This window comes from Eutrigla gurnardus (genome assembly GCF_963514095.1).
Source record: "Eutrigla gurnardus genome assembly, chromosome: 16".
Taxonomy (NCBI): Eukaryota; Metazoa; Chordata; class Actinopteri; order Perciformes; family Triglidae; genus Eutrigla; species Eutrigla gurnardus.
In genome coordinates, this window is record NC_139927.1 from 5,417,388 (window position 1) to 5,489,476 (window position 72,089).

General features: G+C 43.1%; 1 protein-coding gene across 1 annotated transcript; it reads right to left on the minus strand.

The window, feature by feature from the left end:
• Positions 1 to 14,714: 14,714 nt before the first annotated feature.
• Positions 14,715 to 44,716, minus strand: syndig1l (synapse differentiation inducing 1-like). The gene is made up of 4 exons (XM_084030922.1): positions 44,509 to 44,716; positions 38,274 to 38,899; positions 22,176 to 22,313; positions 14,715 to 16,410 (listed from the first exon to the last, which is right to left on the minus strand). Exons 2-4 carry the CDS (start codon positions 38,877 to 38,879, stop codon positions 16,252 to 16,254), a joined length of 903 nt encoding a protein of 300 aa, XP_083887048.1. The 5' UTR covers positions 38,880 to 38,899; positions 44,509 to 44,716; the 3' UTR covers positions 14,715 to 16,251.
• Positions 44,717 to 72,089: the final 27,373 nt, after the last annotated feature.

A 72,089-nucleotide genomic window follows, 5' to 3' on the forward strand; every position in this document is an offset into this window, starting at 1 on the left:
TTCAAAGTGCTGCTGGATAATCAGCGCCGGCTGAAAATTGCCTCCTCCTCACCGGCAGAACTGGTTTTCTCTCATCTTCATCAAAGAAGTAACACATCTGAGGTTCAACTTCTGCAGAGGTAAAAAAAAAACACCCTGCTATAGCACGGGATAGGTTTTAGGCATTTTAACATTGGGGGTCTGTGGGGAAGGACTTGCTCCTCAAGTGGCTGTTTGAGGTACTGCAGTTTTTGGCACTTCCTTGTTGGCTTCAGGAGGTTTGCTGCTTGGTTAGACAACAACATCGGCTTAAAGCTACTTCTCAAGCCATGCAAAACATACGGATGGCAGGAACTGGACCAAATATGGTTGAATTAAAAAAATGAACTACAACTAAGAGATTCTCACACACGGTTACCATGCCAACGTTTGCTAAGTAGCACCAAGCTGAGTTCCTGCAAGGCCCTGTAGATCAGTGAGCAGGCTATGTTGCTGCTGGGAGTATGATGGCTGAGTTATTTGATGATCATTTAATGACATTATAATTACTTTGCCGTGTCAATGTGTCTCTGTAATTGTCCCTTGGAGCTTTCAAAGAATATGGCTGTAAGAGCGTTCGGAGGGCTGTGCTGAATAATCCGAATGAACGTGTGAGAGATGAGAGAAATCGAATGCGAAGAAAGTTGTTTATTGCAGGTGATTCAAAGGGGAAGTCTTCATTTTATTATCATCTAAGCTCTCACAATGATTTTGGAACATTTTGTTCAGTTTAGAGACACCATGTTGTCTGAAATGACAGTTGTCTTAGTTACAAGCAGGACATAATGCTATATTTGTGTGTGAGGGGGTTTACCACCACTGTGTTTTTTTATATAGAGGTTGCCCGGAAACGTCCCAAACACATTGAAATGAAAAGAAAAGAGAGAATACAGGCAGAGCTTAAGAGTCTTTGCAAATCCAGACACCATCACACACTTCTAGCGGGTCAAGTGATGAGTGAGAGGGATTATTTTCCACATGTTTTTCAAAGACAATCCGACTGATTTTGCCTTTAAAAGTTGCGATTCAGAATTAAAATAGAAACGTTTGCCTGGGTCAACAAATGTCTTTTTGAAAGTGGGAGAAGAGAACATGCTAGTGCCGCCGCAGGTCTCAATCCTTCAGAAAAGTGACACAGAATCGGACGTTAAGGGTGTTTACATCGCCGCTGTCATCGCCGGGGCGACAGAAACAATATGCCGCGCTCTCGGCTATCAATCACACATGAACAGTTGTGTGTGGGTGGAGAGGTTGGCGACCCCTTGGACTCTGACACTAAATCCATGGTTAAGATTACTGGCTTCCAATGTGTGGCCCCTCGCTGAGCCACAGTGGAAGATTGCACATAAATCTCTGTGAGAAAAAAACAATAAGGTGGGCTTGTTCTTCTCGTCTCAAAGCTTTTCATCCTCAGTTCTGCAAAACACAATCACCCACACAATCACACAGGCCGAGGCCACGCATACGCACTGGGAGATCAAACCTTTCATACATTGAACAATACGGTAATCCGTGTGTGTGTGTGTGTGTGTGTGTGTGTGAAGGTGTAAATCGTCACACTTTTTAATGCTGAAGGACCCGGAGAGGCAGGAACTCGGTGACGAGCGGCTCTGAAGATGGAGCTCGTTACCGAGGAGGATGTGTGTATGAATAGACTGAACTGAATTCGATGCTGAGGAGATGCCTTATCATGGCTGTGGTCAGGATAACTCACACACACACACACACACACACACACACACACACACACACACACACACACACACACACACACACACACACACACACACACGTGTGGCTGCAGTCCTATACAAAGACACACACACACACACACACACACATGCACACACACACACACACACATGTGGCTGCACTCCTGTTCTAACACACACACGCATACACACAAACACACACATACACACACACACGTGTGGCTGCAGTCCTATACAAAGACACACACACACACACACACACACACATGTGGCTGCACTCCTGTTCTAACACACACACGCACACACACAAACACACACATACACACACACACGTGTGGCTGCAGTCCTATACAAAGACACACACGCACACACACACACGTGTGGCTGCAGTCCTATACAAAGACACACACACACACGCACACACACACACACACACGTGGCTGCACTTTACACACACACACACACACACACACACACACACACACGTGGCTGCACTTTACACACACACACAAACACACACACACACCTGCACTCCTACACAAACACACATTTATGCAACTCGAGATTGCATTCAAGCTTTTTCTTCCTTTTGCATTTAATTTGCACTCAGAAGTGTTAAAACAACATATGGCTCTTCCATTTGTATGCATTTATTGCTGGGAGTGCTGATGACTTAGAGTGGATGTAATGCACATTCATTGGCAGCTTCCACTTTGAAAGTCCACCTTTATAAACACACAGCAGCATGTTTATTTAGTTATTTATTAAGTTCACTGGCACAAACATTGTTGAAAATACATGAAAATAACATTTCTATGTGAAAAAAAAACTAGTTATAATCTAATATAACACATGGTGCCCCCCACCCCTCCCCCCTTTACTCAGCTCAAAATGGTACAGTCTGAATTCCCTCTACTATGAAGTCCAATGGAACTTCCTGTTTCCTGTTTGGCAGTTTGGACATGTGACCAGCAGGTAGGATGAGAGGCTTTCTTTGCAAGCTTTTCTGTTTTCTATATACCCACATGGGTTCAAGATGCTAAGATAACCGGCTACACAAGCTAACACAATAGGACTACAGATCTACTGTGTTAGCTGGAATAGAACTACAGAAACTAGCCTAGTGTATGAACTACTGTTGGAAGGGTTAGCATGATTTACTACTATGTATAAAGAAAAGCAGCAAGTCCTCCCGACCAATAAGCTTGATCTACAAAATATTGTAGTATTTTTGCTTGACGTTTGACTTAAAACATCAGGGAACACATCTTAATATAATTCAGATTATTTTGATATGATTGGTGACATTAGAGGGATACTTATTGTAACATTAAAATGAATACATTTAATATAATGGTGTGGTTTTTGCAGGGATCTATACCAAACAAAGACGTTTGATATTTAATTTAATGGTTTCTGACAAACTAAATTGCACCTCCCGTGAATCTGAAAATTGCAGCGGCTTCCAAGAACTCCCATTAATTGCGCGACCCCCAGACGTTTTCCCTCCTTTTGCATAAAAACGCTGCTATAATGTATGTTTAATTCCACTGTGCTGAGAGGTTTTATGTAGGTGGGAGTCTGCTTGTCTGCCGCTACCAATCCATTTAATATCCCGGGGGAGGGGGGGGGGCAGAAAATGTGACATTAAGCTACTTATGAAAGTAAAGCAGCCTATTATAACAGCAGTATATCCAAATGAAATGTGCTCACATGCGTTGATATTAACATTTTTCAGCGTGTGTGTGTGTGTGTGTAGGAGCTGCCCCCCCCCCGTATATACAGTATGTGTGCACAGAGTCTACCAGGACCCTCACAGAGCCAACAGAGCCAGACACACCTCTGTCTGCCTGCTAATCCGAACGCTTCCCACCCCTCTCCCCGAGTTAGATATCAAGCATGCCAAATGAACACGCCACCCCCAGTCGATGAACTTCCATTTGGAAGCACGAGGCATTAATGCGAGGCCTCGCTGCACTCCGAGGAGACAGAGAAATGACAAGGCGGTGCTCCCACGGGGCTGCTCCTCAGATGATGGATTTGTAGTGAAAGCCGAAGTCAGACGGAAGCCGAAGCATACTTTTTCATCACCAAAGAAATGTGTCAAAGTGTTCCGTACCCCAAATATGATCCCCGCTGTTTCCTAAATAATAGAAGACCTCCGCGAGGCTGCAATTCGCTCTTGATGATAAAGCATGAAAGGATACTCAAATGCAATTTTTTGGTGTGAAAATGGCAAAGGGATTCACAGTTACTAGAAACATTAAAAACAACGAGCGCCATATCTTTAATGTATGTTTTCAATAAACGGTTTGAACGGCCTCCTGCCATCCCATCTGTGTTAAGGTGGTATTTTGAAGTTGTCTTCTCAGCATCCCTTGTTTTTTCACCTTTCAGGTGTAACACATCCACTCAAAGTTTGCAACATGCCATCTCTGTGAAGTGCCTGTAAGCTGAATTTACATTTCTAGTGAACACATTGAAAGTCCGGTCACATGTTTTTCATGCTTAATGACCCGCTCGCCCCTCTGTTCCCTCCAGGTAATGGATTGTGTGGGGGGGGGGCTCCCTGCAGGGCAGCGATGGGCGGAGCCGCTGGAGCGATAAACCCGGTATGTGCGTTCTCTCTCCTGCATTCTTTGCTACAATCAGCGGGACAAAGGAGCAGGCTGACCCGGACCTTTTACCCAGAATCCCCACACTCTCTGAGGTCACGAAGCTGTACGTTTCCCACTAAACGATAAACTTCGTCTTGTCGTGTTGCCCCCCTGCAACGGCGAAAGCTTTCTGTTAAGGCGGCTTGGTTGTCGTCTTGGAAACGGGTACCTATGAGTCAAGTTGCTGGTTAAAGGGAAAATATCATGACAAAAAAATGCACAAATATTTTAGTATCTGGAGCGCAAGCCGATCAGAGCAGACGGGGAGGCGATGCTTGAGAAAATAATGTGTTTTTTTCACATTTTTAAAACTTTCCAGCATCGCCTCATGATTTAAAGCCAGTATTGTAGCATCACTACGATGTCCTTTATGGCATATACGGGTGTGGATATAGCAGATGTTTTCATCCTCTCACAGACCTTAAATTAACCTTTTACTTTCCTTTTACTGTAACCAGAATGTGCTCCTAACCTTAACCCAGACCTTTCCTAAACCATATTTCCAGCATCGTTTATCAAGCTCAACCTTGAACGTTGTGCAGAATTGTCCAATATTGATGTTCTCCGTGTGCCTTTTTCTCTCTCCAACAAACGCTGGAGGGAAAATGCAGCACTTTTGCTCTCGTGTGCGCACTTTGGGCACGTTGTGCTCAACATACAGTGTCCCTGAGAGGCTCACAGCAGCTGTTCATCTTTCACGGTGGAGGAGCTTCCGGCCAAGACGCTATCGTTCTCGTACCAGCGGCTGTGTGAAGGCAGGAGGGCGGGCGCTCTGCCAAGGACTGTGTGGCAAACTTTCAGGGGTGCTCTGTTCAATGCAACAGTAGACATCTGTGAGGCAGCGCCGCTGGAATCTCTTAGTGTCTGTTGACACGGAGTGGATCTTTCCGAGGGTCGGTGATGAGTTTGAGCCTGATTTACTCGTAGAGAGGAAATATGGTGATGATATGGAGTCACTTTGAGTCCTTATTGATTCCTGTGGACGTTTTGAGAGGCTGTGTTATGTAGAATATAATGATTTTGATCTGTATGAACTAGAGGTGTAGCGATTCATTCGATGCATCAGAAGAAGATGCAAAGATTCACACCCCTAGCATGAACGCAGGCCCTCGGTGTGTGGATGCGGGGTTCATGGTCCTCCTTAAAGCGCTGCAGGAAAAGACACATTTCATGACAATGGTTCAAATGTGTTATAACTGGTTAACTTGGGCCTGTCTTACAACATATGGGACTTGGATTTACTTCCAGAGCATCAGGTTTGAGGCTACAGAGTCCGATTGTACTGAAGATATCACCATCAGATTTTAACACATGCCCTCCATTTAATTGATCACGACAATCAGCCGAAAACAGAATGAGTCACGTCTGCTCGTTGATGGCGTTTTAACGGATTTGTTGAATATTTGTCCTGTTCTTTATCAGCGACGACATGACTCTGAGCTGATTCCAGTCAACAACACGCAGTTTCCATTAAATAATCAAAAATAAAAACCATAAACGTCCCCGGGCTTTATTAGATGACATTTCTAGATTAGTATTAAAGCAATTATATCAACACAGTGTGGGTTTTATTCTGAATGAAAAGCTGTTAGTTTGAATTTCAAATGAGTAGGAGATGCTGTGGGGCAGACACATATTGTAAACATGGAGAACAAAACAGCGGCGGAGTTATTAGACCCCTCCCCCCCCCCCCCCCCCACACCTCAAAACATCGGATTAGGAGTGTTCAAAACGAAGCCTCTTAAATTGGTGGAAATACTCGAAGCGTTTATCTCGGACACTTCTTCCGTGTCTTTATTCTGCTCCTCGCACGCCGCTGTGAGAAGGGCTGGCGCTGGCGTTTGGAAAAGAAAATGAACGGGAGCGAAAAGGCAAATCCCCCGTCCCCTCCCTCCCATCCCCTGATTAATTAGTTCCAAGTTATCCATGAAAGTAATACGCTGATAAGGCCAGGAACAAACAGAAGCCAATTACTCGTGTTTCCCTGTGAGCTCAGAGCTCCCGAACACCAGCAGCACTGATGGAAAACATTTAAGGCTGGGTCTTGTTGGCTGATTGGACAGGTGTTGGGGGGGGGCGGGGATGATGGTGTTTTGGGGGGGGTGGCGGGGGTTGCGTGTCTGCCTGGCAGCACGTCTTTTCATTGCCAAGCCAAGTACACACCCTTATCAAGCTGTTCTCATCGATGATGGGAGATGAGACCTCGCATAAAAAAAGCCATCTACAACCGCAGCTGTGATTGAAGGGAACCTTGGGACCTGAGCTGCGTCTCAAGGACCTGCAAAAAGATGCACGACACACACACACATACACACACATGCACACACGCAAATGCACACCATTTCCTAGTCTCTCTCTCTGTGCTTTCTCATGTTTTACGCTGCTGTGATCCTGCTGCTGCTGCAACACCATCGATACATCGATCCCGCCTTTGACCCGGGATGAGACTTTTTTAACCCAAACAGCTGGATTCCTCCGCCCACAGCATAATCAAAAGGATTGATCCGCAGCCCGACCAGGTCTGCTAATGCACCAGAGGGGCCTGGAGATCTGTGTGAGCACTCAGATCCTACAGAACCTGAGAGTGTATTTACTTAGAATCACTACAGTGTCCATTATGTCCAAGCTGGAGTCTCACTCAAACACGCGTTTAAAAAAAAAGAAAGAAAAGGAAACAGCACATCTATTGTCTGCCTCGTCATCATTCACCGTCCTTACAAACATAATAATCAAGCGCAATCAACCGTCCTGCAATCAGCTTCTCATTCAAATCTGAAAAAAGCACCTTTTTATTCCCTACCTCCTCTTCCTGGTGTAGGCGTGTCCACGCTCCCGGGTCTCAGGGGGGGGCGTCTACAAGCAGGGATTGATGTGTCATCGGAGACGAGCCGGTAAACTTGGCAGCGTCCCTGAGGCGGGGGGGACGGGGGGGGGGCTGTCAACAAAGCCTTCACAAGGACCGGCTCGCCATTGGATGGGACCGTCGGGAGATAATTGACTGTCAATTAGGGACGGACACAACGACGCGAGAGTCGGCAGGAAGGCAGTAAATCACTACCTGTCTGTCAGGCCGGCCTCGCCCCCCCCCCCCAGCCTCGCCTTCACTCCCTTCACTCTCTGCCTTCGCTTTCTCTCGCCCTTCTCCCCTCGATGGTATTTACAGTACGCAGAACGCCGCTTCCACATGCCCTGGCGACCTTTTCCCGCTGAGCAATCGCCACATCAAGACAACTTGAGTGAGTGGTCCCCGTTTAAAGGCCCTCCCACCAGCTGATTGTGCCATGTCTTCCTCTGCTGAAAATGCCAAATGGCCTCGGTAACATTCCTCAGGTTACGCACAGTGACTCCATGCAGCTAACCCCCCCTCCCCTCACTCTCTCTTATCTCGCCGTTGAGATCCGAGCGGACTCGTGGCACTGAAGCAGCATTTATCCTTGTAAGCTCTATTGAGTTGCCGGCTTTTGTCTGTGCTTACAAACACAAAGGCAGTGCTCTGAGACAGTCGATAAGTTTAAGAGCTATTCAAACAGACCAGGTTATGCGGGGGGCTTCGGGACGGAGCAGTCCGTCTCCCGGAAAATTAACTTCCCTTTTTTTTTTTGTGCGCCATCGCTTGTGGTTTTGAGTTCTAATTTGTTTTAGTGTGGGATGCTGATCCTCATCAAAGAGGCTCGGGCGCTAAAGCAATTAGCCAGGCTCACAATCAGACCGTCGAGTCCCGCTGGAAACAATAAAATAAAGTGTTAATCTCTTTAGTTATGAGCTGGGAGGAATGAGGAGTGTATTATAAAGAAGAGAAATCACACCTCTGGCTTACCTGCTGAGGCCGACATCATGTGACTCACGTTTGAAAGAAGAAATAACGAGTTGAGTGCCGGCGGCCGCGGGAGGTCTTCTCTCGTAGCCGGGTTGTACTGTTAATGATAATTACAGCGTATTACTCAAAGTGTTGTTGCCTGTAGTCGCATGCCAGGCCTCCCATCCGGTCCGCAGGAAGGCTGTAGTAAAATAAAACTCCCGCCGAGACGCTGTGAAGTCAATCAAGCGCGAGGCGACATCCGAAGACGAGGAGGTCCAGATGTCATTTGAAGACGCTGTAATCTTTTAGTGAATCATTAATGTGACGTTTGTCTGGCTCGAGTTAAAGCAAGTGGACAGATTTATTACTTGAGAGCTTTGCACGTCATCATTCTTACCGTTTAGGTGACACCTTATGACCACTTTATGAGTCGATCTAGCATGTTTTGCTTATTTAATTGGCTCACACACACACACATGGAGTGAAAGTCAAAAATCCTTTCCATGGTCTTCCCTCGGTTTCGGAGTGGTATTTCTTGCAACCTTGACATTCAAAAGTCAGTTTTGCCTCATGGACATTCGATTGCTCTCAATTAACGTGTGCAAATTGGTCATAAATGCAATGGATGCCCGTGTTTCCACCCCTGAGGGTATCACAGCTTCAGGCAAACCGCTGGTTTTGATTAGCAGCAGACTCTGCCACACGTCTGCCAGTGTGAAAGATCTAAGCCCCTTTAACTGCTGTGCTGGATTCCCTTCTTTTTTTTTCACGTCTCGGTTAATGAAATAGCATTTTTAATCCAGCGTGTGACACCCGGAGACGGCTGCGGCATGAAAAGCATTCATTTTGTGGAGAGAGTGTACATTCTGTCCATTTTATCAAAATTTAAACTGTGTACTTTTTTTTTTTTAATGCGTTTCCTTCAGCCGAAGCGTTCCCCGACGCTTTGGAGCATTTTTATCACATTTCCTGCTCCTCTTTTTCCCGAGGAAGATGGCTTTTGAAATCCTTCCCTAGTTGTGACTGCTTGGAAATGTTTATGAGGCAGAAAAACTCTGAGCACGCACAAAAGCCAGTATGGAGGGTCAGAGCTTTTTTTTTGTGTGTGTGCCACAGATTCTATATCTGTTTGTGTGCCTAAAATTGTGGAAAGATGTTTAAAATCATCTTTCATGTTTGGACTTTTTGCTGAGTGCATATAGAAGAAGAGGAAACAGCGAGTCTGGCTCCGTCCAAACAACAAAACGAGCCTGCCAGCACTCCTAAAGCTCACTAATTAACATGTTATATCTCATTAGGGCTGCCACGATATCAGATTTTCACCATTAGTACTGCCAAAAAAATTCACCATAGCAATATTATCTGTAGAAAATTATACAAAAATGAATGCTGTCAATCCAAATTCATCCATGTCGTGCATTTTTGGCAAATTAATTCCACTAGAAATAAGTGTAAGGAGCTGTTTTCAAACTGCTGAATTATTTACATCGTAATCTCATTAACATGACGTCAATATTATTATTTTTTTAAATATCTCATGAATCTTTAATATAGGTATAATCTCTATAAATCCAAGCGTTCTGATTTCAGATGGTAGTGTGTGTATTTGGTTGAACGCTGAAGAGGCGGAGCAGATTAGCTGAAAATGCAATCTGTGAACCCAGCGGCCGTCGTCTCTTATCTCTTGTTGCTGATTGGACCGTCAACAACGAGCAGCACATGGAAAAAGGAAGACATGGCCAGATATCTGCACCAGAACCCCAGATGCTTATCCGCCGTCAGTCCGATGGCTTCTGAGATTGTGAGCGATAAAAAAAAAAGTCTAAAAATGATGATTTGAGCTGTAGATTCTAGCAGGTGGACTTTTATTACCTTTGGACTGTCATGCTAGCCGTTTCCTCCTGTTTCCACTCTTCATGCTAAGCTAAGCTAACATGCTGTTGGCTGTAGCATCAGATAGAAAAAGCATATTTAACAAAAATGTTGAAGTATACTCAAACAAAGCAAAAGCTTCACAAGCGTTCCTTTCTAACAATCCGCAGGCAAAGCTGAATATCGTAACTTGCAGCATGAACTGCTTTGTAAGCTTTTTTTTTTTTTTAAATCTTATCTTCCAGAAAAAAGATATGTTCCCCTGAGCTGCCCAGCTGCTCGCGCTGACCGACTTTGAATACTCGCACACATAGATTCCTCTGTGCAATCTCATGTTTCACGCCCTCTGACTCGCTCTCCTTTGCTAGCGTTTGAGTTGATAAATAAATCTTTAGCGAGGTATCTGGTTCTTCTCCGGTCCCCGAGGGCTGCAGAATCCATAACATTAGCTCCACCTCGCCCCCTTTCCCCCACCCTTTCCTTACAGACAAACCGACAAGTGCAGAACCGAGATAAAAGCCGCATTTATGTGAAAACATTATTATGGGAAAACACTTTCCTTGCATTTGAATGGGTTTTTTTCCCCCTGGAAACGTGCAGCCGATACTCGGAGAGGTGTGCAGAGTCATGGATAAGAGAAAGTTTTTTTTCTGAGACGTTCCCAGGCAGACCTGCATTATTCACTCACTCTTCAGCAGCAGTAACAGCCTGATATCTGGCTGCAGAAAGGAAACGGCCGCTGCAAGGTGAGGAACCACCCGATGCCGAGACAAAGACACGTGCAAATAATTGCACAATTAAATTCCTCCTTCTCCCCTTGACTCCAGCTGCCCCCTAGTTTATTATTGTGCAGGCACTTCTGTTCTCACAATAAACTAGCCTGAACTCCAACTAACAGGTGTAATGTATGACTTCAAATGATTACATTTCACATGCACATTTCTAACTATTTGTCATGAATACTGCAGCCGTCTTCTAATCGTATTATTCAGCCTTCGGGCTGAGATTTCTTCCCTCAAGGTTTCTGCTCTGAAAGAGATGTAAAATCAAATACGCCCACGAAGTATATGCAGTCTAAATATAAAGATGTGAGGAGAGGGATAGGTAAAGCTCTAAAGCATTCACTTTGTAGATGGGAATAAGTTTGGAATGAACAGAATGCTTTTGTGATCTATCGCCGTAGCCTGAGGGACCGCGATGGAAATGGAAGCTGAATCAGCCTGGGGCCGGGTTAGTCCTGTCATCCAAGATGAGAACGTTTAGAGAACGTAACATCTGCGTGCCTTTTTTTTATAGTTTGGGGCTTTTGAGACATTCGGTTTCCTCTCAGCAGAAAAGCCGCCCCCCCCCAACAAAAGTCTTGCAATACAAATCCACCATCTATGTTAAAAACCAGCACCTGCTCACCGTGCTATTTTTATAAAGTGCCTGAGTCCCATAAGCTAAATGAGCCTCTTTATCTGAGGTTGCAATCTGTCCAAAAACCCTTTTTTTAATGCCCCGAGCAATTCCATTAAAATCTAAAATTAGCATATCTTTTATTTATTTATTTTACTGTCACATCGATGGAAAAAAACCTGAAGCAGCATCACGTACCACGCCAAACACCAGAAGGTTAACCGAGTATTGATAGAAGAATAAATGATTTGCATTTACAGCTGCAGGGGAGATGATCTCCGAGGGAGGAGGCTCATCGCTTTGCTTTTTCATTTTCCTCCGCTCCCTTCCATCGGTATCAAATCCCCATAAGGTGCCTAGAAAGCTCTTTATCTCCTCAAACTAACCTCCGAAGGATTTAGGAGGAGTTTGGAACCTCAGCATTCTCTGTATTACGCCCACAAATCGTCTGGCAGGCTGGGAAAACAATATGATTGCATGCAAAAGGGGAATTCTTAACACTTTGCAATCAAATTCGTTCTCTTTCCAATCCTTTACACAAGCTGTCATCTTCAGAAAACAACAACCTGAATTTGCTGCAGTGAAAACAATGACAGAAAACAATCAGTGGGAGACATGTGCTATGGAAGCTGTAATCAAAACAACAAATTGTACCACGGAAGCCGTTCCTTTTCCGCCTAATCCGCCGGCGAGCGGTTGTCGTGTGTGGGCTCATGAGGCGGGAGGTTTCCAGGGTATTGCATCATCCTTGAGTCAAATGCAATAACGCTAAAGCTGCACATGCAGGAAAAAGTGAGTTCAGCGTGGAAGCATGAGGGGATGCAAAAACACCAGGCTCACCTCTCTCCAACCAGAAAACCTCCAGAAAAGGTTGTCGGAATGAGTCCCATCGACAACGCCTCTATTCACAACAACAGGGCCACGTCTTCTCACTTTTACAAATTATTTTTAAAAGGGAGCAACATGAAATTCCCTCTCCCTCTCGTGCAAATCCGACCGAACACCGGGAGGACCAGCGAAATATTTTCTCATGTTTGCTCGGGCAAAGTCGCCGAACGCCGGGAAACACAACAGTCTTCTTCTTTTGATCTACGGTGCTTATTAATTCCATCTGCGTGTGTGTTGAGCCTGTTTAGCATATCCCAGTGAAGGGTGTGTGTGTGTGTGTGTGTTTGTGTGGCGTGCTCTTTGTTTTGTTTTATACGAGCATCTTTCACCCCCGATGACAAGGCGAGCATCTCGACATCTATCGTGCCGCAGCGTTCTCTGACAAAGACATCAACTTGTGACTCACTCTTTATTCACTGAGTAATGAAAGCTTCCTCCCCAGCTGCCGCTGCGTTCCCACTCGCTGCTGTTGCATGTAGGCCGCCGCGCCAGAGCAACCATGTTAGCCCCCCCCCCCGCCGCCGCCATATACCTTTTTGGAGTCAGCGCTGACGCAGCATAAAGCCACGATTAATAACTCACGCTGACGGTTAATGTAGTTCGGATAAACAACTCAGATGGATGTTTGGAAGTAACAGACATAGGGTTGATTGAAGTTTGTAAATGGTTAATTAATGAAGACACTTTTCAAAGTAAAGTACAGGCAGCTAAACAACTTAGCTAGCATAAGTTGCTAGCAAAAGTTACTTAGCTAGCATAAGCTAGCACAACTTAGCATATGGTGGTCCCCCCTTATCATACTTTGTAATGATGTATGTTTACAATGCTAAGCCATTGAAATATTATTGATGTTTATTATTATTATTGTATTCGTGTTAATGTGTATTTTTGGACACAATCGGACTAATTATAATGATTTTATTGACATTTCATTAAACTTAAGTTTTTAAGATTTTTTGAATCCAGGTTTTATTGCCATTACTGTAGCGTTTAAATCTATAATTACATTTTCTTCATTATTATTATATTCAATAGTTTGCGTATGTTGGTTCCAAAGACAGCGGAGGAAGGTGTACTTTCCTGCAGCAGTTATGAGAACACGTTTCAGATCTCCCTGAGAACCGCCTACACTCCGTGACTCAGTCTGAGTTTGTGCTTTAAGATACCTCGAAGCACCTGAATTACTGGGCCAGTTCTCTCAGGTAAATTGTTACTTGGGATATGAATCCAACTATAAAGCTTCACCTTATATAAAACAGAGAAAAACATGTTTTGCTTTTAGGAAAGGACGTCCTTCCTTTCTGATTTATTCATCATTACATTTGAACATGTTTTTATTTGCACTATGTACACGTTGCCTTCACACAAGCTAGAAAAAAAAAGAAGAAACTCCTCCAAACAAAAAAATAATGTCATTTTCTTGGATTCGGCTTAAGAGCATGACACAAAGAGAGCACTATCACTCTGGCATTGAGAGAAAAACGTCTTTGTTGCATGGATGCGTACATTAACTCATCACAATGAGGAGGAAACAACGGCGGTATTGAAACCGACCGCCGTGTCACATTGCACAATACCAGGTTGCCAAAGAAGCCAGATAAAAACACAGCATTTCTTTCTTTTTTTTGTTTTGAATGACACGCTACGAAACACAAAGCATGTTCATCGTTATCAGCAATAAAAGTTTCTCTGAGAGATGAGGAAGCGGACGTACACATCTATCGGTATAGTTACAGTGATGGTCGTGATGGTGTGCGCACGTACGCTGATGAGATACCGCTGTAGGGCTCGGATCGAACGCCGTTGTGTTGACCAGAAACTCAATGAGGTGAATAACGGGGGCCCCCGAGCAAACACAGTGAAACCATTCAGCTTCGGCTGCCTTGATGTTTATTCACACAGGCAGACAAAAATATAAAATTCAGGGAAAAGCGTGGATTCTTAGCTGCGGGTTTTATTCAAGCAAAGCACACCGGAAACCCCTCGTGGAGAATATGAGCAACGTTCACTCTTCGTTAGTTATTTTAAAATGTTCACGGAGCCGAAGACGTGTTAATGGATTGTTTACTTGCAGGATTTGACGGTGACTAGCGATGCCAAACGTGGCTTATTAGTGAAATTAATGTGTGCTGTGCTATTTTAAGGGCTACGCTCCAGAGAGTGTACAGAAAAAATATTCATTACAGGGAGCTAAATTACAGGAGCTGTTTGGGAAAACCAAGTTTAGGGTGTCTCGAGGTTTGAACTAGCATCCGACTGACTGCCTCTATAAACTAAAATCTGCCATTAATAAGCCCTTCGTACGAAGATAGTCGGTGAATTCGCTCGTCTTTCAACTTCAGCAATAATTCTTGAAATTGCAAGGGAACGAATTGAGGTGCCTCAGCGTCTTTATTACTGTCACACGTCCTCCATTTTTAATAGCAGGACTGGGGAATATGAGTTTAAGCATTGCAGAAAAATATCAGCCCCCTTCACAGCCTGATCAATTTTAATCGCGGCCATTTTTTTTTATGATCCGACGAAAACAAGTTCTACAGCCAATCAATCATGCATAGCAGAATACTGCTGGCATAGCCGGGAATCATGGAGCCATGCAAGGAATAAGTGATCGCAGCTAAATCTGAAGCTGTCAAGACTTTAACACTTTGTTTATACGTGCAGCCCCCGAGGATACGCAAGACCTGCCTTTTTGATGACATTATCTACCTGATTTATAAGTTCTCGCCCCCGTCCCCCAATGGCTGTTCACTTTCACACCGCCTTGCCAGATGCGGTGTTTTTTGACTCCAAGCACTGGCTTCCCCCTGAATTTTGGAACATCTGGCCACCTTTTTTCTTCAAAATGGCTTTTAAATGAACATTCCTTAAAGCGAAAATGAATCAAAGTGCCTTTAGACAGCAGGGAACACAATGAGACAAACATAACAAACAAAGCACATTTTCACTGGCGAACCGTATCTGGTGTGAGCAGATTTCGGTTGGATTTCAGGGCATGTCTTTGATGGATGGACATCAGAGGTAAAAGACGGGGCCTGAAGCTCCATTGAGATTCTTGTGATTCATGCCGATGCATATTGTTCAATGAGACAGAAACGGCTTCTGATCGCGTTTGATCTTTTTCATTTTTTCCCACTCTTCCTCCTCTCAGAGCTTTATTCTTCTTTGACGGAAAATTATAATCGGTAGTTTTTGGGTTATTATTTTCTCCAGAAAATGAAAGCCCTCCTTTGTCACGATTTAAGAAAATGTGAGAGTGATCATCTACTATGAGGCAGTCAGGCCGTGAGACAAATAGCAGCCGCCGTTTTTCTTGAGTGGATGAGGCTATTAGAGAAAGTCCTTGGTGGCAAACTGAGATGACAGGAGACGCGAGACTCCGCAGAGAGGCTCCGGCTTTAACTGCAGCTCAAATGACGATGTGGAGTCAGTTTAACAGTAGTGTGGGGTGATTTCTAACCCTCCTCAACCTCTGCTCTTTAATAATTGCTTAACTGTGTCTCTCCTACTCGGTGTGTCTGTAGGGGAACCAGACGAAAGAGGATGAAAGCCAACAGGGGGGGTAAAGTCAATGGTATGCAAACTGCACTCCAGCATGGGCTACTTCCATTTTCTCAAACCCGTCTCCATAACAACAACAAGAAACTTTGTCTATCCCCAATTCCCCCTCTTCCTACCCTTCAGCCTGACCTCTCTCCAGTCACTGTGGTTAATCTTGGCTGACAGAGAGTCTGTAGGGAGAGAACGCTGGAAAGAAACGAAGGTGGAGGGAAAAACTGTACATCCCCCCCGGAAAAAACTTTTCTCCGAAGTCTGCAGGAGTAATGGCGTTCCCATGAGGCGGTTGTTCTCTTCCTGGGTTCCCCCGGGGGGTGGCGGCGGCGTGTTGGAAGGCAAGGCGCCGCTGCTATATGTGTCCCGGTTTCGAAAGGTAGGCAATGAGAGCTACCACCACCCCAACGTACACGCCGGTGCCTATAGTGATGGCGAGGGCGGCGAGGAACAAAGCACGTCTGGAGGCGATGTTGGCCAGTGGGAAGTCACCTTTGTTCACCGCCTTGGTGGTCTGGGGAGGAGAAACATGCAAGAGAAGAAGAAAGTCAGATACAGTTTGGAGGGACCTCGAGAGGAAAGAGGTGACCTATTTTTCAAACGAAGCGTAAATTACAGAAGCTGTCTCTTATTTCGGCGGCGACGTGAGGAAAACATTCGAGTGGAGGGGGGGTAGGCTGATCGGGCAACGTGGCAAGACCCTGGAGAGCTCATCACGCATGGCGGGACCAAAAAAAAAAAAGGCAATTAGTTTGAAAATGTCAAAGACTGGATGTTATGGTCATATCGGCCGCTAGCACTGAATCATCAATGACATCTGAGAAAAGGCAGATCTATCATAATTTCTCATTAACGAGAGGGAGCAGCAGAGGTTTAAGCTATAAAACAACATTTTGACAGAGCTGCTATTATTTTTTTTCCAGACAACCGCCATCATCATGACCCAGTTACCAGGTAGTTAAGGTGAAACTGCAGGGGGAGGAGAGGAGGGAGAAGGGAATGTAAAAAAGCTCAGAACGTTGATCCGAAGAAGATAGAAAGCCGGTAGTTGCTCGCACGAGGCTGCTACTCATTGCAGCAACGACGCAACAGCAACTTGACTTAAGCTTGAAGAATCACGTGAATGCTTATTTAATACATCACACTTCCTCCAACGCCATTGCGTTACACATCACGCTATAAACATGCGATTGTAGAGGCTCAGACTCCTGACGCATACAGGAACAGAGAGCAGACAGGCTACAGCAGGATGAAGCATGCCTTTGACCTGTATTCATTCAAAATCCAGCACCTTCCCGCAGGTTTATGAGGCGGGGGGGATATATTTATTTTGTGCTTGAGAACAAAGCTGCTGTGAAAGGATCAGTCCACTCTCTAACTCTGAGTTTTTCTTGTCAAAGAGTCTTTTTTTTAAAGTATTCAACACTTTTAAGACAATTAAATGAAGTAACACTAGGAGTCCCTTTTAATGAGCGAGGCAGCGTATCCTACTGAGCCGACCTTTATTAATGAGCTTGATGGGAAGCATCGTCCATATAAATGATGCCAAAAGGGTTCTCGCCTTTTGTACCAGATAACGGATATGAGTACTTTGCTTTAAAGTGCAACACTGAATAGTGGTTCCTCTTGTTTCTTCCTGCCGGTTGTTGATGTGTTTACACTGTTGGGTGTGCTGCGTGTCCTCTAGCCATCTTAGTATTCGAATGAATACTCGCTTGCCAGGAGGGAAATGGAGCGAAGACAGACTCCCGGTTTTTGATTTGTTGTTTTCGTTCATATGGCTGGATAGAGTGCAAATTGTTACACTGGCTTTGTTTGGACGTGTTATTGGACTTGTTGCTTTTCCATCTCCATTGTCTTCTCCTCAACTCATTTCTGTTTGTTTAACCTTAAATGCCGTCACATATTAATCCATACATTTATCCCCCTAGTTGAGACCCAACGCACAACTGTCATTTAATGCATTTAATGTATAACTTCTATAGAATTCCGAGGCCAAGGCCGTCTCCTTTAAAATATGCTTTTGTTTTGGAAGTGGAGCTCCAGATAGAAGGCAAAGTTATGTTTCCTATTCAAGCCAGAGGTTGAGAGACTGTTATAGTTGGAGTTGGATGCAGAGTCTGATTATTTTTGTGGCGGTGAATAGAAAAAAATAAACACCAAAGCAAGGCTCCCACACAAATCCTTGTTTCGACCTTTGATTTGGCTCACAAGCTCTCCGACGGTGGGTAGAAGTGGCTAAATGAGATTTCTTTGCAGGATGCCTTGCCTTTGCTCATCGTGACAAAATGAGGACTTTGGAATGGAGCCACTGCTTTGCCTCATTGAGAGGAGCCAGTTATTTTTAGGTTCGCTCTACATGAGTGTGAGGTTAATGTAACACTCACTCGGGAGATAAGTTAGTAAATCTTGGAGGAAAAAGTAATACAAATGTCAAACTTCTTTTTTTGTTCATTTATGTGCCCGATTTTCAACTAAACATGTTTTTTTGTTTTATTGTGAATATAATTACTGGTGCCTTCTCATGCGTATTGTACCTAGAATAATAATAAAAGAAATATTGTATTATTCATAGCCTCTGCCCATTTGCACTACAGTCATGCAAACGGGCCCAGAGGAGACGCCCCAGACTGCTAACTAACTCCCATGTAGACTCAGTACCTCCCTATATGCCTTTCTGGAGATTTGTGTCTGCATCTTTGAAACAAATCAATTCACCAACATGAATACAAATAACAAGTGGGTTGTTTATTATAAGAATAATAATGCAGGAAGAACAGATGCCTCTCTGTTAAAATGTCCACTTGTTTGCTGTAGTCTTGATTCTTTTGCATGTCACCCTGTTAGTCTTCAGGGTAGGGAGACTGATTAGACTGATTAGAGATCAGATTTACAGATTTTTTCTGTGGATAATAAAACAGTCTCATCTGTGCTATGGGCACAACGATGGCTTCCTTTCTCCAGCTTTGCATCTCACAGCATCTTTAAGCACAGCAGTACTATCGACAGGAAAATGAATAAATAATGAATGTAAAAAAAACTAAATTTTCCATTTTCTGTAATTGTTGCACTAAAAAGACGTGGGGGTCTTTCCCGCTGTGCACCAAATATTTCATTAGCACCGTTTTCAAGAGGACAAAGCGTAATAATAGTCCAGGACAAAGAGAACCAGATGGGAGTCACAGAAAGACTCTTTAGACAAAAGCATGGAAAAGGTCAGAAAAGAAAATTGAGACAAAGGACGCCCTCAGCTTCCGAGTCGATACTGTAATTATTGAAACAAAAGCACGCTTATGGAGGCCTTATGGGAAATTGGGTTGGTGTGTCCTTTCAAAACAAGATGTTACACTTTCTCCTTTTGACTCGCAAGGTCTTTAGGAAGCATGCCAAAGAAAGGAGTCCTCTAATGTGACGCTGGACGGTTTAATTGTCCTCATCGCTGGCAGGAAGCAGAGTTGAAGGGCACCTGCTGTTATTTCATACATCCACTGAAAGGAAATATTAAACCGATTGATTTATCAACCTAACAAATAATGTAATAACAGCATGTTGTGGCTCTTCCTCAGGGACATCTAAATATAATAACGCGTAATGTGGACCAGCGTAGCAATGTTGAAAGTGTGTGTGTTTACGCTTTGTATAAAGATCCACAGACTGTACGCCTTTGTGAGGGTTTTTCCTTGAATCCCCTTGAGAGGAAAATGGTTAGAAGCATTAACGCTTTATCTCCACAACCTTGACAAAATGATTGAAATGTGGTGTCATGGAAAAAAAAAACAAAAAAAAACAAAAGATAACATCTCAGACTCAGCCGTGCGGCGACGAGCTCTCGGAAGTCAATTTAGCACCCTTAACAGGTTTTTCTTCCAAATAAACCCATAAAGCTCCCAACGTCTCTCTGTCTATCTCTCCGTCTCTCGAACTCCTTCCCCCAAACGCACACAGACACGCCGAAACTGTTCCACAACAATCGGCTCGTTAATTTCCATCCGTTATGATGACTCGCAGGCCGGGAGTTAACTTCGGGGGGGTCTTATTTGTCTAATCGTGAGAGGAATCTGCACCAGCACAGATGTCTCCGAGCTGAGAGCAACCTTCATCAGCATCTCTCAACACAACACTCACCCTATTAGTGGCAATAATCGAAACTCAATTCCGCCTTCCAATCAAATGCTTGGAGCTAATTCCCACCCAGATACTCACGTTATTTTAGTCATTATCAGCTGTGTGTGTGTGTGTGTGTGTGTGTGTGTGTGTGTGTGTGTGAACGCGAAGCTCTATTTGCCAGAAAGACGTTACGCAGCATTAAAGGTGTGGTTTTCTGCAAATAGGATATGAGCATATTTAAGGCGGCATACGAATGCAGGTCCGGAGGGTTTGTTGGACCGGGTCTGACCTTCCATTGGGACAAAAAAACACGATCGATCCGCCGCCCACAGACTCCATTACAGCCGCTAAGCTGCTTGTCTGTAAATGTCCTCGGAGTTCGCGACGGAGCTGATGTGCTATCAGTTCTTAACTCATTCTGCCGCCCTTGTCTAATCCAATAACGCATCTGCATGCGGCAGCAGGACGGTTGCAGACAAGGTCTGAACCCCCCCCCCCCCCCCAAAAAAAGAACCCAACCCAAAGAAACAAACACATTGTGACAGACCTTAAAAATCGACATACTTCACCCTGATTGTTCTCACAGTACAGATGGTGCAGAAGTTCCCACAGATAATTAAATTCCAGAAAAGCGTACAGTATCCTCTCACTAAATCCTACAGAATTAATTAATTTAGTTGGGGGTGGGGGGGTGGGGGGGCTCCCTGAACGCTTAAATGAAATGAAGACCAGTGAAGTGGGTTATTGAGCTATAAAATGAAGCGATCCCAGACTCCCACTATATCTTCCCCTGACAGCTTCTTCTGGACGCCACCTTCTAAAAAGGAGGGAGATTGGCAGAAAAGCCATCCATCCCTAAACACAGCCATCACTTCCCCATAATTACCCAGGAAGAATCAAATTAGCTCCTGACAAGATAATTCACTGACTGCCTTCATCTGCCTCGGACTACTCGCCCCCGCAGATAAGTCCGCTAAATGCTCGGGCTTCTTTGATAAGAATTTATAGTCGAAGGCGGAACAATTTACTGAAAAGCCCCGTCTGTCTGCACAGTGTTTACGGGTGGCTTTTAGACGTACAGGCTTTTAAACACGTGCTGGATTTTCACGTTGACGCCGCCCGTTTAATTGATTAGCGACAAGAGAATTAGCGTTTGACTGATGCTTCATCGTCATTGTTTACCACAGAGGTGATCGGAGGGAGTCAAGTTTGGAATCCATTGCCTCGTCACGCCGTGACAGGTTGCACTCAAATCAGGTGGATTGTTCTCTTTGGAAAGTAACGCTCGCCTCTACGGTTCCTAATAACGTGGCTTTATCTCCCCATCGAAGGAAATACCTCTTGGCAAGGCATTTACCGTCATATTGATAAGCCATTAAGATGTCTTTTATAGCGCCAAACAAATGTTATTCATGAACACATTTTCACCTGAGTAATCGGAACACATAATGTAATCATTGCACCTGGACAAAAGTGATTCTGATGCATTTAAATAAGAAAAAAACAGGGGGTTGTGTGTCTGAAAACAAAATATTCCAACGTTATGGGCCACAGTGTATCTCAAATGTCCCAAAAGTACTAAACACCAAATGCTGCTTAAACTGCAGCTCAAACAGGGCTGTTTAATATGCAAGAGGTCCGTTGCCTTTTTAATACGTCTCCCCATCTGCAACTGGACTCAAATTCAATCCTCTTGAAAAAAATACAAACGCTGCTATAGTTCAAAGAGCATCTCTCGGTTTGGAGACGGAGCCTTTTTGGAAGTGATTCACCTTTTTCTTCCAGAAGGTGTCTCTCAGCTCGTTTGCAGAGCATCAAGCAGCCATTACAGATCGGCCTTGAGTTATTGATGGGTTGCCCGGTAAAAAAAAAGAGGCATTGGCAGGAAGAGAGTCCTCTTTTTAAGTGTGATACGCCTTCAACTTTTGGTGATGAGTCGTCAGGCTACGTTTGGAGATATGTAGTGTGCTTACATGAATTAATGAGGATTTGTGTGTGCGAGTGTGTGTGTGTGTGTGTGTGTGTGTGTGGGAGGATGCACCTGTTTTATGCTAAGACCCCATCAAACGGATGCAGTATCATCCAGCAGCATGTGTGTGGAGGCGTCTGCATTGTATGGATGTGTTGTTATGTGTTGTGGTGTGTGTATGGTGTGTGTCTGTCTTTCCTCACCCCCTGTGAGAAGTAAAACGCTGCGATCCCCAGAGGCCAGAAACAGCAGAGCATGGAGAAGATGGCCAGGCCCAGGTGGTCTCGCGGGGGGACGACGATGAAGTTGTCCTCGCTCTCGCTGTCGCTGGAGCAGTCCGTCTGCACGGGGGAGAGGAAATCAGGTCAACAAAACACCCACGAATGTTAGAATTCCTGAGTGGAACAAGTTAGTTTAGCATAAAGACTGGAAATGAAGGGAAACAGCTAGTCTAGCTACCTCTTAGCACCTCTTAAAGTCACTTATCAACATTGTGATCTGGTTGTTTTTGTGTGGGAAAATGACAAATTGTGTTTTCACTTGGAGCTAATGTGTTTGGCGCATAATCCCCTGGAAAAACACAACTTTTCATATACGCACTCCTGTTTCGATACGGATTAAATTAACAAGATGTGACAGTTTCCCTCTGTTTCCAGTCAGTAACTTTAGCTACTGGTTGACATGATTTCAGCCTATAACATATAACACAACATATCGAACAATTAATTTACATTAAACACATCATAGTCCGTGCATCTACTTCCTGTGAAGTTTTGAAAAGTTTCATCATTGAGGCAGAGTTCACTGTGAAAGACGACAGAAAATGTTTTCCTTAATCTGTCTGGAGGTGATGTTTGAGTCGAAGGAGAAAAATAATCTGCATTCACCGAAAAAAAAAGACAAAAAGCCATTTCGCGTAATGGGGAAACAAAAACATCGACGAGTCAACGTCGGATCATTTCCTTCCACGTAATGTCACGGCTCGTATTCATGGCCTTTTTGTGACGGCTCATTACATTCTCATTAGTTTTGAGATATGCAGATTCACAGATTGGGGCGTCTAAACAACAGATGGCATTTAAAAAAAAATAGGAAAAAAAGAAATGGAGCTACGGTTGAAAGTACATTTCATTCCAAATGTGAAATAGTTATGAATCAAACACACCTCCTCCCTAAAGCTTTATGAAACTATTTCACGCTCCGCGCATCATTCCTCACATGAAACTGAAACGCCTTCAGCAGAAGAGACACTCGATCTGCATGCCGCTTTTTTTGTGGGTTCTGGCTTCTGGAAAAACGTGGCAGACGCGTCCATGACAATTTCACAGTTTGTTGTTTTTTTGACGACCACATTTGGCCTTTAACGTACATATAAAAGCGTATTTTGCCCCACAACGAGGGGCAGAGACCGAGCATAGTGATTTATTCCCCGTGGTGGCGGAAAGAAATCGCAGATTGAGGCCACGGTTCCTATATGAACCATTAAGCTGCATCCTTCACACATCATCCTGTTTGGAGGATGATGCAGCGTGAGGGCAGAACATGAGGAATAATGAAAAGGGACTCGCAATCAAGACTTACAATATACTGTCGCGTGAGAATGCAATGTGAAATATTTCAATCATCACGTTTAAGATGACAATCTGGCAAAGCAAATGCTCCTCCATCATTTTCATTGAGCATTTTCACATTTTATATTTTGATGTCAGGATTTAAAGAATCTTAATCCCTGCATGTGTTTTGGTGGTTGTCGTGAACCTGATGAATTTCAAATGCAGAGATGACATTGTTTCCTCCTCCACTGTCGAGGAGTATGAAGTATGAGTATGTTACGATCGTATGAAGGTAGATCTAGAAGCATGTTGAGGCTGGACGGATGTTGCTGCCTCATTGTTTCTGTGCTGTTGCTCTAAAAAAGCATTTTGTCTCACTTCCATCTGAGGTGTGAATCCCTTTTTCTGACTTCTCTGAGTTGACTGAACTCTTGTGTAAAAAAAAAAAGCATGGGAATTGTTGCTAACACCTTCTATGACGCATATGTCTATAATGTATTATGAACAAAACGTATATTGCATTTTAATTGGTTAATAGCACTGTATTTATATTATTTATATTGTTTAATTCATCATATACTTCATAATTGGGCGCTTTACTTTAAATCATTAAAATGTATGCAAGAGCAACACAAAAAACATTGTAAAGCAAACAATGGCCACTTAAAGTAACTTCTAATCACACCAAAGTGCATTATAATCCATTGTAAGAAAAGATTATTCAGAATTATTAAGTATCATTATAACACAGGACCTCATAAGTCATTATAAAATGCTATAATTGTAATTGTTCTAATATATTATGAGTATTTATGTGCATTAAGGACATTATAACACATTCTAAGTATGTTCATAAGGAATTACAGACATGGGCGTCATAGAAAGTTGAGAATTAGGAGATCGGGGGGGGGGGGGGGGCATCTTTGTGGTTGTATAATTTGAATGCACAAGGGCACTACAGACTGCTCTTTGAAGAACCTGTGAGTCTGTTGTTCACAGCGCGAGTGTTTTATTTCAGTGAGCACGAGTGCCGTGTAGTGGCGTTTGCTTCATATTAAAAGTTAAATTACAGCAACTAGGTGAGAGGGTTGGGAAATGAATTTGCTTCGAGGGGCTGAAAACATTTTCAATTAGTTTTAATATCATGTGGCTGTTATAGTGATGTTGCCTGATTGATGGTGGGGATTAGTGGGTGGGTGTTTAAAATGTGTGTGTTGGTGGGGAGGGTGGGGACCCTTCTCATTAACGGTGTGGGAAAACGCACATTTAATCCAAAAATAGACATCCTGGAGGACAAAACAAGTGGATTAAACTAACTCAAACCGACTGAGCAAGCGAAACTTGTGTGCTGTCGAGCCGAGAAGCGTATGCATCCTTTAAAAGCTGCGAACGCAGACCCCTGCCCAGATGATCGATATATTTCCATCCTTCTCATAATGCAATGCAGAGGCAAAAAAGAAATAACACACAAGCATAATGCAGCCGACATTCTGCAATCTCTCCACGGCGAGCTCCCTGCCTCAGAGCTCACTGACTATCTGCACAGCCTTCTGGCTGTTTGGAGAATGAAACCATACATCATCTAGGGGATGCTAGCTGTTTGGTTAGCTCACGCTATACGCAAGGGGGGGGGCAGTCAAGCAGGCGAACAATGAGGTTGGCTAGAGTCGCCGCGGAGCTGCAGAAAGCGCCGCGTGTACTATACAGGAAGCTACACGCGGACCCGTCTGGATGCACGGCAGGCCCATTAATCACGGGACTTACTGTTGTGGGAGATCCACAGCAGATGAAAAGGAAAAGGCTGCAAAAGGTGCCTCATGGAGCAACTATTCAAGTGTGATGATGCTTTAATTTCCCCTCACATCTTGAGAATCGGCCTTTGGACCTACGTTTGATTTGAACGTTTTTTTTGTCTCGCACGTTTGGGCCGAAGGCCACGGATCCCGAGTTATCGGTGCATGTAAGCGCACAAAAAACGGCGCCCTTGCGTTTCGTCTTCGTTGTCGTGTTTACGGCAAATCCGCATACGATGATGTCATCGCCCCACCCCTCGACCCTCTAGCCTTCGTCTTCTTATCCCCGCAACGTTGCATAACAACAACAGCAACCTATTTGGCTTTCTAGGGCAAAATTATTCTGCTCCTCCGCCACTACTCTGAGCTAAATAGGATTCCGGACAGTTTGTATACAGCGTGCAAGCTTTATGCACTCTTCTTCTTCCATTTTTGGTGTGTTTTTGTAGCAGAAACAGCGCCACATAGGGCTGGAATGTGTACTACAGCGTGCCGAGTCGTTGACAATGGATTTGTTTTGAGATTTTCTTGACATGTCGGCAAAAACCAGGGAAAAAAGATAGTTTCACTACATGTGGATGAGCCCTTAAAGTAAACAGAACAGTCAACAACCTGACTCGTAATGAGCATGCATGTACCCCCCCCCCCCCACCATGTACCAGAAAGTCCTAATGACTATGCATGCAGTGCTGCTTGCTGCTCAGATATGTCTTGTGGGGCGTAAACCCTGTCAACATGTGGCAACAGGCTGACAGGTAATGAAGAACTAATAGATGGTTTCGCCACTCAGCCGTGACAGCATAACCAAGAGGAGGGCTTCTGTAATGCATCTGTTGTCATATTGCCTCCGTTACATACTGGGAATGTGCCCCTGTTGTTTCTTTTTTCACCCCCCGCTGTCCTGCCGTCCATCCTCCCCGGAGATTTGCATTTGTACTTTTTTTTTATTCCTTTGTCTTGGTGTCAAGTGAATGTGTCGTTCCTCACCTCCTGTGTGGGAGGCTGGCAATCATAAGGAAATGGCACGAGGGTGAACATGAATTTTAATGTTTCTCGGAATTGAGTCCCATGTGCAGGAAGCGTGTCACATTTATTTCATTTTTATTTTCATTTACGTGTTTATGTATTCAAACCGAGTACGTTTTCATGATTTGCTCACGACATGTAGAATACATAAATACGACATATTTAGGCTATCGTAGTAAAAGAAGCCTGTCACCGTTATTTTCCGGTGCCCCTTCAAATGAAGCAATAATAAATGTGCCTTGAGGATGTACCATAATCAAACCATTTTCTTTATGTGTCTTTGATATGCTTTTGGATTCCTGCTGCGAGAGCTGACTTCTTAAATTAAATGCCACTATATGATTTCCCTTATGCTAAACAATAAACCCAACACAGTTGGTGAGTCCAAAACAAATAAATCCATCTTTTGGATCTGAGCGATGCGTAGCGAGAGGACAAAGGACACTACGCACCAGAAACACGTTACTGAGCCAACTGAATCAAATTAAAACTCCCACAGAAATTAATATTGTCTTTTCAACCGTTTTCTGTAAACCAGCGGGTTGAGATAACATAAATAAATTGCTTTACTGTGCAGCTACATAAAAAGCTATAGAGGAGGTACGAGGGAGACGCTGGAAGAAACTACTTCACAACCAAAGGGAATTCAATTACTTGGCTGAATGCATAAGCAACGTTAATGAGCGAACGACATTAAAGATGCAATGCGGCACAAAATGACATTTTCAGCACATCTGCAAGAACAATTACTCATTGGTAAAAATCGCAAAAAAAAAGAAGAAACGCCGCGTGTGATGTCATCTCATGATAGCGTCCCGTGTCCTACATCTCACCTTTAAAAAATAAAATTAAAAAAGGGAGCAGGCGGGTGTCATCATGATCCCTGCCCTCTTGATAGGCCCCCCTCTCATTGAATTATATTTCTACGAGAGACGGGGCATGTTTCGCTTTGCATACGAGTCATCTGCAGGTCATCTTCGTTCCCGGTCTGGCACGAGGCACTTCTAGTTAAGATGATCTTCGAGTCGCAGCCTCCGCATCCTAATGCTGCATCAGTGCACTCTACATGAATGCTCCAGGCATTTGAACTCGGATGTGACTGGCGTTTTGTCACGAGATGTTTGTTATGAATCAGGCGTGTGTGATCGAGTGCTACCAGAGGGGGGCGGCCGGTCAAAACAAAGTGTTAATAAGGACCTTGTGATTCACACGGTGGGGTCTCGGCGGACCCCGATGAGGCCCGACACACTCAGGGAGCTCAGAGGGACACGCACTCACAGAGTGTGTGATCACAGTGATAAAAGCCTGGTTATGATGGCTGTCCTCTCAAACATGTATTCCAGTGGTCGCTACCTGCAGAATGAACGTTTGTTTTTTCTATTCCTCCCCTGTCTCTTATCGACAGGTGTGCACATTTTGGGACACTACCCATCATGCTTGGTGATCTCAACCCGGGTTGAAATGCACAAGCAGAACTGTGAAACGGTGATTAAATCGGAACAAAAATAACAAGACGTTCCCGTCCAACGAATGCGTCTTGAATATTTAGGTCGGAGCAGATTAAATGTAACAGGAGACGTGCTATTAGAATTCTTAAAGTCCCAGTCGGCAACATTTATTTGATCATATTCACTGAAGCCGACACTACGCTCCAATAGAACAACATAAATCATCCAGTTTTAGAAAAAAAGGCTGTTGTTTGTTTTGCAAAAATCGACAGAGCCCGGATCATCCCGTCCAATCAGCACGCAGGGCTGTGTTCGTGCACACACACAGCCCCTCCCCCCTCGGGTCGTACCACTATCACAGGTGGAGGGAAGTAGCAACAAGCTTCCAATTCCTCGTTAAAAACCGAAAGGAGGAGGTCCAAAACAACCAAGGAAACGAAAACACCGGTGGAAAAGAAGGCAAAAAAGAAAGATGGCGACATTGCCCATGATAAAACCAGAGTCAACATCGGACCCGCGTTTCAAAGGTGGCGTGATCTAAGGGATTTCAAAGGGCACGGAGTCGAGGGGGAGGAGCTCGGTGGTCGTGGGGGAGGAGCTCGGTGGTCGTGGGGGGAGTGCCCTCGATCCGCCGGACTGGGACTTTAAATTCATGAGTTAAAGTCAAGTATAGAGCTGCAGAAGGAACTTTCTGGGATATTTAAGTGTTTGTGAAAACAGAATGGGTTATTTAACAAAAAAACAAGAGTTTGAGGTGCTAATCATCTGACCTTTGACCTTTCTTGGGTGTCACTCCCCACCTCTCTCTATTCTCATCTCTTGGAATTCCTCTCAATTGTGTATCTCATATAAAGGCTTGAAATGCCTCAGAAATACTTTTTTGTGGATAAAATTCAACTCAGCGAGGTTTAATCATCATAACTAAGCAATCAAATGCTGTAGATAATAAACAATCTAAGTATTGGCTTTCGGACTGTATTTAACAAATCAAACCAGCACCTTCCTATATCTTGATCAGTGCCACTCTGACTGAGATCACAGCATCAGAGTGAACTAGCATCTATAATTTAGAGGGGAAATCGATTAGCATGTGCATATAGACTTTGAATGGCCTGTTTTACATATTCACACCCGATCAGAAGATGAGCTGCCAGAGTAATGGAGAGCAGGAGAATACGAAACTGAAAGGGAGGTTTTGTAACAGCTGACCGATTAGAAGTACGTTGCAAAAAGAACCTTATCTCCCTTTAGCTGGAATACATTTAAATCTAAATCCAACAGACGGATGTACAACCATTACATGACTGCCCTCCCCAAAAAAACTCAGATTTCTAACACGTAATCATCTCCGAAGGGCGGATATTAGTCAAAAACTCGTTCCATTACAGAAACGCCGCTCTCATTATTTACTTTTTAATACTCTGAGCTGCCGTCCAGGCGAGGATTAAGGAAGCAAGTTGGGCAGAGACACAATGCTGTGCTGCTTTTCTTCTTTTTAGGGACCTTCGTTTAAAACCCAGAACGAGGAAAAACCTTTTTATAAGACTTTAAACTGCGTCTCTTGCATATTATTTTCTTCACTTGAACAGTTGGACCAGTTTCTCCACACCAGGCATTCTGTTTTACATTCCTAGCTATATGTTCCTACGCTGCAAACATATTACTGATGCATATATGCAACACGATCAATGTCTTCCAGGAGCCACGATCTGAAAATGTGCATCATTACCACCTACATAATGTGGCCATGCAGAACAAACATGAAGTATTCTGATTTCTGAGAAGGTCGGGCAACACTTCTTGTAAACTAGTTCGGATCCATTACACCCCGGCCGGATGTGCTCCTTTTTATCATGCAGTACGGTAATTATTTCTCAGTGTAGCAGCCAGAACTTCCAGAAGACTTTCCTAAATGAGTTATGAATGCTTCATTACTTAATACCTAAACGACTGCTACAGCTGTTTACTTGTTGATTTAGTTATGTGTACAGATGGATGCATTCATAGTGGAATGGGGCCCTCTAAGGCTGCATATGTAAAGGGGGGCCAAGATTTCTGTGCTGCTAATTCCCAATCTGGGAAAAAGGAGAGTGTAGACAACCAATCGACCTGCACTAATCACTATAGTTGTGACACAAATCCCTCACCAGCGTTCCACCCGGGAACGTAGCCAAGAGCTGGTGCAGGTGTTTAATCCAAGGTCCTCTACGGTATATAGGGTGCTAAATGGTCTGCGTTTGATGACTACCTCTTGTTGAATTAGCACCTTAAACCTGTGAGAGACTTCCCTGCACCTCATTATTACGGATCAAATCTTAGGATGTTTCAAAACTCTGAAAGTTCATGTGGAGGTCTTTGAGAGAGTGATCAATGATGCTCATTCAAAATGGACTTAAAGTTAAATGCTTTTGAGCTTTCGTCATTTCCCTCTAACATCGAAGGTCTTCTTCACGAAAGTAGTCCATCTTTAATGATGAATTCTTCACTTTTCATTCTCAAATATTGAAGACCTCCTGAAGGTCTTTTTTTAGTAGTCAAACTGTTGACTAGTAAGCTATGTGAAAACAAGCATGCAAAGATATTTAAAAAAATGCTATTTAAATGATGCCTCTTATCTCACGCCAAAGAAAAATGAAAAGATAGTGAAGAATATGTAAATGTGCTACTCCTATGAAACCATTCAACATCTAAGAAATGAAAGAAAAATAAAGTTGTGAAATGCCAGAGATGCCTGACGGGCTGTTCAGTGGTGAAATGTTGGGATTCTATGAGGTAAAACCTTGTAGCCACGTAAAAACCTGTGATTTAAATGCTCTGGAAATGAGGCTAAGGCAACTTACTTCTTCTTAGTTTGTGAAGTAATTCAGAAAGTTATAATCTTTGACATGTCACAATTTCTGTTTTCTGGAGCCACAGAGTGCAGCTGGTTTCTATAGCAGAGAGACTCACTAAACCGTTGGGATAAATACCCACTGTGAGCAGAAGAAGCTTTTAAAATCCAAAGGACGGACTTGCTTTTCTGCTTGGATTGAAACGATCCAAGAGACTGGTTTTTGTCATTTACTGCTAGATGAGAAATGGGATATCTCTGAATGATTATATGACACCGGCTCACATTAGGTGCCGGACCCCTTCAGGAAAGGAACAATGTGTGCGCACTGAACTGCAGCACGACTACGTTTTAGATTTAATGAAGGCGTAAGCTCCTGTCCCCTCAGATTCTCTGAGAACGGATAACCCCTCTAATCAAACCACGGCCTGGTTTTTAAAAACGCTGCAGAGGTGAGACGGAGGGCGGTTAGAAATATATATTTATTATAAAACGGATCTTGCTATTGATTCCACGCCCACGCCCATGTGGCATTAGCACTTCAACGCCGGCGCTGGAAAAAAAAAACGGGTTCAATCGGCTGAACGATTTTTAATGAAATGTTGCATAGGGGGTGCAGGACGACCACATGTTCAAATTATAATGTGAATATGAAGTGGACTGATGAATGCAAATTCCATTGCGCCGGAGATGGTGTAACAGATGGCAGATGAATAGAAATGGTGAGTCTTATCTCGAGCTCAAGTGCTGTTTTTCTTTTTTTGTGCAGGTGAAAATACTCGTTTACATTTTAATGGATCAAATGCAAAGCGTTTATTCTGCTACAGCCATTATTTTTTTCCCCACACATTTGTTCGTCTCTCTATGCGATAGTTTGCATTGTCAGTGTCTGCGTCCGCCATTCCAGTAATCCAGAATTTTGAGAGTAGCTTCAGGTATGTTGGCTATTTAAGGTGGGATACCATCATTTCTCCCCAAATCCCCCCTTTCCATCCCCGTAGAAGTCACCGTCTCAGGGCAGAGGGGTCCTTAAGTGGTCTAGCTTGCCTGACCCATTAGACCCACTACAGTGGCGACTCCTGAGGTGAGTTTAGATGATGCAATAGCATCAGTTGTATCAGAACTGGAGGGTGAAAGAACGGCACTGAAGGGCTTTTCTCAATAGAAACAATGCTTTCACTCTTCTCACAACTGGCCTCGGCAAGAGTTTCCAATGACAACTTCTCAGGCGGTTGTGCGTGAGGAGCTCTGGAACTTTTGCTGTAAAGACGCCACATCGAATAGAAACTGAAACCTTGAGGATTATAAGGAGTTGTAGCCAACAAATAAAATTCATGATATTGAAAAATTTGTGGTCTGCAAACTCAGACGCTATTAAGGCAAAGTGCAGCATCGGGGTCCTGTCAAGGTTGAGGTAAATCAAATCCTGCTGGTTCATAACTCCAGTCAGCTGCTCAATCCGAGGCTGTGGCGGTTTAGTGAGGAGCAACAGTGTGACCAGGAGTGATACTGCATCTCACGAGAGATTAAGCCCCCCCCAAAAACGGCATTTTCGCCTTAATTCTGTCACCTCCTTCTCTCAAGGAATTTGGGCACTTACATCCATCAAATCACAGTTTCAATGCTTGATATTATAATAGAGGTTCTATTGTGTCATCTGCTGTTTTTAGTTGATTCACCTTTTACATCAGAGGGCTGTGATCACGTAGTGATGGAGTTAAATACCTTGGCCAGTGCTCCTAAACTTCTATGATGCTGTGTTCGTTTGGGGGAACAGCCTGTCGACATATGCTCGTCATAGTGTCTTTTTAAAATAAACTTACGTCTTCAAACGAACGAAAGTTAGGTTTCGGAAGAAAAGAGTTGACATTAACATTAACTTGGGTAAAGACTTGTTGTTTAGTTTTGCATGGGACACGAACAGTGGTCTTCTGGATGAAAGTCCTGTGTTTGTGTGACTTGTCCACCACATCCCATCTCTCACGGCATGTCATGAGGACACTGGAGTGTCTACGTCGAGTTATTTGCATGCCTAGTGCGTCGCATGCAGAAGCTAAACGGTTTGCGGTTTCAGAGGCCGAGGAGCTCCGACCAAGCTGCAGTATCGGAAGAGTGAGACAGAGAGTAAGAACGGGTCGGAGTGGATTTGATCTCACCTGCCAGTGAGCAATGAGACTAAGAGGGAGGCAGAGGCAGAGGGGCGTCTACTTGGCAGACCTCCACTGCTTACTTTACACTTGTTAAGGCTGGAGCTGATAAAAGGAGACAGACGAGGTCTTTTGCAAGTTCAGCACCAAAGACTTAAACACGGAAGGACTTTAGATCTGTTTTAGGCTTGACTGCCTCTCCTTTCGACTTTAATCTTCTATAAGGAGGGGCGGGGTGCACGACAGCAACCCAGTGCCCTGCTTAAAAGTCCTTCAGCAGGGCCAGTGTTTATCATCAGGGACCCTCTATTCATTAGTCGCTCGGCTTACTAACTGCACTTTTGTTTTCCAACATTCTGCTCAAAAGGAATTACTGCAAGTTAATGAAAAGGCAATAAAGGTAATTGTTATTCGGAGACATTTCTCCACAAGGAAAAGACATTTTGTAAAAAAAAAACACTTTCAATGGATGTTACAGAGAATTGATAATTGGATGTTTTTGGTGTTTGAAGAAAGGCGTGTCCTCTGTAAAGTGAAAACAAGGGGTTCAAAACATTGGAGGATTGGACATTTCTCCAGTGATACCATTAACAGCTCCCAGAAGTTCCCTCTAATGCATTTTTTAATGTTTGAAAACAAAGACTATTTTAAATCTTCCCCGATCTCCTACTTTAGAGATCCTCCTCGGAGGATATCTGTAAGTTACGCGTGTTCTTCATTTAAAAATAAAACGCTTTATTCCGCTGCGGTGGTTTCCCCCCGTTTTAATTTTTCTTTCTGTTTTTTTTCCTGTTCTTAAACCGGTTCGCATTTAATATCTGCAAATTAAATGGAAAAGCAGAGCGAGCACTTCCCGCCTGTAGTTAATGACCTTTAATGAATTGGTGAGGTTTTAAAGCCTATTATTTTACACAGTCTCCCCGTATTGTGTGACACGGACACCTGGTGAGCATTGGCATACTTCCAAAGCAGTCTGCACCTTTTAAAATCCTTCTGTCACTTCTTGAAGCCAAGTCTTCCTTTAGACGTCTCACGGTTCACAGTAAGACAATTCGCTAATCTCAAGGAAATGCCAAAGCAGGTAAATCAGCTTTCTGTCATTGCCACGTTTTTTTTCTCATCTTCTTATTCAATCTTGTTATAAAGTGCTGACGAACACTTTTCACCTAACATATGCATTGTACTGGCTGCGTCACTCCACATCGCAGGATTAATCATGATTATGGATTAGACATCCTCCAAGAAGCAGATTTCTCGAAACAGGCCAAAAAAAAAAAGAGCCATCACACCTTACTGATTCCTTTTTATTAAATCAATACAATCCACTAAGGATGAGCTGCATATTAAGAGGATCGGACCGCATCGAGAGGGATTTAAAAAACTTTGCACGACACGGTTCCACATGTGGAACAGCACTTTTCGGCTGGTCACGCCAAAAAGTGGTAAAGCTAAATTTAGTGACCAATTTCATGCAGTTTATTCAAACGGAGGCGGATATTTTTCACCGTTGACTCCTGTCTCATAACTGTCTGCAAACAATTTATGCTCCGGCTGAGGAGAAACTCGGCTAATAAGCAGCGCGCATGCATGCGATGTGATAATGATACGGCCAAAGTGCTCAGCACACCCTTTTAAAGATGTTCTTTTACCGCTATCATACCTATAATAGTCCCAAATGTTGCCCCTGAGGCACTATTTCTCTCAAGCTGTTGGTGATAATGTTGCACCAAGCTGTCATACTCTCCCTGTGATAAAAAAAACCCTGAGAAATCACACTGTTCAACCATCTTTCCTCAAAGCGAAAGCTTCCTTAAAAATTATCTCTCCACTGATACAGACGCACCAAAGCGCTGTGAACAGTTTGGATTGTAGCAGCAAATTGGCTGGATATAAAGGCATCATGTTCCATCCCGTTGTCACACTCCCAACCCCCTCAGAGGAAACCTCCACTACCGGAAACCTGTCTTCTTCTCTGCACCTCCCTCATCAAGAGAACATCACATTGTATTTCACTTTAGCGTGAATGGCTCTCTTTGTCTCCATGTGTCTAGTTTGTATAAATATGAACCGATTTGTGTTGCAGGTTGTGATTTTAGTTTTATCAAAACAATAATCTAGCTTCCAAGGAAAGTTACTTGTCAAAATGTACCTCAGGAGTCGTAGTTAATTTGTACAAAGGCTGCGATTCAGGAACTGTGAACATTAAGATACACAAAGAATAAGTATAGAAAATTTCATAAAACCGTTTTGAATCTTTTTGGTGATTTAAACAGAAGTATTTCAACAGATATGTTCTTTGAGGTGAACTTCCCACATTCACAATTTTTTTCGTAAATTTGGAGCAATTTTGAAATTGAAATCCCGATATTAATTCAACTTCACAATTAGACTGTATTTCGAATTATAGGCTGATTTAGTTCTAAATGTACTCCCGTAGCCAAACAATAACACCAATATTTTAAATTGGCTAGGATGCTATTGTATAAACACTGCAATATTTTTAACGATTATTTGACCCTCCCTGTTGCATTCATCGATCGCCCTGCTGTGGAGAGACGTTTTTTTCATATTGAACCATTTCTTCTTTATTCCAGTGACAGTACGGCCCTCGGGTGACAGAATTATCACCGCTCAATATCGTCCCTATTCCTTTGCTTCATCAGGCCCCTTAATTATGCTGCTGCTGCTGCTGTTAAAACGATCCTTCATGGCTCACTGAAAGCAGGGCTTCAATACGGCACGTATAGGGCGGTATATGGTGTTATTGGGCTGTCATTTATGCTAATTTATAATTCCCACGAACTAGCACTCTTTAACGCAAAGGTGGAGTTCATCACCTTTCAATTTACGCAACCATAAATGGCTCTTTTCAAATCTGAAACTCGATTTAAACTTTAGTTACAGTCCGGTTTAATCGAAGCATGTAGAAGCTGATCCCACTAAAGGAAAGGCCTAAAGGAAAGGGGCCCTTTAAAGGAACTGTGTGGAGTTTTTGACCACTAGTAGCGCTATGCAGCAATGTTTTTACATGCTGTTCTGCTGATCAACACACAGTGGCGGTCAAGTGCAAAGGAAAGAGCAGCGACGAGCAACACTACACGGTCGGTAGCAATCATTCATGTAACTGGTGCACGGATTAAAAATACTAAATCTTTCATTGTGTTTCATGAGGGAAGGGAAAAGCAGCCAAGACGTTTCCTGGAGCTATTTGACCTCATCGCGCGAGGCGCAACCACATAGCAGAGGAAGAACAAGTAAATAAAGAATAATAAAAATGGTTTGGAGATTACCTGGCCTCCGTCTGCTAATTTGGATTGGGGTTGAGTAATGTGCGGTGATGTCTTGTTAAGCGCTGAACATTTTGTCTTTAGTCATTCAGATAGTTGAGATATTTCCGTGGAGGGTGTTTTCTGGTCTGAGGTTTTCTGGTCTGAGGTTTTGCTTCGTGTCAGACTGTGGGCAGGATGGTGGAGGCGCTCTGCCCATTGTGGTGTCAACACTCTATACTGCTGGGAAGCTCCATAATAAGTCCCACTGTGTATTTCCCTCTTTGCAGCTCGACACCGGCTGAGGGGGCCAGATGATGATGGTCTTTTTTTATGTGCTCGCTCGTTTGTGGAACAGGAAGCGTGTGGAAATATATGAACAATATGCTAATGTGTGCACTTAACCTTTGAACGGCTAAGAGTAGCCTCCAGTTATTGTTCCTGTCCTTTTCTTGGTGTATGCATCCACCTACGTTGACTTTGTCGGAAAGCAGGAAAAAATGCATTTATTTATTAGTTTAGTCATTTATTTAAGCCGTTTGCTCTTTGGCATCCGTATATGTTTGTCTGATCTCGTTCTCTGAGTGAAGTTAGTGAAGGACCGTGTTTTATTTCTTTATTCATGATGTGAAATGCACATGTCTCTCTGCAGAGCCCCCCCAAGCTATATGCACCCACGTCACGTTGCATCCCGGCACCTACATGTTTATCATGGCAATCCGGGTTAATTTTAGCAGACTGGCGGCTGTGTGGCAGTCCATCAGGACAACTGGTGGAACTCGACATCCTATTCTGCCCGTCCAATCCCTTAAATCCTTTCGAGTGCTTCGTGCTGCCGGGCGCGCCAGTTGAGAGTGAAAATACCGTGGTTATGCTGTGCTGTAGCACCTAATATCCCAGGACGAGGCAGACATGGCTGATTTATTATTATCTGATGGTGTATTTGACTAGAATTGGGAATTGAGGCCAAGGTCAGTGGATCAAATGGGATTTGTGGCTAGTAAAATGTCAGGCTGATCCAGGCGTCGAGCCCAATCATGTGATACGAGTGTACAAATACCACAGGGATTGTCTTTTTTAACACAAACACACGACAGGGGTCCAAGCCTCCACTAGATGGACGTATCGGCACGACGAGGGGCCTTCCATTGAAAAACACTAAGATAAAGTTTCTCCTTTTACCCTCAGAGATATTTATCTCGCCAACCATCAAATCTTTTATTCTAGTGAAATAACGTTCATCTGCATGGATCCCTTTGGAGATTTCCCGTGTCCTTGATGGTGTGTACCCTGCTTTGGATGGTGGTGCAAGCATAAAATCTCAAGGTTAAGTGGATGCTTCATATTTTATTAGAGTTTTTGAATTAAAATGGACCAATTTGACATTGGATTTCACAAAAAATAAACTGGCTATTCACAGCTGAAAAATCCATCACGGACAAATGGGTGGTTTCCCCCATAAAGGGGAAAAACGAACACGGGACTGTTTTCTGTGATTTGACTCGAAAATGGCGATTTCCGTTAGCTGTCAGTAGTGAAGTTTTGCCGCAGCTTTCCGGGTAGGGAGCTGAGAAGGATGGCTAGGGAGCTGAGAAGGATGGCTAGCTAGTTAGCTAGTTCGCTAGTTAGCTGGGTAGCTAGTTGGCTAGGTAGGTTCCTTCTCCGGTGGGTAGTAGCCTCACCAGCTTGCTTTCCGGCTCAATTGTTATTTCCAGTGAAGCATTCAAGCATGGTGGAATTAGCAAGCTAGTTATCTAGCCTCCTGTTAGCTAAATAGCTAGCTTGCTAAAGCCACCATGCTTTAATGCTACATTGATTATAGATAATGTGCAAAATAACAGCTCAATGTGGTTTTTTTTATGATCAACTGGTATTGCTAACAATGTCTAACCTGACTGGAGTAACCCCATTACGTTTTCCGACTTGTTCTACTGGAGCGCCGTAAATTCAGGTGTGACATCACTCCCAGCTCCAAATTGCTTTTTCAAAGGTCAATGTTTATGTAGCATTAGCTACAGAGTTGCTATGGCACTAGTAACGGTAAATGGAATACACTCAGGAAAGAGATTCACGCACATTCACAAACCGATTGGCATCTTGCCCACACTTCCACTTCAGGACAGGAGGAACTGCGGATCTCCCGATTGACCTTCCTGCTAAGTTGATTTGAATGTGAAATGTCTGATCTACTCAGTTCAATCATAAAGTTTTATTCCATTCGTGCATTTCCTCTCTTACCTCGTACTCCACGTACTCCTCCTCCTCGACCTCGTAGGACACCGTTTGGATCTTGACATGCTCGCCGTCTTCCAGCAGCTTCGCCTGGGGATCCTCGGTGCCGGGCGTGTCCACCCCCGCCGTGTTGGACGCCTCCTTCGCCTTCTTCTCCGTGAACGTGGTCTCACAGCACTCGCTTTTGTATTCCTTAGCCTTGATGCTGCCAGTGTCCTCCTTGTACAGGATGAAGTTGGGCCTGTAGAACGCCTCCACCGCCAGATGCAGCGATGTGGCGTCCAAAAGCTGCTGCGATTTTACCTTCCCGTTGGTATTGTAACCACCTCCGCTCACCACATTGCCGTTACTCACCTTTCCTCCTCCCTCTCCGCCTCCGGCGAAGTAGTTGATAATGTTTTCCTGGTACTGGTTATTAGGGAAGTCGCCCCCGTAACCGTTCACCATGTGCTTACTGTTTTTGTCCAACAATGGGTTCTGGAGCTCACTGAGGTTCTCCATAGCAACACGGGTCAAAAAGGTTGGTCGGGCTGGAGATGTGAAAGCGGCGGGTAAAATAACACGGTGCTCCTCGATGGCGTGCGTTGACGTCAGCGAAGGTGTTAATGGCATTCAGCATTCGGTGCTCAGATCTAGAGAGGACACAGACGGAGACGGGAGAGGGGTTTCAGGTTCAATGCAAACAACTGGGAGGAGGATTTTATTTGATATCTCGTGGCAGGAAACAATTTACCGAGCGTTCGCTAACACAAGATCAAAGTTTAGCCGCGGTTCCCTCAGCAGCAAACGACATTGACAGCGTCCCGTCTGTCAAAAGCTGCATTCTGCAGATGATTCAATTAGTTTAATTTGCTTCCTCACTCCAGACGCGTAAAAGGAACAGACTCACACAGACACGTACATACCAGGGTAGCAATGGCAATACAGCAACGCATTGTCATACTACAACATAGTGTGATTGATGAGCATCAAAAACAGAGCTTAACAGTATATTGTTGAATATTTGTGTTGTACTCAGTGTTGATGATGAGTTAACGAAAAGGATTCACAGCCATAAAGATGTAAACGTAACTGAATATGTAATTTAATTTGGGCACAGACTTGAAATTGACAATTACACGCATACAAGAGAAATGCTTTCCCAAATAAAATAATTCAGCGCTATAATTGAACAGTATTCAGTCTTTGTGGGTAGAAGATAATTGTGTTCATCGGAGCGTTATATAGTTTGCGGATTTTACAGTTATTACACGTGAAGGAATGTAAGATTTGTCTCGTCGTGGTTTGGTGTTTTTGAGTTCATCAGGTGATTTATGTGAAGAGGCGTTGGATGTGTTGATGATGTTCTTGACTCCCAGAGCTGTACCAGGATATACTCTGACGTCACATTTGTGTTCTGATTAATTTGTATTCAGGCGGCTTTGACTGGAGGAAGTACAACGTTTCCATAAAAGCAACGATCAATTTCCAGTTGCTGCTAAAACTCACATAATTATGGCAATTTGGGTTCCGTAAAGTTCCCCTTTCCAAAACCAAATGAGTGAAAAAGAATAGAGGAGAAAAAACCAAAACAAACAAATAGATTATCACGTTGCATCAATGAGCCATCATTGATGAGTCTTCATAAAACTGATGCTGCTAACCCTACAGAGGAATGTCGATACGTGTCTCTTACACAGACCAACGAGCCCCCTGATTACATTTGACTATCACACGTATCCAAACCAATCAATACATTTATTGCGCATGCAGCTTTTTCAACACTGCAAAGAAATAAGAACCCAGAGTTCTCTGCTTCTCGGCTGTCACCCTTAACCTTTGTCTGATTAATGTGTTCAAAATAGAAATGCCAAAAGCAGATTATTTCTCAGGGTCCTGAACCACCGTCGTGCATGTCTGGCTCCCGGCACCATTTCCAAATGCTTATAGAAAGGGTATTTACATGGAATATGGATAACAGCTTGTTGGTTGCACAGGTTAATGGCTTGCATGTTAAACATCTTGTGGACGATTCATACGTTTTCTTTATCATAATGGTCATAAACTTCTGCAACATGTTTACATGACACCCGGTATATTGTATTTGTGGCTTTCCACAAGAGTTTTAGGACAATATATGAAAATATCAAGATCTCGCCTTGTTTCAGTATTCCTTAGCTCCGCATTATATCATGTTATGGGAACGTCCTCTAGAAAAGTCTCCCATCGGACAGAAGAAAGAGAATGAGTAGCCAATAACCTGCAGCCTGGTTCAATCACTTCCATTACATAACATCCTTACGTCACGTATCGCTTTCAGGCCTCTTTTTTTTCTTAATCTCTCATTATCTCAAGCAAAGCCTGTGTCATATGTGTGCATCTGTCTGTCCGTCCACGGCTAATCCAGCGTACTACTAGACCCATCTGCCTAATCATGTTTGACATTTATAATGCTTACGGACCTCTTGACGTTCATATAAAAATTCATGTAAAAACCTATTTAATTGACTCTCTTTTATACGGTCTTTGATTGCTGGGCTCTTCACCCGTCGTTTGAGCCACGATATGTGAATCGGACATCCATACAAATGTTTGCGGATTAATTCCATACCCAATGAGATGGACGAATCCACATTTCTGCTATCTTCACCTTGACTGTTAGGCAGCCGGGAGGGACGGTGAGTTTCAGCTCTTCTTTGTGTGGGAGGGGAGATGGAGACACACCTGCTGGCAGAGATCTCCGCCGAGTGCACTTTACTCTCTTTCTTACCTCAGATTCTCCTCACAACGTTGTCCATTCTCTCTAAAATCTCTCTCTTGTCCTCATTTACCCCAAAACGCAAGATTTTTACAGCTTGCTGTACTTTTCATGTTTTCTTCTCCCATGAATAAAACACCAGTCCCACGCTCCCGGCCTTCCTTGAGCTCAGGAAGCACCGGACAGCCGACAACGTTTTTCCGCGGTTCTTCCCGGTCGGACCTCCTGCGTCTGAATGTGCTGACATGGTTCGTTCCACACCGGTACCACGCATCGCTCCAGGGCTCGGTTGTGTGAGTAATTCACGTTATGAAGAAATACTCCAACAAAATTAAAGATGAGCAGGTGCTGAGGTCGCTACTAGAAACTTGCTGCTGCTTTTCTGGGGCAGGATGGTCCGCAGTGTCCGTAAAATACTGATGATTTGTTGCTGTTTTAGCCGTGACATCCTGGGAGGGCCCGATGAATAATCAAAACTGATTTTGTGGACATGAAGTTTTCTAGCTTTCAAGTCATTGGTTTCGACTGGGCAACTTTTACATAACGCACCCCTGTGGGTTTTTTGGAACGTCAGAAGGCATATTTTTTAAATCAGAGGATGGCGACTCAAGTTGAAGGGTCTACAAATAGCGTTTTAACATCAATAAATCACCAGCGCATTAATACTCGAAGCTCAGCTGTGATTATCATAATCAAATGAGACAGCCCCACAAGAGGACGGCTACTTCCACTGGCTTCTTTAGATTCGATGTGGGGGGGAAGCTCAGACAGACATTGCCTCCGCAACACAAGACACCATGTTGCTGGTCCAAACGGAGCAAAAGATTTCGGAGTTTCTCGGTGTATTGCAAACAGATCAATGCTAATGAACTCACTCTGCCTGACATGGAACCAAATCCAATGGGCGTGATGCATATAGCCACAATAAGTACTCTTCCCAGTAGCGCTCTTCCCCGTCGCTGCGACTGTAACACTGCTGTGCACAAACGCTACGAGTTGACAGCGGATTACTTTTTCGTGTCATTACTTAGGGATGCTCCTAGAAATCTTCTTGGCGTTGTCATGCTTCTGTGTTGCTGATGCAGAGGGGGGCTTTTTTTTCTTCGAGCAAAACGAGAATTCAAGTGTGAATAAGCAATTTCAGTGGGAAACATGAGCAATGTAGGACACCTTGGAATCAGCGGCGAGTCCTGGAAATAGTCTCTGTTCTGCATGTTTATGTGTGTTGCACATTTGTTTGTGGGTGTTTGTGTTTGGTGCACGGACGGCTGTGAGTAAATATGAGTGGGTGGAGGTGATTTTGGGAGAGAGCGCGACCAGAGACACAGAGGGAAAAGATACTTGTATGCGATTCTCCGCTTGAGTGCTGGGAGGCAGAAAGGGGCCGGGAGGTGCAGCCGAAAGCGAACCAGACTGAGCAAACGCTGTTGCAGGGTGGGGGGGGGGGAACATCCAGCGTGACACAAGCAACAGACCTGTGCAAGAGGGCCGGAGGTGCCTGACAAAAAGGGAGGGGCTAACAGATTAGCGAGGCAACCTGTAAGCATCTGGGATAGGAGCGAGACCGTGGCCATGCTAACACGCGATACGCCTGTGCGCTTCAACCCCATTAAACTCCAGTCAGCACACTCCGTTTCCCTTTGTCAGCCCGTTGCCAATCAACCCTGGACCTCTGACCCTGAAGCCGAGAGCGGGTATTATCGGCCAGGGCAACGAGGCCAGCGTGGCGCGAGGCAGCTGAATACCAATGCGTCTTATCTGCCGGGCCATGTTTACCAACCCATTTCTTCTGGCCTATGTCTCTCACTGCTTCTTTTTTTTTTTTCTCTCTCCTCTCTGGATGCCGCCTGTGGAGATCTGCTCACTGCACTCGACAACAACAACAACTTCATCTTCCTGTAATTTCATTTTGGGAAACAGTGACTGGCTTCAAATGTGCGTAATAAGGTAACGCCGGGCACGTTATTGATGATCGCACATGGGGGGGATAACGCATGAGGGCTCATAGCGGGGAAAATGCAAATGCATCCCGGAGCACATTTGTCAGTGAACCTTAGCCGCCCCGGCCTCAGCACATGAAAGTCCACCGACAGATTAAGCAATGGAAAAGGATGAAGTGAGTAATGGGCTTATAACCGTGTTGACTGATCCTTTTATGAACTATTATCATCAAAGGAGACTGTGTAAAAAGTCATAATCCACTGGAAATTAATCTGAATCCTATTCCTGTGTCAGCAGCTCCAGCGCTGATAGTCCGTCCCCTCAGTCTGACGCTGCCTATCTGCGGAGCTGATAAAGCATGAAACCCCTTAGCAAAGGATCCGTCCACCTCTGGACCCTCGCCTCCTCTACCACTGCACACTTAGCACCCGGCTTCGTGTTTTCCACACCTCCGCCAGTTGATTAAGCGTCCCTTGATGTGTAAATCCTCCATTTAAAACTCCCCCCCCCCCGCCACATGTGTTTGAATAATTCAATGGGATGCAGCTGTCAATAGCAGCCGTGTACACCGTCACTGAGTGGCTTGTTGTCAGCGAGAGGCATGGCTAAGTTGTCTCCATCGCCTATTGATCATCTCCGGCAGCTGATGGCGAGACACCAGAGTCTAGAATGTGTTTCTAAAAGTTACTGTTTTGCAGACAGATGGATGGATTGTTGTTTTTGAAGCGGTGAGTGGAAAACCAGCTTTTTTCTTTTTCAATCTATTAGCACGATACAGTTCAGACCTGACAGCAAGAGTGCCATCCCAATTGTTGCAGGCACACGAGGGGTGGATCAGAGGGAAAGGGTGGGGATTGATCGCTGCCCGTGTGTGTGTGTGTGTGTGTGTGTGTGTGTGTGTGTGTGTGTGTGTGGGTGTGTGTGTGTGTGTGTGTGTGTGTGTGTGTGTGTGGACATAAGCTCCTTGCTGCATGCCTCTCTATTTTGCTCAAGCTGCCAAAATCTAGGCTTCAACATTCATCCCCGTCATCACCTTCAACAACAACTTGATGATAATAACAATAATTACAATAAAATATTACACATTGGACCCCTCCTTTGTTTGTTCCCTTGCTTGTTATTTCTTGGCTGTCTTTGTTTACCAGGAGAAAAAAAAAATTTGATAAAAAAAAAAAGAAAGAAAAATAATCTCTCTGACCAATCCCCACACTGGGGGGGGGGGGGGGGGGGGCAGAGTGACTTGACGATCATATCTCGCATCACAACACACACAAAGACAAGGGGATGGGCTTCAGCAGGCGCAGGTGGGAACTGTGTGAGTTCTCCATCACACACACACACACACACACACACACACACACACACGAACACACACACACGCGATGCGACACTTCACTTCTGTCTATTAGACACTGACACACGTGCGTAAATGTAAAAAAAATAAATTATAAAGACAATTTACTACCCACTATTAGATAATTACAATCACACGTTTAACTTGCTTTAAAGCAGATTTTTTTTTTAACATTATTTTAGCTTTAATTGATGAATCAATGTCCTTACCTTTGAGTTCCCCAACAATCCCAATATTGTTGTTTTGGACGCCGAGCCTCGCTTGTCTCCGCCCGTGCATGGTGGCTGCGATGCTGACGGTGTCGCCCAGGGAAAAAGACATTTCTCACACTTTCTCATTTGAGGAGAGAGCCAATCATCTCGGGCTGAACGGTGTCTCCGCTCGGCAAAAACGCCGCCGTCACAGTCTCGTAATCTCTCTCTCTCTCCGCTTCTACAGATGCGAAGGTCTCCCGCGCCCCACCAAGCGTTTGCCTTGAGAGTCGACTGGAATGTTGTGTCGCCTTCGCAAAGTTGAAACACCTTCTCACGTTGTTCTGTGCTAGAGAGATAGAGAGAGAGTGCTGGTGCGCGAGGTTCAGAGAGAGAGAGAGGGGGGGGGGGGGGGGGGGGGGGGGGCGCGGTTAGAGAGAGGAGGAGAGTCCCGTGCGCTCCGCGATGCGCGTAAAACCGCGTCTTCATCTGGATCATCACCAGGCTGCAGTGTCCAAACACATGCACGCCCCAGTTAAAGGCATTATTTGAACAGTGTACAGGAGCTACAGTTGGGAAGCAGATGGCAAAGCCTGCGAGCTATAAAACGCGTTATACAGGTGACAGTAAAGTAGCCTATAAAGAAATCCCAATAGAATTAGGATCCAGGTGGGTCTCATAAATCTCTCCAGGCAGATAACAGCTAAGTCTGGGTTACTTCAACTCAATGTCATTTAGTGGCACCGATGACTGAATGAAGGTCCTGAAGTTCCTCAATCAGCTTCTTATGAGGTTGTGTGCTTGGGTCTGGATCAACATGAATCAAACCAATAGACTGTATAATAAGTTTCAAATCACCGTGACGTCACCCATTGGTGCGCTTTTTTTGGCAACCCGTTTTTTGGGCTCTTTGAGCACCACAAGCCAACTTCCACATAGTCCCCTTATATTCGTTCTCTAAGGACTTTACCTTCAAAACTACAGGCAATTTGCACAAATCTATCTATTTATAAATGGTGCTAAGAGGGGAAATACATTTGCAAGGTAGCCACGCGCTAAATCGTACCCTGCATTATCCTCTAATTTACTGTTAACGATACATAATGTACTAAATGAACATCATGCTGTATTAAAGAAGACTTAAAACTATAAATTGAGACCATAAACTCACGCTAACAATGTTAACTGACGTAATAAATCAAGTGAGAAGTAGGGTTTAAGGCACTTCCGCCTTAGCTTCACTTTTCAGACCCGGAGATTACCGCCTGGTTTTACAAACACCATCACAGTCTTGATAACGCAGAGTACTTGTTGTTTTTCTTCTATATATGGCCAGTTGTCTCCTTCCTGAACATCTTGTTGTTGGTTTTTATCTGACCTCATGTTCCGTGTGCACATCTTTTCCCTTTTCCATGCATATGCAATTGAGGAGGAAGTTGAACACATTTTTTCTCAGAGTTATAGTGAGTACTATGGAGCTGTGTGGAAATAATAACCAAAGAGTACAGCAGTTTGCTTCTATTGTACTCGAGGACTCTGCAATTGTAGTGTCCTTTTCACTCGCATCATTTCACTGGTGTTTTTGTATCCATAAATCTCATGGGATTATGAAACGTCACTGCAGTGTTCTGATTTAAACTAGATGTGACAATGCGGAATATCAATATTTGGAAATATGAATAGCTCCTGAATCATAGGCCGTCACTCTTTTTGTGCTTTATCTTCCTGCTGTTGAATGGAGGTCATTAGAGGCGAGGGGGAAAGGGGGGTTTTGTTGTCTTCCTCTGAAGAACGAGTGACTGGTGGACCAGAGTGGACCGCCGGCACCGCGGAGAGATACGGTGGTTTGTCAGATCTTACTTGGCGAATTGAAGATTTATGTTGTCCAAAGCAGAGTCGTGGAAAGGCCGAGACTTTTTATTTTGTTTCTGTCCCGCTTAAAGGAAGCTTAACGACGCCGTCCTCGTTCTGTTTGACAGAGAAACCTGAATCCCGAAGGTGTCCCGTTGTGTTTTTCTGTTTAGAAGTGAGAATATATTTATTTTATTGAGTTTATTTATCAGACGCAGTGAAATCACAACACACACATGCATCCTTGCACATCCTCGGTCGATACGGCATGCACCGCGGACTACATTTCCCACTAGCGCTGATTGGACGTGCACATTAAAGGTTGCAAATCTTCCCCTTTTTAAGTTAAAGACAGCCTCCGAGGGGTTTAAGGCGTATAGGTCAAGTGGCTCGTTTGAGTGAAGGAACTTCATAGGTTGCCTTGCACCATGATCTGAAATCCTTTACCGTTATCCGGGATCTAAATCTCCTTAAACAGTGCGTTGGAAGAGTACCGGGACACAATCTTGGCATTTTGATCTTTGAGGAAATAAACGCTCTCACATTTGCGTCTGCGACGTGAACCCTTTCCCTCCCCTTTCATGTGCGATGCATTGTGCCATTGGCATTTGATGGTCGCACTTCAGAGAGGGTGGGTGGAGGGGGGGGGGGGTGTAAGTGCAAGTGAGAGGATCAAATGTAGGCTTGTAGCTGCACTGATCATTTCTGAGGTTTGACCATGGGGTGGGGGAGTGAAACGAGGCCGAGTGCATGGGGAGGCGGCGCCGACCGGCCATGTAACAGCCCGAGTTCTGCTGATCACACATTTCCACCGAAAACCACCCTGTTTCTTACCCTGCAATGTTACCCTCTCAGTGTCAGCTTTTTTTTTATCCCCATATTGTCATCTACCATCTTCTGTTTTTTTTCGCCCTTCAACTCAATATCTCTGCAATCATATCTGACAAATAGATCCTGATCCAGTGTCCGGCTGCACTCAGCACCGCACCAGAAACATATCAATCATATATCTACCACACGCGGCTATTTCTTCCTTCCTTCCCTCCTTTTTATTTTGACCACTCAGCTGGTGTCACGATGGTGAATTAGCCGTATCCTCCTCGTTGCCGTCGTATAAAGGAGGGAGGGAGGGGGGTCACTCAGCTCTTCGCGATACCTGCAGACGTGACTCGCATTACCGATGAGCAGCGAGATCCAATTTGTTTGTGTTGAGATGACTCCAATATTCCTTTGCCACTGAACATTAGGGCTGAAAATTAATATCCCCTGGCTCTGCTGCTCACAGGTCTGTTTGGGAGACAAGCACACTGGGATAATGGCAGACGTATGGAGAGAATTCTTTAAGAACTGAGGTATCTCCACTTTACAAACCCCTTATTCTTCCCTCCCACCGTCTCGCTTTCCCCCTCATGGTTTCATCCGTCACCTTTAGAGACCTTCTCCCAAATGAGTTTAGAAGGTGGAGGCCTCATCTACACTGTCGTGCTCAGAGTTACAACATCTAGAGTCACTCATAGCTCTCAGCAGTTCACAGGGAGGAGCGGGGAGGGAATACAAATGAGCGATAATGTGAAAAAATAAAGTTTTCAGAAGCTGCAACGCCCACGCAGCCGAGCCAGATGATGTTTACAGATTCTGGACGGTTTATATCGCTTGTAGTTTAGTGTGTTATGTTGTTTTAAATTCTCCTCATTTCTTCATTTGCGTTGACACTTAATGAAGGCTATTTGAATCATACATGTGTTAAATATGCCATCAATTTTATTAAGTCACAACAGGAGAAAAGTGCTGCAGGCAATACTGAGGCCATCTGTTCCTGAACACAACTATTGCTAACATAAGCTGCTCACATTGAATATATGGACTTTTATATGGCTGTTGCTGTTATTTTTAATCCGTACAAATGTTTATTATTATGTGCTGGACTCTTTCTGAAACACATCTGTTCCCAGACAAGAAATATTCCCCCTTTAATGTTCGAGAAATGTCATTAAAAAGGTATAGGGAGGAGGATATCCTGGTTCTAGCCATTTCCCCCTTCCTTCCACTCTTTAAGCTAAGCTAGGCTAATCAGCTATACAGCTAACAATATACAACAACTGTAATGTGTCTGTGATGTAATAAATTAGCCGCCCCAAAATTCATGCATTGAGGAAAAGTTACTTGGTGGTTTCAAATTTTGGAAATAGATCATGTGCATAAAAGTCAACATACAAGATACTTGTTTAAAGTGTGTAGGATTTCCTTAATAACATACTTAATAATATTATATTAAGTTTGAAACAATATTCCCTCTAAGTATGACACAGTGTTCCTTTAAATTCCTGATCAATTCATCACAAATTATGCCTTCATGACTCTGGGGTTAAAGTGTCCGGTGCTAATAATAATAATAATACTTTCGCTATAGGTTTGCAGGCAGAAGACTGAGAACAACCACCTCGAGGTAAACAATAAAATCATTTTAATGACTTGTGTTGTCGTTTGAATATGAAGGGAGCATATATATATATATATATATAGTGTTCTTTAAACTCTCTGCTGAAGCTAAGATCAGTAGGTAAGAGCAGCCTTCATGTACTCTGCAGCACCGCGCCTACACACCGGCGCTGCCGTCTCTAAGAGGTTTTGAAGCTGTGAAGAGTGACAGAATGTTTTCTCAACACACCGTTGTCGTCCCTCTGAACTTTGCTCGTGAAGAAAACCAAAGTAATTTCTTTTTAATTGCCGTTTCATCTTTTGACTTGGACTGTTTGAATGCAAGACCCTTGCCTCAGTGATTTGAATGGATTTTTTTTTTTTTTTAGACCATATTCTTTAACTTTTATTAACGCCAGATTGCAGAGCTCTGTGTTCTCTCCACCAAACGAAGTGGAGAACAAAAACAAAATGTTTGAAAAAAAAATCAAGTGGACCTGTCCTTAGTGCCAAACACACGCCCCCCCAAATAAATGACTTTGAAGGCCTTTTTATGAATTGTGTTGTCGTTTGAATATGAAGGGAGCAGATTATTGGAGGGAAGCACTGAGCTGCCGAGACGTATCTCTCCACTCCAGCTCCGTCTTTAATGTACATTCATGGCGAGTCCTCCGTAATGCTTTCTTTCTTGCCCATATGAAACATAAATTGTTTTTATGCTTGTGAGCACCCTTCTGTTTATACTATAGTATCTGGCCTTTTAATAATAAGCTTCATTGGGAATCCACAAAGCATCTCATTTCAATTGTTTCTCGGTCGCTGGTTGAAATTGACATTTTGCCCGCTTATTGCCTTTTAAAAAAATCACGCAGCAATTTTTATTTTCCACCAGAGATCCATTTATTTTGTCTATTATATTGCTAAAAATAACTCTTCACTTTTTCTGTCTCTAATGTCGGCAACATCACACCTCTGGGTATTTAGTGGCAAAAGGGCAAATGCTCATGTGTGCAATTAGAGGTAATTGTTAATTGCTAATACCATCATTTTCATACTGCATCTTTATTTCCACTTCTGAAATGGTCTCATACAGAAGAATATATCTTCTCCAGACTATAAGACTATACGTGTGTCATTCAGTATATTTCTCAGAACTGCCGAATAAAAGTGGAAGTACACATTGAAAGCAGAAGAATACGGAGTGGATGTAATTTGGACGCTCTCGGATTGAGATGAATTCTTTGCCACATAATCTCTTATAACTAAACAAGGTTTTTAAATGGTTCAGCTGTGCATATAATGTGTCACCGTTGTTTTAATGAGTAGTTTTCACAACGAAAAATACATAATCGCAGATTTGTTCGGTCACAAATGACTTCCAGTGTGTGACTGGCTTAACAGGCTGAAACTGATGTGACTGATATGTGTAAAATAGGTAGAGACGTGAAATTAGGGGCATTATGCCCAACAATAAGCAATAAAGTGGCGTGAAGGAGGACCCTTTTAATGATGATAGAGAAAACAGGATGAGATTGACCTGAAGGTGAACCACTGAAGCTCCCGCCGTGACTCCAGGCTTAACCTTTAAGTTGTTCTGGCAATGTACGCCCATGCTTAGGCAACACGTCAATGAATGCAAAGCGGTGACCAGTAATCCCACGTTTGTGTTAAAATGGAACAATGCTCTGCAGGTATCAGTCTTTGCCTGCATGTTTTCCATTCGTATTAAGCCAAATGCCACGCAAAAAAACATTCTACTTGAGTTTCTGTATCCCACGGACGCACTCTCAGCTCATCCTCCCCTTTGATCAGGACGCTCTCCATCTCGGTTTCATCACCGCCAGCCTTTGGGTGTCCCATTAAACATCTCTCTCCCTGCTTCTTTGATTCCACCACCTGCCTGCACTTGTTGTGACTGTTTCAGCCACCAGTCAGCATCTCTGCTTGTGTGTGTGTGTGCAGGTAACCTTTGAAGGCAGCTTTTAAAAACACACGACCCGCCCACACGCTAACGCTGAACAATACATGGATCCATCGAGAAAAAAAAGAGTCTCGCCGACAAATGTCTCGCCGTGCATTACAATGACTGCAAGAGTCGCCGTGGTAATTAAACTGTAAATGGAATTATCTTAATGGAAATATATTGCAGAAACAGTTGCGCAGCTGGGTGGAATGTGCCTCTATTATTAAGAATCTTAATAGCCTTTTCAACCTTCTTTGGAGGGAAGGAAAACTTGCTCCTTGGCGGTGTGACGGTAGAAGCATCGTTTCATTAAAGAAGGGCTCCTGTCAGAATATGAGGCCTAATATCACCGTCCCTTAGTGCTCGGCAAGGCTTCCTGCGGCTGTCTCTGACTTTCTCCGGGCTACGTGATTGGCAACTGTTTAATGAGGCCCCGTGTACCTTCGGATTATTAGGCCCCGCTAATGAACAGCATGCCACTTTTGCCCTATTAGCAGAGAATACAGTGCTGGCTACCCTGGGTAATCAGTAGAGAAGCGCGTCCAAATGCCAGTCAAAAGGGCATGATGGACATTTTTGGGCTCCCCATGGAAAATTAAAAACATCATAACAAACAGTTTTTTAGATAATAGTTTTATGTGGTGAGGTGGCTGATTTTCAAAAACATGCTGTGATAAACATGCTTGTATTTATTGAACTCCTCTTAATATTTATCACACACAAACAAGCGTGCTGATTTTTTTCTTTCTTCTTTCTAATCAGGAGGGAATATTGCTATTTATTTGCAGCTTGCCTTGAAAAATGCAGAGTATACACATATATATATATATATATATATATATATATATATATATATGTATACTGGGAGTCAGGAAGGACAGTTGTCTGAGTAGTCTAGACAAGGTGATGTCCAGGGCAGTGCAGGGAAAGAAATCCAGACAGTTGATGCAATTCTAAACTGGAGGTTGTCAAGCATTCTACCTTGAGTTTAGAGTCGAGTAAATATCTATTCAAGGTGGGGGTTTTTTTGCCATCTGTTTTGGCAGAAAAGAAAAACACCTTGAAGTGATTCAACCCCAGCAGGTATGAATAACATCAGACCTTATCTGATCCACCATTCATCCTAAAAACAATCAAGTGTATCGTGGCAAGATCACCTTGCTTCTAATAACCTCGTTAAGCAGTTTCAGTCTGATTAGACTTTTACTGTGTTTGAAATTGCATACTTTTACTTTTAATATATTAGAACTGCTCTTACCATGTATGTACTGGACATACTACTTCATATAACCCTGCACTTCAAATTTTAAAATGTTGAATTCTTGATCATATGTCTGCTGTGCAGAAGAGTGTGGGCCAGTATAACTATGAAAAAGCATGCTGGTTTGCATTTTGCAAAATGTGATTTGCATTAGGACATGACATTAGGACGTTTGCATATTTTGCATACTTAAAATATGGTATTATGGGTATTGGAAAGCTCACTTTAACTGCCTGAAATCACCTTGACCAAAGTGACTGACGACACAGTTCTCACCACTACTTTATTCATTTTACTTCTCTTTGATCCACACACGCTTTTTTGTACCATCCATCATAACATTTTATTAAATTAACTTAAATTAGGGTCAGCACTGTTGTGATTTCAAAAGCAGTTTACTAAAAAAAACTTGCAGCTAGTCGCTCTATATTGTTAGATTTAGTTTTCCTCAATGCTCATGTAAATTCTCAGTGCTCACATTCATATTTTTGACATCCGTCTCCGCCTCTAGGCAGATGACACTCTGCTGTGTGTTTCCATTAGTCCTAATGATCGCTCAGAGCTGTGTGACCCGTTGGCTTTCCCCTCAGAGGGGTTGTTGCTCTCTGCTTGCAGGATCTTGTGCTGCTCTTCTTTCTTAGGCTTCTTTTAATATTTTTAACACCCTCTGAAAAGTATAAACACTCTGTTGGTTCACAAGGTTACTATTATTTTAATTTATTTATTAACCTAGCGGGAGACTGGTGCATAATCGTCAACTTTTATTTCCCCATTGCTCTTTTCCATTTCTATTAGCATCCGTATCCTGTACTGACAATACAAACCTGCCGTACTTGTGCAGAAAGGTGGTTATTGGAGTCACCTTCATTGTGGGCAGACATCTGAAGAAATCTCTAGATGAGTCAGAATGCACAATGAGGGAGTGCAGCAGGAATATTCACAGCTGAGTGCGGAGGGAGGCAAGGGAGTCTAATCACCAGCCAAGACTCACTCACTCACACACACACACACACACACACACACACCTGGAGAGACCAGAATTACTGCAAAACAAGACACAATCAGGACCACGCTTCACTGGTCTGTAACTCAAACTGCTTCTTGAGCTGAGCTAATTTTGACATTAATACAAAATTTATGTGAGCTTTACGTGCAGGGCTTTCTCAACAACTTCATGACATTTAACTTCTTCAACTGAAATGTGCCCATGGCTGTTTCAGCAAATAGAACAAATGGTACCAAATATGCATTTTGCCAATGTATTAAAATCAGGCGGCAACCTCCAGGTCTGACAAGTGAAGGCCTTAAACTTACACTCTTTCTCATGGCCATCAGGGGGCGACTCCGATATCCGATTGTACCCAATCCTGAAAAACCGACCCTAATACTCACTTGATGTATTGTCTAAATTAACATTGTAAACATGAGTTTATGACCTCGATATTTAAGTTTTCTTCAGTAGAATGATGTTCACTTTGTAAATCATAGTCCCATTTTGAGTAAATAAATAAAGCAGGATACGCTTTGGTGTGGCTACCTTGTGATTGAAAGGTCACAGAATTGTCCGGCCTGTTTTTGTTTTACAACATTCATCGTTTTTTAACGTTTTTGGTCACCTAAAAACATCGTATTGATGGATAGATGACGAATTCGAGGCTACAAAACAGCATCACGAACCAATGGGTGACGTCACGGTGACTACGCCCACTTCCTCTATACACTTCTTCTATATCTCCTATTAAACAACTGGAGCAGGTGCAGTTGTTCATCTATGTGACTCTACACTGCTGTAATTATGAAGATGCTGTCAAAAGGTATAGATTACAAGATCTGTAGATCTTTTTTGTTCTCCAGCGTTTGCCTTAATAATGACTCGTTGGTAATGAATTACTCCGGCGGAAATCAATGTGTCAAGTATTGAGTTATCACCTGTCTATTCAAAAATGGGGGTCTATTCATTCATATAGTGCATTTACATTTTCGCTGCATTGCGATTGCGGTAGTCCACAGAGTGGACTCATGCTCACGGCAAGATCACATCAAATAGGGGAACAAATAGGTTCGTGGACATCTGCTTCTTGTAAATGCCCTCTATTCAATTAAAGCCTCATTTAGCACGTCTCATATATCCTAATCTCTTTGTAAAAGATATTGACGACTGAAGGGGGTTATGCGCGGTGCAATAAATTTCCGCTCACTTTGCAGAAAGCGGTGACACCCTCCAGCTACAGAGATTATGACTGAATGGCTCCGCCTGAGGTCGGAGGATATTGGGAATAAAACTTAACTTGGAGTCACTCTACAATGCCGAGAGAATCTGTCTGTCATGTCCTTTTCTCTGTAAATTCAATTAAAATGTCAGACGTTTGTGTTGGCCCATGCATAACACCGGAGTGTATTAAATGTTTTGTGAGAAAGGAGAGAGTTAGAAGGCTGGAGATTCGAGTGGCTGCCCTGTAAGTAAATTACTTTTTGTCCATGAAGCAGCTTACAACATGGTTGGAAATATGGAATAGCAGCCAGGAAGTTGAGAGAAGTTTGGCTTCTCACAGTGGAATAGACAGTAGAGCACATTCGTAGTTTCCTATGCGCAATAAAAGATGAATGAACTTGGATCATTATATCCAAGCAGGCAGACAGACCAGAGAGATAATTACCTACTTTACTTGCTTTGTTACTTTTCACACGCCTATTGTATGTAATAATTCAATGGAAAACACACAAAAAGAGTTCATACAAGGTAATAATTAGTGCTGCTTCATGTCAAGTATAAACCAAAATCAATTGCAATTTCTTGCACATCATCTTTGGTTCAGTAGACAAACGGAGACAAAGCACGGCTCTCATAAATCTGCCATTTTTCACAGATGAGGATTGATTAATACAGCTTCCAAACCATTTGTCCTGTCATTGGGGGAGATTTACTCATCCGTGTTGTTTTTCTGCTTTTATTTCATTTGATAACAGTCAGATGTTATCGGTATTCCAGCACCTGCCCTGCTCCAGGTATGTCGTAGATTATTACTGGAGTGCTCCGACGTTATTTCTGACAACACATACAGGGAATGACTCACACCTGACTAATCTTATGAGAGAGCAGCACGAACATACAAACAGGGCTAAGAGTCCGAAGCGTTCTCCACGAAAATAAGACATACTTACTGCCTGTTGATACCAGAGCTTTCCTAGTGTGGGATGAAATGGTAAAAATGTCTCTTGCAGTCATTTAAAAGAAAACTAGTTAATCATCCTGGGAGCATGAATCAGCATTATCAAGTGAACAAGGCTGACCCTGACCTCGGGATGGTGCAAGAGCACAGCTGAAATGGAAAGGGTGCATCCTCTGGGAAGCATGAATGTGTGAAGTAGATTGGATTTTCATGATTATCAATGACACAACATTTAGCAGGCAGTTTTGTCCAAAAGCGACTTATAAGAAGTGCATTCCTGCTAAAATATACTCATTTTTAAATATCTTCTGCACCAACAACTACAAGCATGTTCATCATAGATATTTTTTATCCTTCTTTTTAGGAAATGAGAAATGAGATATCAGTAAGTGCTCACATCTTTCTTAACCTCTTAAGGCTGTTCCGTAGCCCGAGGAGGAAACTCCTAAAATAACACAACCAGAATGAATCGCTCCTCAAGTCAAGGAATAAGAATGCGTTGCCAATGGAGATAGAACAAAACAACTAAAACTTCTATCCTCTCCTACTAGTATATAATCTGTATTTAAAAGGATGTATCACTATACAAGTACAACGTTTATGATGAAATTTACAAAGAAATGCATATGCAGTCTCCCTTTCTGGCAATGTTGACTGTTAAATGTGAGTTTAACCCTTTAAAACACAATTAATATCCATATAGGTCTATGTATATAAGTTATAAATATTCCCAAAACACTGAAACAGTATTAAACACTGATATTTATATGACCGAAGAGCTCCATGCCACCTATCCTAACCTTCAATTCCATTTTAACTATTAACTTTAAACATTCAAGACCTGACTAACCATTTCAGGTCGATGCCATTATGCTATAAGCGTCTCCAAAAAGTTTTGCAAATTTTGGGGTATACCACGTAGACACGACCTAGCCTGATGCTTCCTGCGATTTCTGCTACTACAGACCAGTAAGTATCTAAAATCTGCTTTTCTTTAAATATCATATTTCATGGCATATTTTATATACAGCTGTTAGACACACTGCAGTTTTTGTGCAATGCTGGCAAAAAAAAATGCTTTTTTTCATGTGTGTGTGTTCATGGGAGTTATATATAGTATTTCCCAAATCAGCACAATATTGATATTGAGCAATCCAGGCAAAAATAGAATGATGTTTTTCTTTTTGTTTATGTCAACACCGTCCGACTCTGCTGCTTTCCAAAATCCTCATCCCTGAGCAGGCGGAGGCAATTTTCGCTCCATTATGCTGTGAGAAGCTTAACAGGCTAAATGAACGGGGCCGGAACAAGCCAAGCCCATTTAAATGGCTTTTTACATGTACGGGCTATTTTTAAAACCGCACACCATTGTGGTCACAAATTGGCTGTTTAAATGGACCGTTTAAATCGGCTTGTTGTCTTCTAACGCTGTGTTCCTCCAGTGTTCATAGAGGTTGCAAAAGGATATAAGCACACCTTGCCTATACAACTCGAATGCTGTGTTTTCTCTCTCTCTCTCTAGCCAAAATCACAATGGCCATGCCGGCTTTTCTGAGTGACAGATCGAGATTGACGGCGTCTGCTTGGAATAGAATGTTATGACGAGGCAGATTTCTTTTGGCGTCGGGGTTTGATGTGTTTTGTTTTCTTGTCGCTCCCTCCTGTCTGGGTCTTTGTGCCTTTGCACAGCCTGCTCCGTTTTCCAAGAGATGTTTTTTCATTCCAGACATTTGTCAGAGGAATTGCTACAGAAGCAAGCTGTTCTAACAGTCATTCAGCTGACAGTGATTTCCTGATGTCTTCTTCCTCTTCGCCCTACAATAATTTCTATCATTCTGTGTATATCATGAATGCACTTCTCTTTTTTTCATGATGCCCCGGTTTGTGAATTAATAATGGAATCAATGACTTGAAAAATAAGTATTTGATGTTTTTTTAATTCACTTTCTGTGTTCCAATGCAACACTAATAGAAGTATATGAAATCCGGACTATTGCAGACCTGCTGATATTAGACTTAGTGTTCAGCCGAATGCAAAAATAATCAGCGGTGTTTCATTAATTGTAACTCCAGCGATACATCAAAAGGTAATTGTCGGGTATAAAAAACCTCAATTTCACCCCAGTCGTCACAATTTGACGCTGGGCGTGCATAATCACTCATCTCATAGGAAACACCATTCATTTTAGTTACCACTTTTATGTTCCTATCAAACAGATGTTCTGTTTGCTTTGCAGGGAATCAGTCTTGCACCGGAGATCATTAGTCATTTGCATGAGCCTCCTATGCTAAATCTACCGACACATTTATTTATTTATTTTGCTCTCAGGATACATTTTCCTATAACGTGCTGCACAGTCCAGCAGGATAACGGAGAGAGAGACCCCTGAAGTTTCATTTAATATTTTCTCCATCTGACAAGTCTATGATTAAAACAAAAGAGGTGGATTTTTTTTTTTTCCTCCATCGCTTGGCATTTCAACTAAGTCATAGGGGGCATGTTACGGGAAGTGACAGACTTCTGTGAGGAATGAATGAGCCTCCAGTGTTTCTGCGTCTGGAACAAGAGGCAGGAGTGTCTGCGCGGGGAGATAAATTTAGGACAGAAAATGTCAACTTCTGTTGTCTGCTAGATTCTGAAATGCACTGGAGATGTGAAGGTGAGGCTCGAGCAGCATCTCCTGCTTAAGCATTCAAACACACACACACACACTGAGAAGGAAACAAACTGAAATGACTTTATTGGGTTTCATTGTCCGTCTGCGTTGTGAAACAATACTTTATTCTTACATAGGGCCCAAAATCTCTATCAAAACCATGATTTCAATGGAAATTCTTATTTGCATTAAGCACATTCACATTCCTAGAATGCACGACGACGACAACTCATTACTTTAACTGAATGCAAATGATGAGAAATCTCAATGAGCGAATCAATCAACTAGCTAATCGTGTGAAAACACTTTATCCTCAGCGCTAGGACAAAGGGGCGGAGAATCACATCTGACATATAAGAAAAATATCCATACTAGCCACGAATTAGATAAGACATAGCTCATCGCCATAGCAACATGTTGTGACAGGAGTTGTTTTCATACCAGCAGCCTTTTCGCACATGAAGCAGCAGACTGATTAGTTTAATGGAATATTAGCATAAAGACTGTGGCTATGTCCCCGGATGAAATTACTGGCATGACACGGTGGCCAAATATGTTTTCCTCGATGATTAAAGGGGCGAGAGCTCGCTGGACTCGTAAAGCTATAAAGACAAACATAATGATTAGCGTTATTCTAGCATGTAGCAGAGAGGATTATTTACGACAGGCTGGGCAAAAGGGCAAGGGATACACAGCCACATGTTTGTACAGCACCCAGGAATGGACATGCAGGCGTGTATTAAACATGATTGTAGATGTGATGGTATTTCCCTGTCCATCTGTTCACTTCACATGCTCCCATTGTGTCTGTCATACACCCAAAGGCATTTCATGTCTGCAGGGGCAGATAGCTGGGAATTCAACCAAGCGTATAAATGATTTTCTAATGAATGGCTGTGCGCCCTTCTGCCACTTTCAATTCCTTCAACTTCTGTCATCCTATTCACGCTTTCCAAAAAAGAAATGTAATAGAGATGAGTTGTCTACATGCTTCCATTACAATTCCCCAACCCCAAACAACCCCTCCATCAACATCCTCTGATGTCAGAGGCAAACGAGGAAGCAAGGGGAACAAGTGTGATGTTCGTTTAATGATTTCAGGCAAATTATAAAAGGCGGGGACGCACTCTGAAAGCTTTTTGTCAGCCCGTTCTTTTGATGAACCATCGCAGAAGCACACACAAAGATTGTGGAGAGAAAAAGTTTATTAAATGGATTGGGTTAATTTCCCTCTGAGGCAGTTTGCGTTATCGTTGGTATGATAATACCAAGCCTCTGGCTGCGACTGCCTTGGAGATAAAAGTAGGCTTTTATGTATGCTCACAAATGTTCATTACAGTGTGTGTGAAAGGGAAACAAATCAAAGGGCAAACTAAACCCGGAGGACGAGAGTGGAAGAGCTATGTTAGCGGTAATATGTGGTAAACAACAGCCGGCTAAAGCACTTTAGAGTCATGTAGAAGCACCTTCTTACGACGGCGTATTAGGACCATTAAAAAAAAAAAAAAACAGAGCCGAGAGAAGTGGGCAATATTCTGAGAAGAAAGTTGCAAATTTGCTACTTTAAAACTAGCAAATTTGCTACTTTATTACAATGCTAACAACAGGCATTCATGCTAGCTAAAATCCCATGAATGTCGCATTTATTTTTCTAGCGAATACATCACAACGTGTGACACCGCCTTGCTAAGGTCCTTATGGCTGTTGATGGTTATTGTCGGTGTCATTTATATGAGGCCAAATTGTAATCTTATGGGTGTTTATTGATCGGGCAGTTGGGCTAAGATGCTAGCAGTAGCTTTGACTTGTTGTCATAGCAATGGCAAACATCCGGTCAAGCAATGTGTTTACTTCCTCTATGACCTCAATAATAACAAATCTGTGACTTAAAGTAGCACAATTTCTAGTTTTAATGTCGCAAATTTGCAACTTTAAAAAGTAACAAATTTGCTAGTTTTTTTCTCTGAATATTTTCACCTGTCGGCTCGTTTTTTGTTGTTGTTTTGTTCCTACAGTGGCCCTAATACGCCGTCGTACCTTAAGTATGGAGCAGGATTTTTTTATTTTTTTTATCCTATTCTAACTGCAGACTCCTCGAACCAGGGGAGTTGTGGCAATTCATCAAATCCAACAAATGCGTTGACACATGCTCGGTGCACACGGACCAGAAACCCACAAACTGTAACACAAAGTCCCAATTCCAATCTGGACCCCAACGCCCCCCAACGCCCCCCGTCTCCAAAACAGGTGAAGTCTGTTTGTACACTCACAGTGGAATGAAGCACCTTTCTCTAAGGTGTAGTGTAGAAATACAGCAGCAGGTTTCGCTCATCTCCGTCAAGGAAACTATGAATAAATATCAGAATCGACAATATTTTATTGATCCTCTGGGGTAAATGTTACGTTACAGCTGCTCTCATTCGAGAATACAAATGTACGACATACCTATAAGAAAATATGAATAACAGATATAGAAAAATATGTGGAATATTAAGGAATACACATGGAAAAATTTGAAAAACATCTAAATTATGTATACTTGTATGATAAATATAACAGTGCATATAATGCTGAAAAATAGGATCTATCAAACCAAGAAAAGTAAAAATGAATAAAAATATTATACAGTATGAATTCCAGAGGAAACAAATATGACGTAATATTCAACTCAAGCATTCGAGGGGAACGTTGGTGCCCTATTTCCCAGGGGGAGCCTGAACGCATCTCTTTCCTCCACACACTCGTCATCAGACTATAAATAAAAAAAACACACGGTCGACACTTTTGTGGACTTTGTGCTGATGAAGCCGGGTGAATATTGATGTGCATTTAGGGTTTTTGTCATCTTAACTTTTTGGCCTTCCCTTTGCCAGGCGGCGGCGGTGACGGCGGCGAGGTGGGCGAGCAGCACTCTGTTCTCGTCCACTAATGAGCTCACGGTCTATTGGATGCCGCACCGATGCACCATCAAAGAGAATGATCATCGGTGGTGCCGGTTCATTTACCTCCTCGTTTCTCTTTCTTATAGTCTCTTTGCCTCCCTCCACCTCGTCTCTCACCCTCTCGTCACGAGTAGCACACCTTTGCTGCAGCTGCATTAGGGCCACTCTAATCTGTGTGGCGGGGTGGAATGGGATGTTCAATGGCTTTTTCTCGTTTGCTGGCTGAGAGGGCCATGTAATGTGCTAATGGACTCTGCGGCTACCGCCTGACCCCCCACGGCACGGCGTGCAGAGTCAGGCCTCACAGCTGCGACTCCCCCCCTTTTTTTCCTCCCTACTATATCAACCAAAACAAGCGTAGCTTCACTGAACATCTTTTTATAGTTGCATGAGGCTGGTTGTCCCACTTCCAAGGTCATTAGAGCTTCCTGGGTGACGGATCTGGACGGTCTTCGCCGCGTGTCAATGCGCCGCACCGGTAATAGGTTTGGATAGACGTGCACTCTGGCATAAAACGGTTTAGTACTGGTGCATTATCAGCCGCCACGTGAGCCATGCATCCATGTTTTGGAGCAGAAAAAGATATCACACTTGTGCTAAAAGAGTTACTTACTGTAAGTAGAATTGGGCCAGGGTTAGTGTGATCCTTCTACGAGAACTTATCTGCACTATAATAATATTTCCAGCATCTACGACTACGTGAACGCCCGCTGGCCTCGTCCTCCACTTTGTTAACGTTGTATTCTTTCTTGTTTCTAGTGGAGAACCCTTGCAAGTTAATGATGCAATGTCTGATCAATACTCACTATAATAGAGTTGCCAGCAGACGCATTAGCTTTAACATGGGTTTACATTCTTCATCTTTTATCAGCGTAGAAACTCAACGTAGAAATGTCTCTTTTTATAGCACCTATGAATCGGCAAACACATCGTTGGGAGGATTTTTACTGTCTGTGAAACCGTGTTAACCACAAACAGGCTGACTTATTATATAATATTATACAGATGTCATAAACTCACGAAGTAGCTATAACAGAACACATGTTATTGGATGTTATAGTGTGGATGAAGAGGGTCCACAAACACGTCACCACATACGTCTTGATTCAAAATGTCAGACCGCCTCTGGCTGACGCCGTCCCATTTGGTTCTTTGCTCTGCATGCGGTCACTACAGCAGCTTCAGGGACGAACTAAAATAGTGTGGACCCGTTTCAGAGTAGTCAAAGAACGATAAAAATGATGTTATACGTGCTGTTTAACCCCCCCGCTAATGTGGCGTTCCAAGGTTTCACAAGGTTCAGCCAGAAATCCAGCTCTGAAGTGGGGCGACAGTTTCCTCGAGCTCTTTAAAGGTGATGATGGACATTGCGGCGAGCCGGTGAGGTGAAAGAACTCCGACATTTAATACGAGCGAGCACTTTTAGGACAATAAAACATTCAAGGGGTCCAGGTCGCTGTGATCGTTCATCATTACTCTGCCCTGATAAAGGGATTTCTTCTTTTCCTTCCTAGTGATGACAAAGAGTCACATGGTACCGCAGAGGAGGTTCGGGTTGTTTGGTTTTATCCTCGCTGCCGTGGAGGAGATGTTTTCAATTCCGTGCTCTTGTTGTTTGGAAGTACATTTTCAGGTCCGCAGATTGCAAAAAGGCCCTTTTTTGTGTGTTTTTTTGTTCGGATACAATAAAGTCAAGAATGTGTGTTTTTCGAGTATGTAGCTTAAAGTGAATTTGTAGGATTCATTATTTGGCTTATTTGTGGTCTCTCTTTCCAATAACCAGCTTCACCTGCGTCCTCTCACATAGTGACGTCCGAAATCTTCCCAGAATCCTTTTGCAGGAAAAGATACCTTTTACTTGTATAAAGGAAGGAGACGGGTGAACAGATAAACAAAGACAGCTGAATGATGTTGCAATAATTTAGAGCGACTTAAACGTCTGTGCATCCTGTCTAGAGTTACTCCAGGTTAAAGGGAAGACATTTGTCTTCTAGTCAGCCAGATCCCAACATGAAATACAGCTGGTCCTGACTTACTGGCCTTTACTTCTGGTTCTCCCCGAAGAAACCGCACAGGCAGCAACAGAAATACTAAAAACTACCTCATTTCAGCCGCCTGCCAGCTGTAGTTTGCCGAATAACCAATCAAGTTGCAGTGAATAGTCATTTGCTTTCATTGTATACGGTTTCGGACATGCGTGTTGTTGGTTTCCCACACTGGGGAACATAAAATGAGTTAGTTTCCTGTTGCCAGCAGGTGGTCTTTGACCCACGTAGCCTGAACAAGCACATTAAATCAGTAATGCACAGTAACGCTCCCGACCTTGGGGGATAAACACGTCACACCTTCAAAATGTGACAAAATAAGCCCTTAATTAAGATACAGAAATTTAGATAACATATTTGTATGAAATAAAAAAAAGATGTTGCGACTACATTGCGCAAGAAACATAATTACACAGTATGACGAGATTACCATGGTAATAATACAAAACCAACCATGAATGAATTATCTTGCTGTAGTGTAAACAGCCTGCAGATCCATCTGCTTCCAAATATGTATGAATTTACAATGTGTGAATTATTCTGCACCCGGTGGTTACTACTGTGCTTTGAGGAATGTGTTTCCACTCCCACGACAAGGGAGTAGAAGAGGACCTGAATAATATTGACATTAAAAAGTGAGTTGAAAATAGATAGCGTTTTCTTTTTTTTTTTTTTGTCAAGCTAAAGTAAAGGCTAAAAATCAAGCTAAGTTCATGCTAATATGAATCCTTAATCAAGCTTAAAATTACATGGAATCAGGAGGAAGTAACTTTTGGTAAAGTCATAACCGACCCTGTCGACCTCCGATTGTTTTAATTGGTGGTTTAATTATTAGATTACAGGGTCGCCCATAAAGTTGGAATAAATTGCAAATGGCTTTTAAAGCGCTAAACAGATTAATTAATTAAAGTTTGAATGTTTACAACTCTCACACTCCTCCCCCTCGACCACCGAGCTCCTCCCCCACGACCACCAAGCTCCTTCCCCTCGACTTCCTGCCCTTTGAAATCCCTTAGATCACGCCACCTTTGAGACGCGGGTCCGATGTTGACTCTGGTTTTATCACGGGCACCGTCGCCATCTTTCAGTTTTTCCTTCTTTTCCACCGTTGTTTTCTTTTCCTTGGTTGTTTTGGACCTCCTCGTTTCGGTTTTTAACGAGGAATTGGAAGCTTGTTGCTACTTCCCTCCGCCTCCCCCCTGTGATAGTGGTACGACCCGAGGGGGGAGGGGCTCTGTGTGTGTGCAGCCCTGCATGCTGATTGGACAGGATGATCTGGGCACTGTCGATCTTTGCAAAACAAACAACAGGCTCTACGTGCACGTAGAGGCACGCTTTTTTTTCTAAAACCGGATGATTTATGTTGTTCTATCGGAGCGTAGTGTCGGCTTCAGTGAATATGATCAAAACATGTTGCCGACTGGGACTTTAATTTCACCTGGCTAATCGGGAATGGAAATTGTGAATTACTATTAATGGCGGAGTAGGTGCCTCCGTCATCCTAGGTATAACTATATATATATATATATATTGCACGGGGGAATGAGGAGTCACTGACTTTTCCCAATGTGGTTTCCAAATCATGGAGGAAAACCATGTGACTGTTTCACTGTTTCACAGTCACCGAGAGACGGTTGTCAGTGTAATACGTCTCGGTTGAAGAATGACCTTTAGTCGGGAGATCAGCAAAAGTAAAATGTAAATCGGTGTGGTTTCTACCTCGTCGTCTTCAAAGTCACTTTTCACTCCTTGAAGCTGTCATGTAGTCGCGGGCCCCCCCCCAGGAGATTCTCCCCGAGGCCCGCCTGCCCACAAAATCACCTGCACCCCTGGGAGACGAGGCAGCGCCGATGCAGATGAAGAAAAAGGGAAAGCTGATCTCTGTCTGTCTGTCTTCTGTTTCCCGCTCTAAGCCCTGCGTTTGGTTGGGGCTTCATTAGTGCTACGGACCTGGGCTTGTATTTCAAAGCCTCTCATGTTCTTGGGAATTCATTAGCTTCATGTCGCGCCGCAACAAAGGTGTGTTGCTGAATTGCCGAGTGAAAAGTTTAAAGCGATAAATAGGTCTAAAATTAAAATCCAGTTTCGATACAACACGCTTTGGAATCGACATCTCTCATATTCACAGATGCAGAAATTCACGTTGCTAATCGCTGTTCAAACCCACAGAAAGTTTTATTAAATTTGAGCACAGATCCCAAGGATGCCTGAGGAAATGTGTATGAAATTATATTCAAGGCGAGCAATAAAATAGCCGTAAAAAAAAAAACCCTCTGACATCTCAAGGATATTGCTCTCTGTGCATCCGTTTAGAGTCACTGTCAAACGCTGAATATTAAAAATGTTTGCCTTTTTATTAAAAGAAAATCAATTAAACATCGAGTTAAATATTTATTATACACAACAGTGACTATAGTGTTGTCCATCTTTAAAGAAACAGGAATATCTTTCATTCTGCCAGTCATCTTTGAAACCTCGGTCGAGATGAAACATCTTCAGTCCTCTGGTTCGTTTCCTGTCTCCCATTTAAAGCGACGCCTCGGGGATCAACCCGAGGTGTGAATTGGTCCTTTTAGAGGATAAAATGGAGTTCATGCAAACCAGCTGACAGTCAAATTCTCGGAGGATCGGACCACTTCAGAGATCTTTAGCAACAAGTGAACAACATGTTTATCCAACAGGCATTTTGGATCACTTTGAAAGTCAATTACCTTCAAATAGAGGAGAGGTCAAATGGCGATCATTTCCCCTTGTTTTATATTTTCTATATGTAGTATTCACAGTTTATATACAGGCAACAATGATGACGTATTTAAATGTGCAGGCAGTTAACTTAAGTTGCTGGAGGAGGTTGCATGAAAGGGCATTCACTTCAATGCAACTTAAACATATTGACTTTTAGTGAGTTTGGTCAAATAGTGGCCCAGTATATAGTGGCTGTATTTAAATCATTTAAATTTAGGGAATTTAGCAGATGTGTTTTACCAAAGCGACTTACAATAAGTACATTTGTTGGAAGAAAGTGCAACAGTATATCACTATCTATATATACAGTAGTATATGTATGGTGGAGAAAGTCAATTCACAACTACGTCATCTGCAGTAATTTATATCGACTATTGTCGTTTTTTTTATTTTTACAGATATTTATCATCATATCCCTCTTTTTCTCCTTGCTTCTGTCTAATGTTTTTAAGATTTTAATTTACAGAAGCAAATTTTGAACACTGGTCATATTTTCTTTCCCAGACGATCAGCTTTCCTACACAAATTGCTCCTCATCTTAAGTTAAGTTGTGTTGTTTCTTCTCATTGATTTGTTTGAAGGATGACCGTCTTGTTGTTATGAGGAGTTATTATTCCTTTTAGTCCTTTTCAAGACTCGAGATTGTGGCATTTTCTATTTATTTGCACAGACTGTATTTCATCATCAAACTGACAATGCATTTTGTATTTTATTAAATGAATGTGTGTCTGGTCCGTCGGTGATAAAGTATGAGTTGATTTAATAGGTGGATATGTTGTCTATGCTGACAGGAATATGAAGCAATGAGCTGCTTCGGCCATAGATAAACCTGAAAGGACATTTCTGCTGCCTTCAAAGGACTAATCCTCCAAGACCCCCTCATATGACTTCTTTCTTCATTCTTCAACATGCACAGCTGTTTGAATTTAGGCAAATGAAAGCCTCTGGGTAGAAAGACTTTGTGTTGAGCTCTACAGCCGTTTCCTTTTTTGGTGAATTCGGAGGGAATTCAATTCCCTAAAAAAAGGTTTCCGGTCGGTTTTGACTTAATGATGCAGGTTTCTCTTCTTTCGAATAAGATATGACAAGTGCCATATATATATTTTTATTCTTCTTTTTGAAGCCATATTTTCCTTCCAGTCCGACGTACTGCACATACCATACTTCACTCCTTTCAACCCCCTCATGTTCTATTAGCTTTTGTTAATTTTTTAATGTTTTCTTCAAGAACCTACTTTTATCTCATTAATCCCTCACGCTATTTGTCATCCTCAAAGAGCCTCTGTTCTTATTCTCTAAGACAGATAGTTGCATAGAAAGAAAAGCTATAGGCATTCACGGAAAAACATCAATCGAACTGCAACTTTGAGACCACGTTCACATGTTCAAACTTTCCTAAAAGCTCACCATTCCTCCCCAATATCTTTGTATGTTTTCTAAATGATTACCAGAACTGTCATCCCCCCCCCCCCCCCCCCCCCACCCCCACCCCCTTCCCCCAGCTGGATGTAGCTATCCCTGCGGTGCTTTGCATTGTGGGATAAAAATGTCCATCCAAGAAGTGCATTCATCAGAGACACAGCTTGAGATTTCAAATAATATGTGTGTGCTTGCAAATCATGGTCGTGGAGGTCGGAGGTTTTGGGTGGAACAGACCTTCGGGACTATCGTCTACCTACCTACCTGTCTATCTATTTACCTGTCTATCTACTTACCTACCTACCTATACCTACCTACCTGTCTATCTATTTACCTGTCTATCTACTTACCTACCTACCTATACCTACCTACCTGTCTATCTATTTACCTGTCTATCTACTTACCTACCTACCTACCTACCTACCTACCTACCTACCTACCTACCTACCTACCTACCTACCTACCTACCTACCTACCTACCTACCTATACCTACCTACCTACCTACCTACCTACCTACCTACCTGTCTATCTATTTACCTGTCTATCTACTTACCTACCTACCTACCTACCTACCTACCTACCTACCTACCTACCTACCTACCTACCTACCCACCTACCTACCTACCTATACCTACCTACCTACCTACTTACCTGTCTATCTACTTACCTGTCTACCTATACCTACCTACTTACCTGTCTATCTACTTACCTGTCTACCTATACCTGCCTACTTACCTGTCTATCTACTTACCTGTCTACCTATACCTACCTACTTACCTGTCTATCTACTTACCTGTCTACCTATACCTACCTACTTACCTGTCTACCTATACCTACCTACTTACCTGTCTATCTACTTACCTGTCTACCTATACCTACCTACCTACCTACTTACCTGTCTATCTTCTTACCTGTCTATCTACTTACCTGTCTACCTATACCTACCTACCTACCTACTTACCTGTCTATCTACTTACCTGTCTACCTATACCTACCTACCTACCTACTTACCTGTCTATCTACTTACCTGTCTACCTATACCTACCTACCTACCTACCTACCTACCTACCTACCTACCTACCTACCTACCTACCTACCTACCTACCTACTTACCTGTCTACCTACTTACCTGTCTACCTATACCTATCTACCTACCTGTCTATCTAGCTGTCCACCTATCTGCTACTATATACAGAATGTTGTCATAGGACATATTTTATGCAGAATCTTCCAATATGGATATACATCTTAAGGATACCACGCTGGAAATGAGGCCAGGAAAAAAAGATTCTGTGTGTATGAGTCTGGATTTGTCGGTCGCCCATTCATACCCGCTTTGCCCCTTCCAACATAGCAGCCTCGTGGCCGGTCCCATCGCCCTGCTGCCTAACAACTGACAAGTGGCTTTAATGGCTTCCTGCCGTGATTTGTTCAAAAACTTGCACTCGCGGAGCGCCTCGGCGCCTGCAGCTCTCGCATCGGTGTGCACCAGATGGACGTCGGGAGACGGGAGCGAGAGTACAAGTGTGACCCCCAGAGCTCCAGCCAGCCGTGAAACCTCCAAACACTTGAGAAAGAGGTTTTTTTTTCCTTTGACGAGTCCGGCCGCGGAGCAGAGCAAGAGCCCGGAGATACTCCCCCGCTGGAGCCAAATGTGCAGTATGATCACACGCTTTGCATATCTAATCAGATAAATGTATAAAGTACAGTCAATCCGTTCTCCCCAGGCGTGCCGGAGCAGTAACACTGAGGCTCTCTGAAGCTCGTGGCTGCAGGCAAGGCTTAAGAAGCTGATTGACCAGGAAACAGATGACCCATCGTGTTAGATGTCTATGTGTATACCGTGTTATTACTATAACTGATACGACTCAGGGTTTCTGCACGGAAACAGGGAGGTAATCCGGACTGAAAGCAGGTCATTCATCATCCCAGCTGGATGCCGTCAATCCACAGCCGATCGAACAGCTGAGGTCATTGATTGAGAGGGACGTGCTGCTTTCTGACAGATGCGATGAACCTCACAATTAACAGGGAAAAGGGATGCATCAGTATGAAAGAGGGGAGCACGCTCACACACGGATTTAACATCATGAATGTTTGAAATCTCGACTTTGAAAGGGGGGAAAAACCTACAACCTATACTTGAATGATCACAGAGGGAAAATGATCTTTTATTGAATTCTGCCTCCTTTCTTTTTATATTCCAAACTATTGTGAATGCAGCCTGCTTATGTGCTCATATGATGGAGCCGCTAATAATGGAGATGACCAGCTATATAAAAGCATGTAAACAAACACTTCTCACGGCGAGTCCTTTTCAGAACAACCCGTTGTCGGCTCTTGTCGATGTGGGTGGTGAAAATGCTGATAGCTACTAAATAAAGGCATTGCATGCAGCGTAAACATACAGAGGGCGTATGGACGATTACATTAAAGCAAATATTGACAGAAGTGGGCTGAAGTGTGGGCTGGCTGGAGCGTTAAAATCCAAACTTTGTCAATTAAGTCTCACCGGAGCCTAAAACATCGATTTGAAACGATGTATCCACGTTTAATGATTGATGATATTTGCATTAGTCGAATTAGTTGCGACTGCTCTTAAAACACTGCACCTGTGAAGCAATTAGGGGTGACATTACCGTGGCGCGCCGCCCGTAATCAATTCAATCATCTCACAATCAAAACGAATGGGTATCCAATTTGGAAAAAATTACACAGCGACCGTTTCCATTTAGCCAAATGTAATCGAATAAGAGCGCACGGTCTGAACGTAAATCAACATAAACCTTCACACTGTCTCACTGTGTACAGATTATGTTGAAACACAGTGTTTCCTTAGTGTTGTTTTAGTTACCTAGCAACGGAGGATATCCAGCACTCTTCCTCTGTCTTTTTTTTTCTTAATGGGAGCTGATGACTGCAGGACCAGCAGCAAATTAAAATCAGACACCGCATCGAAAACAACATGTGTTCTCTTCTAAAAATACACCCAATGTGAGATTTGCCGCCGCCGCCGCCGCCACTCCCCCGACGGCCTGTTACCGTGACTCGCTGCGGGAACACAAAATCAGCATCTCGGGTCGGGGAGGAAAACGGCTCCAGTGCAGCTAAATAATGACTTGTTGAACCTCCAGTCGTGAGTTTTGTCAGTGGAAGTTTGTGTTTTCATCTCCAGGCAACCTCATGTGAGAGTGAAGAGCGTTTGAAGGAAGGAAACACAGTGCAGATGTGCAAAATAATTTATTTTAGGATCCCACTCTTGCCTTATTATTTGCATGACCAAGCGGCAAATATCAGGATTAACAAAGAGTAAATTTGTTATTTTTCTCTCGAAAATTTGCAACTTTTTCCTCATAAATTTGCTCTTTTGTTCTCGTAAATTTGGGGCATTTTGAATCTCATAAATGAGCAACTTTTTCCTCATAAATTTACAATTTTTTCACGTATATTTGGGTAATTTTGAATCTCGTAAATGTGCAACTTTTTCCTCATAAATTTGCTAATTTGTTCTCGTAAATTTGGGTAATTTTGAATCTCGTAAATGTGCAACTTTTATCCTCATTAATTGACTATTTTTTCACGTAAATTTGCAAATTTCTAATCTTGTAAATGTGCCACTTTTTTTTGTAAATTTGTTACTTTGTTATCTGAATATTGCCCCCCTCTCGGCTTCATTTTTAAAAATTTGTTTTCCTACAATGGCCGTCGTAAATTACAGATGTGAATGACTTTGCACAAGTCTGTCAAGTGGCTGCCATGTCCTTTCAGGGGAAATCCAGCAAATTGCTCTTCGTCCTGATTTCCATGGCAACCTCCGGTTCCATCACAGTTCCTTTTTGGATAAGAGACTCAGTTTCACCCTGTCTGCCATCTGTCTCTCCAATATGAAGTTTTGTTTTGGATTTCCACGAGAGAGAGAGAAAAAAAAAGAAAAAGGTAGCAGCCTTTTAGGTGGAAGTGAAAGAGGTTGGCAGAGCACCAAACGGATTTCCTCCACTTGTTCATGTAAATTATTCATGCTCACGATGCATTATGCATCTAGTGTGAGACGCACGCAAATCAAGCAGCTCTGTTTCATGTTTATGTTCATGTCTCCATGTAAGCAGGTCGTCATTTGGCACAACCGCAGTCACACCGGGTTCGTCCAATCACAAGCCATCCTGGAGACGGAGATTTAACTCACGCTTGCATCTGAATACAAATATAGCTGTGATTTTTTGGGGGCAAAAACTATAAATGTGTCTATACTCAACACTGAAGGTCGTTAAAAAAACTTTGGTTGCAGTTTCTAGCTCGTACTGCAAAACGTTAAATCATTTGCTGTTGTTGTCGACTGTCTGAACAGTTGGAAAATTGATATTGAGAGAGGACAAACGTTTTCTTTTTTCCCCCTCTGGCAATGCAGAAAATGACACATTGTACTTATAAATAATATGAAACAATAATGTTCACACATTCAGTGATTTATTAAGCTATTTGTGTCCTCAGTGGCGGGGACTATAGCTGGACGAGGACACCACACCTTGTCCTTGTCCCTGCTGGAGAGAAATGAAATGGAGATATGTGGTTTGTTGTTTTAGGCAATACAGCAAGCCGAGGACAATCTGGTCTCTCTACGTGCCTTCGAGCAATAACAGACGCAGTTTCATTCATGCAAAGCCGTGTAGTTTGCAGCATGGCGGGGCAGAAAGTCAGGTACACAGGCTCAGCGCCTGCATGTTGAGTCCTGCATATGCACACTGTACGCCTGTAATGGGATTAATGTGTGTTTATTCTACCACTTTGATGTTGTTTTATGATCACTGTAATTCATCCAAAGTGTTTTTGAGTCATGTGAAAAGTGCTCTACATATATATTATTATAATTATTATATACTCGACAATCCTGCAGACTTTGCTCGAAGGAAATATTGGCAGGAAAACATCCATCCATCCATTGTCTACCGCTTATCCTGTATTCAGGGTCGCGGGGGGGCTGGAGCCGATCCCGCCTATCATTGGGTGAAGGCAGGGTTCACCCCGGACAGGACGCCAGTCCATCGCAGGGCCAACATGTAGAGACAAACAACCATTCACGCTCACATTCACACCTACGGGCAATTTTAGAGTCATCAATTAACCTATCCC

Excerpts from the sequence above, each read along its gene's own strand:
- syndig1l (XM_084030922.1), bottom strand. The coding sequence starts at position 38,879 with ATGCCATTAACACCTTCGCTGACGTCAACGCACGCCATCGAGGAGCAC. Across the intron at positions 22,314-38,273 it reads AGGAGTACGTGGAGTACGAG|ACGGACTGCTCCAGCGACAG; the intron begins GTAAGAGAGGAA and ends TCCCCCGTGCAG. Across the intron at positions 16,411-22,175 it reads CGTTTTACTTCTCACAGGGG|ACCACCAAGGCGGTGAACAA; the intron begins GTGAGGAAAGAC and ends TCTCCTCCCCAG.